Source organism: Lygodium microphyllum, chromosome 4 (assembly GCF_053477565.2).
Source record: "Lygodium microphyllum isolate KBCC chromosome 4, Lygodium_microphyllum_v1.1.10, whole genome shotgun sequence".
Taxonomy (NCBI): Eukaryota; Viridiplantae; Streptophyta; class Polypodiopsida; order Schizaeales; family Lygodiaceae; genus Lygodium; species Lygodium microphyllum.
In genome coordinates, this window is record NC_141138.1 from 176,499,190 (window position 1) to 176,571,278 (window position 72,089).

General features: G+C 39.5%; 1 pseudogene; it reads left to right on the top strand.

The window, feature by feature from the left end:
• Positions 1-22,360: 22,360 nt before the first annotated feature.
• Positions 22,361-29,424, top strand: LOC148037953 (large ribosomal subunit protein uL16 pseudogene; annotated as a pseudogene).
• Positions 29,425-72,089: the final 42,665 nt, after the last annotated feature.

Below are 72,089 nucleotides of genomic sequence, written 5' to 3' on the forward strand. Positions count from 1 at the left end.
CTATCTAGTCTAAATTCTTCCTTAACTACCTAGCGTTGCAATTTGAGATTACATCTGTAGTATGGATTCTACCTAAGGTGCACGGCATATGTAATTAGCTTAAACCACACGCGATGTAGTCTAAAATTTACCTTGAGCCACATACCATGTAGTCTGTGATTACCTACATAACCTAAATTCTACCTTGACTACTTGCCATTGTAGTTTGAGATCACCATAATATTCTAGATTTATCATTCAAGTTTGTGAACTTATAGGTAGTCCAACATCTATCTATCACTACTTTTTTGGATAGCTAGGTTATAGAACTCTAAATTCTACCTTAAATGACTTGTTATTATAGTCTATGATCACATAGGCAGTCTAATCAAGCTCTCATGATTTATCATAGTAATTTAATATTTGACAATTCAAATGATGAATTGTAGTACTTTAGACTACTTCTAATGGTTCTTTGTACCATCATGACATGTGGGATCTTTTGAAAGCATCCATGCTTCTTGATGGTAGACTAGGCTTATTAGTGGGTGACTTCAATATGTGTGTTGACCCTTTGAAGTCTACCTCTAAGCTTTGTCTATCAGCCTTGAAATTGACTTTTAATGATTGGATTATATCTATATTATGCAAGATGAGACTTTTTGGTAGAGATTCTAGATATGAGGGTATTGCAATAATATGCATTAACACAATAGTTTTATTTGTATTTTGATATGGATAGACAACCCATTACCCCCTTTGCATCTTCTTTTTTTGTGTGCACTTCTAATTTGAGCTTTAATTCCTATCATTTGAGTCATGTAATCTTCAATGGTTACGTGTAACAACTATTTGACAACTTTCTACTTGAATTTTCATGTATGGATATTGTCTCCTTTGAATGGTTGATTTATAATGTCTAGAGGATTGCCAGGAAGAAATATGGCATGTAACATGCTTGATCACTTTGTAGGCAGCATATGCAATATTTCAGAGGAAACAAAGGATCTATTTTGTTCCATATTACTTGAGTCTTTAGCTTATGCTTTCCTAGCTCCATTATCTATGAGTTTGGATGATCTTATTCAACATTTAAAATAGAGATCTTATAAGGAAGTCAAACTCAAAGGCTTGATTTAAGGGTCTACATGATTACTATTGTTAGTTTCATGAATTCTTTTGTGGCTTGTATGCATGCCACCCTACATGAGAAAACATGGTGAGACTCTAGAATGTTGATGGTCACATGGTGATAGACCCTTAATCTAGTGTTTATATGTGTAGAAGTTATTTTCTAGAACTTTTGGATTCAAGAGAGGTACCTTCTACGTCATGGCTAGCATGGACCCTAAGGCCATAGAATGAATCCTTGATATGGTTTAGTAGTCCTTATCACAATTGATATCATGTACAAAGTCATCACAATCCTCTCCTAGTATATAGATCAATTGATGTACTTATCCTTCTCACCCCTAATGTTCATGCAGCTTCAATGGTTGCAACTCTTACAAAGGTGATGATGCTATCTCACCATCATGATAGCTACCTTTAGCTCATCAAAGCTCCCTCCCATTGTCATCACAAGCCAAACTAGAACCAATTTTTTATTTAGTCCATTTTTCCATTAGGTTATCAAATATTCTTTCACTCACTTTTGCACTAGGGAAGCAACATTGGACTTGTCTTCACTGGCAACTACTACCTCAAAACAGAAAAGAGGGGAGAGATGTGAAGAACCCAAGAGTACAGACATAAAAGCAATTGAAACTTGAGAACATAGAGAGATTGGGTTGAAATCTTCTTCTTCTTCTTTCTTTTTCTTCTAGACAAAAGAACTATTTAAACCACAAGACTAATAACTCATAAAATAAGTGCAAGACTAGTAATGAAAACTCATAAAATTACATGGAAGCATGGAAATGAGAGTCCAAAACAAACATCGAAATGTATCTATAAATATCACAAAGTGAGATTTTATACAAAGCATGATAAATATATCTAAGGAATGCTACATGGAAGAGGCTTTCTTGGATCATAGGACCAAAAAGAAAATGATGTATGCTCCACCAATCCAAGCATGTGCTACAGATCCTCGTCATCTAAAAGCTCGTTCTGATGCAAAGGAGTGTCGAACGAGCTTTGCAAAATAAACACATACAATCTATCGATAAGTGCAGTGAGATTGTGTCTCTCTGCATATCAAGTCTCCAAACATGTGGGATCATGATTTATGATGCAAAGTGTTGCAATGAAAACAGAATAGCATTGTTAGAAACAAGATTGTTAGTGCAAGTGATATTTCAAATAATAAAGCGAGAAGAACCAAAAGAAGAAACCATCATTTTGGATAATCTGTGGCCTCCTCTTTGAGACTTTGCCAATCCTATGCATCTAGCCTCCCGATTTTTTAGGTGCCACTCTTGGTTGCCTTGCATCTGTTTGATCATTTATGTGACATGTATGCACACATACACTCCATCATCCACCCAATGGAAAACCTCTCTATTGTTGTAGGTACCCAAAAATCCTTATGCAAGGATACCAATACACATAGTTATTTCTCCTCTCGTGTATATTCTTTCAATGGTCCAGAATGTTGTGCCTAAGTACTTATTGGTATAACTCTCTCATGCGAGACATCACCCTCCTCTCCTCATCATTCATGATCATAGCACACATGTCTTTTCATCTACGAGGTATATGTATCCTACTGGGATATATCTAAGGTGTGGCATCTCCCACCTGTGACCATGCTCTTAGGTATAACCAAGACATCGCTATACATATGTTGTACTTGTGGGGATACTATTTCTCAGAGTAGCACATATATGGGTTCCACCTATAGACGGCTAAGCAAAACTTGGAGTCACAAGAGTACATGTATCTACAAGTGTGAAAAATCCTAGAGGTGACAAGTATTCACCAAACTGACGAGATTACTATAGGATACAGGTCTTATACCGACATTCAACGTGACAAAAATGTTCATAACGAAATGTGCCCTCGTCATTGCAAAAAATGTTGGTATTAACGACGCCATAGAATAGTCATTATCGTCGCTATTTGTGTCGTAAATAGCTACACTTTGTGACGCACATTGTGATGCTGATAGTGATACGTGTAGTAAATTTGTAACACTAATAGTGACGGTAATAGGAAAAGAAAAATTTCTGGCAGGGCAAGCACTATGTGCTTTATTTAGGCCATACAAAAGAGTTTCAGTAATGTGTACAATGCTCGTCTAAATGAAGACAAAGTGTATTTGAATCATAAGATTGATACATAAAATAAATACAAGATTGTGTAGTGAAAGCGACGGTACAATCATGGCAAGATACAAAGGATGATAATAACATAGTACATAGAAAATGCCTACATAAATCACATGACAAAAAAAAGAGCATGTGTGCTCCACGGATCTAAGGGTGAGCTATAGATCCTTGCCATCCAAAAGCTCATCGTGCCGCAAAGGACCATCGAACGAACTCTACAAAAAAAGAAACAACTACACATCAATCCACCATATAATAATGCATTTTAATTAAAATTAGTAATTACCGACAGGAAAGATGAGTGACTTACAAGGCTGCCGCATCCATACAATCGATTGATCAATGCAGTGAGACCGGGTCTCTCTACATATGGAGTCTCTAGGCCGGTGGGATCGCGGTTTGTAATGGAGTACTACAAAGAAAACAAAATACAACTGTTAGAAACACGATTTTCAGTACAAGGGATAATGCAAAAAAAAAAGCAAGCAAAATAAAAGAAAAACTTACAAAGTCCTCTAGATAAGTCTTGTGGCTGCCACTCCCAAGATGATGGACCACTCCTGCCTCTAGTCATACCCTTGCCATCTCGCACTGCTGTCTCCAATGTCTTGGAGAATCTGTAACCTCCACCCTAAGTCAGTGCGAGTCATCCGCATCTAGCCACTCAGGCTTTGAGGCCCCACTCTTAAGTGCCTTGTGTACATTTGATCATCTGTGTGACATGTAGGCACACATACACTTCATCATCCAGCCTGTGGAAAACCTATCTGCTGCTGCGGCAGGTACTTGAGACTCCTCATGCAAGGATGCTACTATGTAGTCCTTGTTCCCCTTCGGTATGTTCTTCCAATGATCCAAGACATTGTGCGGAAAAACTTATTAGCACAACTCTCTCATACGAGCCATCACCCTCCTCCCCTCATCATTCATGATGATGGCTCCTCTCTTATCATTTACAAGGTATCTATATCCCTCTGGGATATACCTAAGATGTGTCCTCTCCCACCTGTGACCACACTCATGGGCATATAGAGGAGACCCCTGTACATTTAGTGTACCTATGGGGGTAGTATCTCTTCGAGTAGCACCCATGGGGGTGCCACCTGCGGACGACTCAGCAAAAGCTAGAGTGACTTGAGTAGATGTTCCCATAGGTGTGACAAGTCCCATAGGGGACACAACTCCAATAGAAAGACGAGACTGAGACACTGTGTCGGTACCTCCACAAAAACCACCTGAGCCACCCTCTCTCGAACCTCCACAAGAGCGAGGAGTAGCACATGTATCCCGAGGTGATTGCAGGCTCACTGCATCCACATCTCTGTAGCATCCCCTAGAACCACTCCCTCCGTGCGGCCCAAGTCTGTAGTGTTGACCTCATCTATTGGAAACTGAAGCATCAAAGCACACTGAAGTAGATCCTGGTCTGCTATATCTTTGAATCGAGCTATTTGATCTAGAGACATATGTGTGAAAATCTCCTGTAACTCCTCCTTGCTCATCCCTCGTCTCATCATACTGATCTAAATATCCATGAAGGTCACCTGCACAGACAAAAGTTGATGTTAGCATAATCGATATAAATCAAGCAAAGCACGGTAATATAAATCTTTAAAAAATGATCTTAATTAAAATGCATATCTTATGTACCCTTATGAGCGATTCATCAATGAATTGAGTAGGTGGATGCTCCAAGTATAAAGTATTTTATGGTCCCATGTCAATCTTCTAACACAACTCTGCATACACTGGAAGGTCGATAGACAAGTCATCACAAAAAGATGAGTCCACCTCGTTCTCAAAGAATTCTTGGACTCCTGTATTTCCATCATTGTTACCTAATTCTGACTTGTTTACATACTCCAAGCTTTCGGCGGCCTCCACCTCTTGCAATATCGACCCCTCTATTTGCATATTGTTATCATCTACGCTGGGAACATCGCTTTGATCATATACTCTCACACTTCGAGGAGCTGAAAGTATAACATACCACTGTCGAGGTTGTCAACGGTTTGTATAGAAAATTAACTGTTCAAAATCACGTATAAGAGAGATTTAACTTTTGTGACATGTACCATGTCATAATAAAGTTTAAAAAAACATGAATTCATGTACCTGTTCACAATTGGTCGGCAACACAAACGTGTCGCGTAAATCCGTCCAGAATCTATTTCAAGAAATCTAGATGGACCTCGTCGAACTGTTGCTCCAACTTCTTCAAGTACCACTTTGAACCACTGCACATTGAATAGGATCATGGAGAAGCTAATGTAATCCACCGTGATAATACTGTGCAAGTTTCCACAATACTCCATCTCATCTATAATTGTGTTTGGATCCACTGCTCGTTGTCGGCTCTCTTGCTCAAACTTTGCCATGATACCACAATCTTTTGTGGAGCGCATTTTGTCGAGATGCTCCACGTGGAAATGCCGTCCGTGTGACCACATCACGCTATATATTTTGTATTGTACATTGAATCACTCAATTAGTTGTCGCATATAAAATGTAGATACGACAAACCCTAAACATGTCGTCACCTTTGGACTACATCCCCTTGAGAATTCCCACTCCTTCGGTTGAGACCTCTGCCCCTTCACAAGACACTGCAGTCAAAGCTCCATGCAACTATCGCATTGACATAAACCGCGACATCTCCTCCATGCCCTCAAGATATCGAATCGGTCAATGGCACATACTACATCAAAATTCAGATCGCGCTTCTTCCTGATCTTTCTTGGCTTGCTCGTACCTAGCAAGCCGCCACATCTCCATGGAGACATGGTGCAACATAAATAAATGATTCACTTTCTCCTCCATTGCAGCATCCATTCCTTTTTCTACCCCATTTCCAACCACCACATCTTCGATTAGTCTATCATCGTCCTTCAGCAACCATAGCATACTGTTGTCTGAATCCACTATTGGTAGTCATTGTGAAATATGCACTAACGCTTCAGACACCAATCAACCTTCAGCCATGCTACCTTCTGGCGGAGCTTGTTGTCGCACAAAGCCTTTCAAGGTTTGCATGAAGTACTCCAAGAAGAACATCCATTGCGTATGGTCATGTCTAGCAATCTCCACTTCATCTACAAGATGCACAAGAAGGTGAATTTGTATCATGAGCATGCTGGTGGGAATTTATTTCTCAAAGAGACAGACCGTCTCCACTGCTCCCCGCCTTGTGGATTCAATAGAGAATGTCTTGATCTTCTTCTATGAGATCCATTGTACTAAATTTGACAACTTGTAAATCGCCCCGCATATTTCTAGAGTAAGGCATCCTGTGATTGTAATTGATAGTACAAACTGCCACAAATGAGGAAGCATTATGAATAATGACTACACTCCAAATAACAAAATATGTAGTCCATTTACAATCCATTTGTAGTACAAACCTGACATATCTTATGCCAATCATGGAATTTTAGCCCTGATAATTGGTCATATTTAGAAAATGTGGACCTGAGAGAATGCATTATACTCGTCGGAGTGCGGATAGACTTGATAATTTGCTTCACAATGCGCTCTTCTTTAGTGGACAAAACCCTAGGAGCACGAGGTATCTGCAAGCGACCATTAGCACTCGATTATGGCCAAAGCACCTCTATTGTGCCTACCTCCTTCAAATCCATTCGTGCTCCTACAATGTCTCTCTTTCATGTGATGTGGTCCCATAGTAAGCTGCCCACGTTCTTGAAAATATGCATGGGATCCAACAATTGATTGATCTATAAGTGGGTCCAATATGGCAACTTGTAGAAAAATGAGAATCGTCACATTCCGTTTGGATGTGACTTCGTATGGACCATTTTCAACTCATACCAGCTTTGGGCATTCATACGTGCTGGAGGTCGTCCAAGAAAACCTTCCCTGAGTTCATGACCCTCTGGCAAGAAAGTGGTGTGTCCTTGATATACCATCTTCTTCATGGTTCATGACCTTTGGGAGTGTAACTCTGGCCCACACAATGGACATGCATGATAACCTGAGGTAACCAGACTTGTCCCAATATCTCTATCCAGTGAATACAAATTTGAACAAGCTATGATAGATATTGCCAACGAGAACGGAAGCCTACTTACCTAAGCACTCTCTGAATCTAGGAAAATCATGCATGGTCCACATAAGAATGGCTCGAATATTGGTGGACCATTGACCATCGCGCTTGCTCGTATCTTCCATGGTGACCCCCTCCACCGACAAAATCTTAAGCTCATCGACTAGTGGATGAAGATACATGTCCATATTTTTGACTTTGTAGTGGCCGGAAATGAGCAAGCCAAGGATGAGATGTCCTTTTTTCATAGACAACCATGGAGGGATGTTGTAGTTGACAAGGACTATAGGCCACACACTGTAAAAAGTTGAGCACCAACCAAATGGGTTCATGCCATCCATAGCAAGACCGAGCCAAAGATTCCTTGGCTCTTGGGCAAAGCCTGGAAAGGTAGAGTCAATGTATCTTCATGCGCGCGAATCCACTGATATTCGTTGAACTCCATTTGTGGATCTATTCTACCCATGCCACGTTGTCAAGATCGCCATGCCAAATGTATGAAACATGTGTTTTATGTGAGGGATAAGCAAAAAGTTTCTAAGAAAATTTTGAGGGAGCACCTTACTTTGGACATGTATCCATAGTCTCGTATTCTCCTTGAAATAGTATGCAATCGTTGATACATGCATGGATGTTGTTGTAGTATGTGCCAAGCTTTCGTAAAACATGTCACGCATCATCACGAGACTCAGGCATGGTATTTGCAAGTGTTAATATATGATACTTCAGTAACTTGAAAAAAAAACATTAAAAACTTTGAAAAAACACAATTGTTTTTTATGATAGTGTCAAAAAGAAATCAACGAAGCATACATACAAGGTACTTGAACAACTCGATCACACTCGCATCGCTCCACCCGTATTTTTCTTGCATACTTAGGAGTGCAAGAAACGTCTTCAGATGAGATACTTGACACCCATCATGTAATGTTATGGATGCTTCCTCTCTAAGCAGATCATTTGTCTTGATATCCATGGGTATCAATGCATCGATCATTGCCTCCATCTCATGCTCCAAGATTGTAGGAAAGTTTGGAAGACTGTTTGTCTCCTTTGGTACTGACGATATATATTGAGCAGTACATTCCAAGTGGTGGATTGGCTAAGGTACTCCATCCATCGCACGCACACGAACTCTTCTAACTAGCTGCAAAGGGTGCACTGCTCCTTGGGATGAGACATCACCACCTTGTAATAAATTTGCCTGCCACACCCAATGTTTTTGTATATGATATTCAATTAGTTTGCAAATACAATGCATGATTGATATATACTTTTCTTACTGTTTGCTCAAAATTTGAGATCGCCTGATCAATGATCTCTCATTGAAACTCGCTGAAGTGTCGTACGTGTTCTATAGACAATCAACGTTTTCATCTAATTTCCAGCTTGCATTGAGAGCAAGGACATGGGACACACTGATTAAGATACGCCTCGCAATCTTGAACATCACGACTTTCATCCCTTTCCATTTGGTCTACGTTACAACAGAAAATTTGTTTTTATTATCATTCTTTTTTTCTTTCTTAAATTGTTTGAGAAGGGATTTCTTCTCTTGTAACTCAACAAAATTAACATAGACGTGCTGAAGTAGATCTCACAGAATGGCTTGACAATGTCTACAACAACTCCTGGTCTGCCATATTTCTAAGCAGGCCATCTAATCAAAAGATATGAACCATGGATTGATGATTGATGAAGGTTGAAATATTTTAAAGGTTTATTGAATAGTTTTTGATAGTTTGGAATGGTTTTAGTATGAGTTATGAGGTTCTGATGACCTCGTGTAACCCTTTGTAGACCTTCTAAAGAGCCTCTATCTCTATTCTGTCTCTGCTGTTGTGTTCATGTTGTGTTCTGTTCTGTAGATCTTTTATAAGTGTTCTGTAGAATGTATGTGTGACTTTGGAAAATTTTTCTAGCTTTTGGAAAGGATGAATACAAGTTCAAAAGATCTAAAACAAGTGGAAGAAGTAGCTGCTAAAGACTAAAGAGAAGATTGAAGTGACAGTGACAGTAGTAAGCTATGAAGAGATACTGTAGTGGCTCTGGTGCCTCTTCGCATCCGACAAACCTCTTGGGAGGTGGATCCATGACCTAAGAAGGATTATTGAGAGTCATTATTGAGTATTGTAGTAAGAAGATGATGCACTATTGAGAGCGAGAGAGAGAGAGAGAGAGAGAGAGAGAGAGAGAGAGAGAGAGAGAGAGAGAGAGAGAGAGAGAGAGAGAGAGAGAGAGAGAGCCAAAGATAGCCAATTCTATCAAAACAATGTAACTATATATGAGAGATTGAGAGAGAAAACTATGAAGACATTGAAGATGAATATTATGTGATTGATTTCCATTCAAAAATTGTGTATTCCTTTATGTTCCTTTTTCTATTGAAGGATTCTATGAATAAGTCAAAGATTATGGTTGATTCTATCAAATCCGTAGGAGATATCTACTATGATGCTGTGTGAAGATTTGTTGTTTTCTTTGTTTTGGTCATCAAAAGAATGAAATAAAATCTTTTTAATGTTACAATATATATTTTCTTACAGTAGAATCCATTTTTCCTTGGTGTTCCTCTTGGGGCTCCATGTTTTTGGTACGCAACCGAGGAAACTTGCCATCAACAAGCATCAAAAGAGACTGAAAATAAAAGAAATGGTAATGGCAAGAAGAAAAGAATTCAATGGATGTTTGCAAAGTTGCTTCTTCCACTGAAGAGTTGGAGATTCTCATTATCAAATCCACTTTCTATAAGAAGTTCATCCCACAATAGCGAAAACATATTACCATCATGATGCAAGCTCTATGTAGTGGACTGTTTCCTCTTCCTGTTGAAGCAATAAAAACTTGCATTCTGGTGGAAAATTGTTTGGAAACAAACTGAAGAGCAGAAGCAGAGAGAATGACTATCCATGGAAGATTTGGTATTCATTGAGAAGTTTCCAGACATCATCAAGTGGAAGATCGTGAAGAAGCTTTAGGAGTCGTGGTCTATGGAGGTTCAAGAAAACAAAGAGGGAAAAGAGTTGGGATTTGTTCATGGATGCTCAACAACAAGATACGTGGGATGCTTAGTGTTTTGACAATCTTCTGTTTGTCCAATTAGCAACCCACTAGAAGTTGGTAAACAGATTGTTTTTCACAACATACACTGTTGAAGCCCTTAGAAGCTGACATTATTATAATGTTGACACAACAACAATCCTAAGAATAATGAGTTTTGATACTTTTAGAATGGAATATCTCCCCCTCTATAGTGGTTTGAAAGCTGAATTCAGAGATGTTGAAAAGGAGGAAGTAGAGGATATGTTGGCTAGAGAATCCCCCAAAGACTAAAGCCCCTCTTTGATTCTATTCTGTTGAGTACTGACCAACTGGTTGGAGGCAACCCCTTGATGAATGATCCAATCAAGAGGCAAGTGTTAGAACGAGTTGAAAGGTACGTGAGAAGAGACAAGGCAAGAATCAAAGCTGAGAACAAGCTCACAGCAGAAGCCTCCTTTGACGCCCTAAAAGCACTCTTTACAGAAGTCCCCATGGCGACTCAAGGTCCGCTTCCTAGTCAGATTCATCTTGGAAATATTGATGACAGGCTAGCAAATGTAGTTCCATTGCCCGTTTTTAAGGGAGAGTACAATGAAGACCTTGATCTTCATGTAGCAAAATTTATGGTAGCATGTGTGGCTAACAATGCCATAACCCTTGAGCATTGGTTAGCAATATTCCCCACCACTTTCAAAGGTGCGGCATTTCAGTGGTATGAGAGACAAGCAGTAGGAACTTTTGGCACATGGGACGACCTGAAGTTGGCCTTCCTCACTAAATTCAGGCGTGAGGGTTTTGAAGAGCGGATGCGAGAGGAGTTCATGAACCTAAGTCAGTCCTCTGGAGAAAGAGTAGAAGCTTATGCCTCGCGAATGGAATCTATCTTGAAGAGATGGACTAATCATCATTTGGACAAAGAAATCCAAAAAGGAGTGTTTCTCAAAGGCCTACGACCAGAAGTTTGCAAGTTTTGGAATTAAGAAGACTAGTCTATTTGCAAGCTGTAGTGGAAGATGCAAGATTGTATGATGAAGTTGAAGCAAGGTTGTCAATGACTCTAGGAAGAGGAGTCTTACCTCCCATGGCAGGAATGGTATACCCACCAAATGCAATCCCAGGGATAGTTCCACTGTATAATGTACCTAATCCACTGTGGTCGCCATAGACGACAGTGCCTCAAATGATGGTTCAACCACAACAAGAGTGGCCTCAAATAGTTTCTCCAATGGCGACTCAACAATAGTGGAACCCTACCAACTACTGAAATCAATAATCCCAAGTCTCAACAAGAGCTATGAATCAGAACCAGAATAGAGGACCTTTTGCATCAACCCAACCAGTGTATGCAGTAATTACAGAAGCTTCCCAAAACTCTACTACAAGTACTTTAGGAGGTACAAATATGAAACACTACTTGTCCAACTCAGTTGCAAGTATCAAGAAAGAGTTTATGGATGTGATTACACAACAGCTATAGACGCTGAAGGTGAATACCACCAATATATCCACCCCTATGGGAGCTGGGAGAGATGTGATGCACTCTAATACATGGTGCAAAAAGTGTCATCAAGCAAGACATTTAGCCACTGAATGTACTCGAAAACCAACCATTCCTAGAGCCTTCTGTTCCTACTATTTACGAAAGAACCATACAAAGGATATTTGCTTTCTGAAAGAGATGCATGAACGAAGACAAAAGGATAAAAATACAAGATTAAACTTGCTAGAATCCAAAATGACAACATAGGATATTGGATCAAAGCCTAGGGAATTTGGTCCTAATTTTGGTCCAAGGAGGTTTCCCTCTCAAAGTTACAGAGGACGACAGTCTGAGAGATCAGAAGTGGAATGTTACAGGTGTGGAGAAAAGGGTCATATCTCCCCGAATTGTCCAAACCCTAGACGATCTGTGGATTACAAGCCCTTATGCAGCTGACGCAAAAGAGAAGGCCACAGTGTAAAGGACTGTCCAAGTCCAGCCCCTGTCAAGGCCAATGCTACTAATAGCCAGCAGAAGGTACAAGAGCTTGCCTCCAATTTGGTAGAGTTGGAAGTTGCCGATGTCACGCGCACCAAGAAGAAGGGACCAGTTTTCCAAGAAGAGAATAAATCTCCTACCAAGACTATGAAGTTCAACCTGCCAATAGAGAAACATAGCAATACAGGATAGAACAGTGTAGTACAGAGCACTGTAGTGCCACAGAGAGTCACAAAGACAGTCCCAGAAACAGGACCAAAGATCTAGGAGATAGTTGATACAGAAGCACTTCCAAAAACACAGGAAATGCTGATGTTTTCATTACTAGAAGAAAAAGGAAAGATGAAAATGGGTGTAGCCCCATTTCCCAGCAGGCTGGAGAAGCCCGTGTATCTTATCAAAGAATATGACTTGGTAAAAGACCTAGACACTTTTAAACCTAACCTAATATTGCGACAGTTGTTGATGCTGCCTCCCAACTGCTAAAAGAAATTCAAAAGCATCTTGACAAAAAGACGCGGACTAAGGATTGCTCCTCCAACAACAATAAAGTCCAATAGAGTCGTAGAACCTGCAAATAAAATAGATGTGGCTAACGCCTTCCTAGATCCTAGAATCCGAAAGATTAGTGTATGGATAGAAGGATGCTTTATTGCAAATGCATTGATTGATGGAGGCTCATCAGTAAACATAATGACGGATGCGACAATGAAGGACTTAGGGTTGCAAGGAATTCAACCTACACAGTGGCTTATCAAATAGGAAAACCAAAGCAAAATTAAATCATTGGGCATCCTCCCATATGTGAAAACAACCCTTGCATGAAGAGACTATTGGCTGACATATTTGGTGGTCAACCAAATTCTTAGGGACGTCATACCGTCTGTTGTTGGGAAGATCTTGGATTTTTGAAGCGAGGGCCAGGCCGGACTGGTTCAAAGGAACCCTAACCCTAGGCAGAGGACTGAACAAAGTGGTGTTGGAGTTATATGGATCGCAAAAAGGCAATGGATCTACATCCATCAAAGTCATAACTGACTCCTCCAACAAAGTAACAGATGGTACATTAGGAGATGAAGAGGCTCTTAAACAGATATTTCCCAAGAAAATAGAGGCACAATCTCTAACAATGGGCACTATAAGTTAACTACCAAGGGAAGTAAAGTCCTTGTCCATGGAAGAATACCTCCTGCCTCAACTAGAATTAACTTCTGATGACAGTGAAATAGAAGCATGGATGTACTTTTCTCCTTGTTATATGGCAGTTGTAGAGACAGTAACAGAGACAGAGCCAGAGACAGAAGTAAAAGTAGAAACAGACACAAAGACAGAAGATCTATTCTTCTCCTACAAAGCCTCTATAGAAGCAGAGACAGAGCCTCCAAAGGAAGAGGATGAAAATGATGAGGAAGAAAACGAAGCAGGTTATGAAAGTGCAGATGAAGAATTTTCTCTGATAGCGGATGATCTTGTTGATGTCCCTACAGAGACCTTAGAGTCCGAAGATCTCCGGGTGTTGGAGGGAATGACCATGGTTCCATTTGGGTTGGCCAATGGACCACAAAGTATGCAAAATCAGCATAAGCAATGGATCAAAGGCACAAAAATTAAGTTCACCAGTGGCTCATGTCACCCTGACCATTTAGTCCAGAGAAAAGATGATGATGATGCCCCCTACCACCACAGAAGCCAGAGCTATCAAAGCCTTCACTTCTAGAAGGTCCGTGCTATGTGACATTCCTGGATGTATCCTCTGAAGATGAATCCCTAAGTCTAAAAGAAATCACTACTCAGACAGAAGCAAACAAAGCTCTGATACCCTTCTAGCAATTTCAATAGACAAATGAGTCATCTGTTCAGAAGGAGGACACTGGTTCTAGTGGAACATTAGACAAGGACACTACTGCGTTGAAAGAGTCAGACCTCTATCCAAAAGCAATCCGTTGGACATTTATCCGCAAAGTGGAAGGTGAAAGGCAAGTAACGTTCTTGGATACTGATGGTACTAAACGTTACGTGAAGGTGGGCCTCAATCTTCCAGAAGAAGAACTAGTGGTCGTGCGAGACCTACTCAAGGAGAACTTAGACGTGTTTGCTTGGTCATATAAAGATCTAAAGGGGATTGATCCCACAGTATGCCAATGTCACATTGACCTAGAGCCTGATGCCAAACCTGTAAGGCAAAGAGAAAGGCGTATGAATCCTAATTATTTTGCTCTAGTGAAGGCTGAATTATTAAAACTTCTTGAAGCTGAGTTCATTTATCCCGTGGCTAACAATGAATGGGTTTCGCCCATTGTGGTAGTACCCAAGAAGAACGGGAAACATTGAATATGTGTAGAATTTCAAAAGCTCAATTCAAAGATGAAGAAGGATCATTTTCATATCCCTTTTACAGACCAACTATTGGGCATAGTGGGAGGTCATGTGCTATATTCCCTCTTGGATGGATTCAGCGGATACAACCAAGTCCAAATCGCAGAAGAGGACCAATCCAAAACAATCTTCACCACAGAATGGGAGACCTATGCCTATAGCATGATGCCATTTGAGCTCTGTAATGCTCCTGCCACCTTCCAATGAGTAATGATGGCTACCTTCCAGGATCATTTGCATGATTTCATTGAGGTGTATCTTGATGACTTTTGTGTCTATAGCTTAATCCATGAGCACTGGGGACACCTAGAGCAATGTTTTGACAGATGCCAAGAGTATGGGATTTCTCTCAACCCCAAAAAATGTGTCTTTGGTGTCTCATCAGGAGTTCTTTTGGGCCATATTTTCTTTGCACAAGGGATTGCAACAGACTCGGCGAAGATTGAGAAGATCGCCGCCTTGACAGCACCAACAAACCTCAAGCAATTGAGAGGATTTCTTGGCCATGTGGGCTACTACAGAAGATTTATTGCACATTTTGCAACTAAGACAACCCCTCTGCACAAGCTCCTAAGGAAAGATGCCGATTTTCTTTGGACTAATGACTGTGAAGAAGCCTTTAATACCCTTTAAAAATGCCTTATCAAAGCACCTATCTTACAACCTCCTGACTGGACGAAGGAGTTTCATGTGCACACATATGCATCAGTTGAAGGGCTAGGTGTTTTCCTATGTCAAAAGAACCCCTCTAAATTAGTTCAACCAATATATTATGCAAGCCGGAAGGTCATTGATAGGGAACAGAACTATATAGTGACAGAGCTTGAGTGCTTTTGGCAATGGTGTTTGCATTGGAGAAGTTTAATTACTATCTATTGTCAATGCATTTTAAGTTCTACGTGGATCATGAAGCCTTGTCCTTCTTGAAGAACAAAGCAGATGTTAAAGGACAACTGATGAGATGGTTGCTCCTATTCCATGAGTTTGATTTTGAAGTGGTCACTAAGCCTGGCCATTCCCATGTCCTAGCTGATCATCTATCACGGATCCCTCAAACTGTAGAAGAGAAACACGATGATCGAGACCTTCCTGATGCTTCCTTGTTTCTAGTTGAAACAGTTACTCCCTGGTATGCAGACATAGGAAACCTCTTGGAAATTCAATAGTATCCTCCTGGCATCTCAAGCTGTGAGAAGAAGAAGTTTCTATTAGAATTAGTCCCCCTACACCTCGCTAGGCGGTGCACTGTACAAGAGAGGCAAAGATGAAGTATTATGAAGATGTGTTGCAAGATATGAAATCGGCATAGTATTGAAAGCATGCCATGACAAACCATGTGGTGGACACTTCGCAGGAGAAGTGACAACTAGGAAGGCTCTGTTAGTAGGATACTGGTGGCCGATCCTCCACAAGGATGCACATGACTGCTATAAGAGATGTGATGCTTGTCAGCGAATGGAAAAACCCACCAAAATAAGTGCCATGCCACTGCAACCTATTCTTCCCCTAAAGCCATTCGAGAAGTGGGGGATTGATTTTGTGGGTCCCATTGATCCACGTACCAGACAAAAGCAAAACAGATACATCTTAGTCTATACGGATTATGTCACAAAGTGGTGTGAAGCTAAAGCTCTAAAGCGGGATGATGGTAACAACGTAGCCTTGTTGATGTACGAGAATATTATCACCTGTTTTGGCAATCCCCTCGAGCTGGTAAAAGATAGAGGTACTCATTTCCTTAACAAAATCATGGAGAAGTTGACGGATCTGTATAAGATCAGCCATTTTAAGTCCACTCCTTACTACCCCAGAGCCAATGACCAAGTTGAAGTCACCAATCGCATCCTCTGCTTGATCTTGACAAGAATGATTGCCGCACATCGTCGCGACTGGGATAATCAACTTACAAAGGCCCTCTAGACATACAAAACCTCCCATAAGGCAGCTACAAGATAGACCCCTTTCCAGGTAGTGTATGGTACAGAAGCCGTCTTCCCTATTGAACTGGAATTGCCCTCTTTGCGAGTGACAGTTAAAGAACACTTGGGAGATGATGAGTCACTGCAACGCCACCTCCTACACTTGGAATGCTTGGATGAGATACGGTAGATGGCCCTACAGTGTATGGAAACCACTCAAGTGCGACGCACAGCCTATCATGATAGTCATCAAGCACAAGGAGTTCAAAGAAGGTGATCTTGTCCTCGCCTATGATTCAAGATTTGGCAAGTTTCCTGGAAAACTTCAACAACGGTGGATGGGCCCATACAAGGTACTTGCTATCAATCCTAATGGCTCTATTTAAGTGTAGACCGTTGATGCCTCTGATGATCCTTTCCTAATCAATGGCTATCGTCTAAAGAATTACTTCCCTCCCTAGGGATCTTGACAATCACAATTGATATGTATATTATGTGCTTCTTAATGAGACATCTTTTGGAGATGCCATTCAGATTGCTGTGCTTGTGTGTGTGTTGTATTAATTTGTATGTGATGAGTTCGTGCTCGTTGAATAATTTATTCGAGAGCTCTCTTTTCAACTATTGATGGTGATGGTGGATGGCAAGCCTACGATGGAAAGCAAAATAACCTCTTATATCCTTTACAAAAATTTTATGACTTTTTATTGTTTATCATATGTGTTAATGAATAATGAAGTTTTCCTTTAGTAGTATTTTTTTCTAGAGATACAAGTGATAAGTTGGGATCGTGGTGGAGTAATTGTTGAAGACACTACAGAAGATTAAATTGAGCTCTTTAGTGAATTTATATTCTTATTTTCCTTAGGTCGCGAGAATGCTTCCTTTCTAAGTGTGGGGATATGTTGAGAGTGGAAAAAGACTAAATTTTTGACTGATTTTGTTGTTTTTGAGGTCTGAATGATTGATTTTTGATGGATTTAGAGTGATGTATGATTGTTAATGGAAGTGTTTGAGAGTGTTTTGGATGATATTGATTATGTTTTGGAAGTTCATGATGATTTTTAGTGGAAATATGAAGCTTTGTGATGTTCTGATAGGTTTTGTTGAGGTTCTGATTGGTTCTAAAACCTTCTGTATAGCTTCTGTTTTGTCCTGATTTTCTTCTATATGAAGCATGGATTGATGATTGATGAAGGTTGAAATCTTTTGAAGGTTTATTGAATTGTTTTTTATAGTTTGGTGTAATAAAGGAGACCTAGGAGAGAGAAGGAGAGAAGGGAGAGACTGTACAGAGGAGAGAGAAAGAGGAAGAAGATGGGAGAAGAAGAGAGAGAAAGACCAGTAGAAGAGAGAGAAAGACACAAAAGGAGAGAGAAAGAGGAGAGAAGCCATGAAAGCTAGGAGGAAGGAGAAAAGAGAGACTTGATTATTGATAACTGATGCCCTAATTTAGTCTCTCAACACCTTATATACCCTGTCAGTATAGCTCGGTATTCCCATACTAATCCGTGTCCTACCCATCTATCCCCACTCTTTTACATTCCATCCCAACCTCGAAGGTTTTTGCCCTCAAAAACAAAAAGAGGATCTATGGCTCACAACGAACGGGGGGGGAGGGTTGTAGAGTACTACTCTGCTCACCATTACAAAGGAGAATATGGATATGGTGAAGTACAATTGCATGTGGAATTGGGGCATAGAATTGTGGATATGATGTATATGACATGTGCAAGTTGATAGCATATGAGTTTGGCCTCCAATTCTTGACAATTAGGGGCTGACAAACAGTGGACAGCATGCTTTCCAGAACAGGCCTGTTGGAGAAAATTGGTCATAACTTCCTATGGGCATCTCTGATTGAGGCGTGTGAAATGTCAAAATGAAGCTCGTTGAGGGTACTTTTAGCCTAGATAGGTCATGCAAGGGTGAACTTAATGCAGGCCCAAAACTGTTCAAAAGTAGATGGCTATCTACTACAAAACAGGCCCAAATCGAGTCGTCTTCAGCCAAGGTTTCCGCCTCAAGGTGAGGGGACTACACTGAGGAGTGCTAATGTGGATAGATCTTTCTTTCAACCCCCGGGATAAAATGGATAACCTACATGGTAAGCATCACCAGCATACAGGTTATCCATGCTCTGCACTACCACCGGGGTCAAATGGAAAGTGGTTATCCTTTCCATGCATTGGATTACCATCCACAAGTAAAGCTAGAATGGCTAGTACCACTAGCTGTTGTATCGAGTCTGCCATAAGCATCATATGATTAAGCTCGGTCTGCGCTTGGATGTTGTCAATAACACATGGGGTTGCATAAGCTAAGAAGTGTACTGCATCAAGCCCTTCTATGTGACGTGTACAGACTGAAGGGTCTCCTGGAAGGACATGTTTTCTTAATCCGTAATATGAGCATGATCTTTAAGATCTACATGACCTTCTTTCTTGAATGAAATTTCGTCTTGCTTTGGACCCACATCAAAATGGTCTTTAGCAAGATCTGTCCTATCCTTGGCATAATGATATTCGAATACAAATAGGAGTTTTGCATTCTGTGCTCTACATTTTCCTTGATGATCACAAGACATCGGCTTAGCACATTGATAGCATAAGCCCACAACATGCAGTTCCCATATCGTATCACTAGTAAGGTGTCCAATGCGTTTAGCCTTAGATAGTAATCTACACACATGGTCATCACCATTGGTCAGCTCAGTAATAGTTCTGACATGCTACTCATGTACAACAGATGGCTTCCCATGACCATAATGCTCATACTGTCTATGTGAAGGGTCATGCCAATGTGGCTACATCTCATAATGATACTCATGCTATCCACACATATGCTCATCACCATTGGTCAACTCAGTAATAGTTCTGACATGCTGCTCATAGTCATCTTGATGCTCATGTACAACAAATGATTGCCCATGACCATAATGCTCATGCTGTCCATATGGAAGGTCATACCAATGTGGCTACTACTCATAATGATACTCATGTTGTCCATATTGCATATGGTAATAACAGCCCTGCTACTCATTTACATCTATTTGCTATTTACTATTACCAAAACTTTGGCCATATTGTTGCCCATAAACATGCTGCCCAAGATTGCATGATGATTGTCCAACATGAATACAATGGTATCCTTGCATCTTAGGCTAACCATAAATATGATGAGTGGCAAGTCCATGAGCATAGGTATCGGCATGATGCTGGTCATAATCACTAGCTTGCTGCTCCTACATTGCATAAGAATCTCCATATGCATGTTGCTGACCAATGATGTATGAGCTACCATATACATGTCCATGATCATGACTTGCATAAGAACTATATTGCTGCATAAAGGAGTGCTTGTAAGCGTAATCATATTGTCCATAATGGCCATAATCATGATGCCCATGATAGCCATACTGCTGATCAAATCCATTGGAGTATGATCCACCCTCATGACAAGGTTCATAGCCTAGGTGTTGCCCAAAGTCGTATTGTACAATACTTTGGTTATCAAAATTGCCCATATGTGATTTAGCTTAGCACATTGGCAATTGACCTATATTGTTTGCCACATCAGAGCATCAAAAGATCCCTAGTGTTACCTCTGAAAATCAGATCTGCACACTACTGTTTGCTATTGTATGTCGCTCACTCTATACAACACACTATTCATTGTGTGTTAAAAGTTAATCAAACTTATCATCCAATGCTTTCTCCACTTAACATCTACAAATCTGTAGAATTAGTGGCAGCAAAAAATCTCCCCAAGCTAAGCACTTGTTGGCTGAGCAATCAACATGCTTACCATGGAGGGATTGGATGCGAGAGTACTTTTAGGGTATACACGTCAAGTTCCGCATCAAGATCAACAGTGGACTTGTCACAATAAATGCAAAGGGTGAGAATACAAGGTCCTCCTCCATTTATTCATGAGCCTAGGCCTTCAAATTGCACTGTGCTGGACAACTCAAGGACACCTAAGAGGCTTACTGCTGATCACTTGAGCTTCTTGCCTGCCAAGATAGGTGCATTTGCCTCAATCTCACCTTCAAACCCTTCCAGGGTCATTAAGACTTTTAGTTGGTGACCATCTGTACTGAAAACTGGCAAGTATCAGAAGTTGTAAAAGTTCTATCCTTGAAGCACCAGTCAGTAGTAAACCCTCTACCCCCAGATCTAGCCAATGCTACTGCAGAAATCTACTCTTGCTTGAGTGCATAGGTAGGGTTACCAGCATCAGCTTGCTATTTGATGAAGGTAAGCATTCAGGCTCTTACTTGATGTTACCCCTAATTACAGCACGCTTTTATACACCTTTGACCATATAACTCTCAAGCATTGCAAAGCACCCCATATAAAATCCAATAAGCATAATAGAATGTCTCAAGGACCCCAAGTTTGCTCTTCCAGTTAAGAGAGCACCTATGTTAGGGAAGATCTTCGTAGTGGTTATGTTGCTGCCGCACTTGTTCCCAATTCAAAACTGGAGCTTCTGGAAGCCAAATCTATAGCTCCAGCACTACCTATGGCAACTCTGTATGCCCATGATTGTGCTCCTACATATGTTAGGGAAGATCTTCGTAGTGGTTATGTTGTTGTCCCATGCCTTAAACCTTCAGCAAGTTGCTGCCACTATCAGGCCGCAAGGAGAAAGAAGTGACCGCATTGGATCCCTGTGCCAACAACTTTGATCTCATGTATCAGCAGGTCAAGGCTATAAAGGAAGGCAAGCCCATTGAGAAGCCTATTTACAACCATGTCACTAGTCTTCTTGACCCGCTGGAGACTATTCTGCCTCCTAAAATATTTGTGATTGAAGGTCTGCACCCCATGTTCGATGCTCCAGTCCGAGAACTTCTGAATTTCAGTATCTACCTTTGTGCATCTCTTTGATGAGGGATCAACCATCGCTTGGATTCCATGTGGTCGAAATTTGACATGCTCATACCCAGGGATCAAGTTCTTTGGTCGTGCAAATAAGCCCTCAGCCTTGGCAAATGTCGATTTTCTCACCAAAGATGGTGGTATTTCCCTCAATCTTGAGCCCTCCGAATATTCTTCAATTGTACTCTGTTGAGTCTATCTGTAAGATTGTACCAGCATAGAAAAGGGCATCAATGGAAGATAGAGGGTTGTAGCTCATAGATTTCAGTGCCTGGATCATGCCGATTGTTCCTGCATCAAAAGGTCATCAACTAGAGCACCTGCTTCAGGCTTGGTAGCCTCCATTAAAGGTAGTAAATTATTTGGCTTTTCTAAAACAACAAGCTCCAAGGACTCAACTTGCGGCAAAATTCTTCCCTCCCCTAGATGATTTGTCGGCTGCAAGGATGCACCATGACTATTCTCCAACGACTTCACATTTGGCAAATGTACACTTTCCCCTTCCCTAAGACTACAGCTACGATCTCTGGGCTCTTCGACATAGCAGATCTTCTAGTTGAAGAACTTGGTGAAAACATTCTGGCACTTCCTGAGAAGTCTGAATTTTTGTAGCACATTTCTTTTGGAGGAATGGATTTATAGTGGACAATGGACCTCTTAGAAGGCTGTTGCAAATAGTAATGGAGCTGCAGGGTGGGAGCTTGCCTCTCTGTTTGCATAAAAGAAATCCAACAGATCGACCTTCTGTAGCGATGCAAGAGGCCAAGAGAGAGTGTGTGAAGGAAGGAAGAATTTCCGTTTGCTGCTTCAATCAGTGTTGTGTTGCCATTTTGCTCGCCATCGCCATGGTTTGGAGACTCGCCAGATGCTACTGGCAGATCAAGAATAAGCCTTATCCTAGATCAAATACTGCCATGGTGTTCCTGATCCAAAGATCTGTATCTATGATGTTGGCATGAAAAAGAAAGGGATGGACTAGTTCCCTTTCTGCGTCCAGCTTGGGAGTTGGGAGAAAGAGAATGTCTCCAGTAGTGAAGCTCTAGAAGCCACTCAAATTGCTTGCAACAAGTACATGACCAAGTATGCTAGGAAAGATACCTTCCATTTGAGAGTGAGGGTGCATCCCTTTCACGTCCTCTGCATCAACAAGATGCTTTCTTGTGCTAGAGCTGATAGGCTTCAGATAGAAATGAGAGGTGCTTTTGGAAAGCCTCAGGGAACCTGTGCTCGAGTTGCCATTGGGAAGGTCTTATTGTCAATATGCTGCAAAGATAACAATGGAAACCATGCACAAGAGGGTCTTCGACATGCTAAGTTCAAGCTTCCAGGTTGACAAAATATTATAGTAATTAGAAAATGGGTTTTCACAAAATTTGGGTGTACTAACTATTTGAAGTGGAAAAGAGAAAAAATCTGTAAAAGCTTTTTGTTGTGGTCTTCAAGAAAGCTGACATCCCCCTGTGGTACTCCATCACTGCCCCTTATAGCTCTTGTGTGTCTTCTAAGAAAGCTTCCATCTCTATAGTACTTCTTGGCTCCTGGGGTTCTTCAATGCCTGTACATGTGCACAATAGGGTTTCCTAAGACTAAAAAAGGAACTAAATCTAAAGGAAGGCGAGAGAAAGGAAGGACCTAAAAACTAGGCTTTGATACCAATTGTAATGAAGGAGACCTAGGAGAGAGAAGGAGAGAAGGGAGAGATTGCAAAGAGGAGAGAGAAAGAGGAATAAGATGAGAGAAGAAGAGAGAGAAAGATTAGCAGAAGAGAGAGAAAGATAGGAAAAGAGAGAGAAAGAGGAGGGAAGCCATGAAAGCTAGGAGGAAGGAGAAAAGAGAGACTTGATTATTGATAACTGATGCCCTAATTGGGTCTCTCAATACCTTATATACCCTGTTAATATAACTAGGTATTCCCATGCTAATCCATGTCCTACCCGTCTATCCCCACTCTTTTACATTTGGAATGGTTTTAGTTTGAGTTATAAGGTTTTGATGACCTTGTGTAACCCTCTGTAGACCTTCTAAAGAGCCTATATCTCTGTTCTATCTCTGCTCCATTCTTGTTCTGTTCTATTCTATAGATCTTCTGTAGGTGTTCTGTAGAATGTATGTGTGACTTTGGAAAAGTTTTCTAACTTTTGGAAAGGATGAATCTATGTTCAAAAGAGCTAAAACAAATGGAAGAAGCAGCTGCTAAATACTGAAGAGAAGATTGAAGTGACAATGATAGTAGTGAGCTATGAAGAGATTGTAGTGGCTCTGGTGCCTCTTCGCATATCAGACATATCTCTTGGGAGGTGCATCCACGACCTAAGAAGGATTATTGAGAGTCATTATTGAGTATTGTAGTGAGGAGATGATGTACTATTGAGAGAGAGAGAGAGAGAGAGAGAGAGAGAGAGAGAGAGAGAGAGAGAGAGAGCCAAAGATAGCCAATTCTATCAAAATAGTGTAACTATATATGAGAGATTGAGAGAGAAAACTATGAAGACATTGAAGATGAATATTATGTGATTTATTTCCATTCAAAAATGGTGTATTCCTTTATGTTCCTTATTCTATTGAAGGATTCTATGAAGAAATTGAAGATTATGATTGATTCTATCAAATCCGTGGGAGATATCTACTATGATGCTACGTGAAGATTTGTTGTTTTCTTTGTTTTAGTCATCAAAAGAATGAAATAAAAGCTTGTTGATGCTACAAGATAGATTTTCTTATAGTAGAATATCTTGTTCTTTGGTGTTCCTCTTGGGGCTCCACCAATACAAATGTGTTGTGAAGATCCGTCTATCTTTTCTTAGAATCTACTTCTAGAAATCTAGATGGACCTTGTCGAATGGTTGCCCCAGCTCCTTCTAGTACCACTTTAAACCATTGCACATTGAATATGATCATGGAGAAGCAAGTTCCTGAAATACCCCATCTCATCTATTACAGTATTTGAATCCATGGCCGACCATCGGCTCTCTTGCTCGAACTTTGCCAATCTGTTGTGAGCCCTGTTTTATCAATGTACTCAACTTGAAAATATTACTCTGTGACCACACTAAGCTATAGATTTTGTATTGTATATGGAAACAGTTAGATTAGTTGTTACACATAAAATCTAGATATGGCAACAAATAAAGCATGAGGTCACATTCGGACTACATCCCCTCGAGAGTTCTCACTCCTTGATAGAGACCTCTACCTCTTAAGGAGAAGCTAGGATCAAAGCTTCATGCAATCACTGGATAGACATAAACCTTGACATCTCCTCCATGTCCTTGGGATATTGAATCGGTCCATGGCATGTACTACGTTGAAAATCTTATCACACTCCCTCCCGCTCTCTTTTGGCTTGCATGTAGTAGGCTAGCGAGCCACTTCTCCATGAATGCATGATGCAACATACAAAAGGGATTCACTTTATCCTCCATGAAACCACCCATCCTTTTTTCTACCCCATTTTCAACCACCACATCTCGGGTCAGTCTATCATCATTCTTCAACAACCATAGCATATTGTTGTCTGAATCCATCCTCGATAGCCACTCTGAAATATGCACTAATGTCTCTGACACTAGCCAACCTTCGATGGGCATGTTACCTTCTAGCCAAGCTTGTTGTCACACAAAGACCTTTAGGGTTTTCATGAAGCACTTTAAGAAGAACATCCATCATGTATGGACAGGTCTCACAATCTCGACTTCATCTACAAGATGTACGAGGAGTTGATTTTGTATCTTGAGCATGCTCATAGGCAGGTACTTCTCAAAGACATAAATTATCTCCACCGCTCCTCCTCGCCTTGCCAATTCAATAGAGGATGTCTTGATCTACTTCTGTGAGATCCATTACACTAAATTTGACAACCTATAAATCGCCTGACGTATTTCTAGAGTGAGACATCCCACAATTACAATGAATAGTACAAATTATCCAAAATTTGAAGCATAATGAACATCAAGTAGACACTAAAATGTGAAATACTGAGATTAGTTGCTATCAAGGTAGGGAAAAACTTGGCATATCTTGTGCTGATCATGGGATTTTAGTCCTCATAGGTGGTCATCATTAAAAAATTAGACTCGAGGGAATGCATCATACTCATCGGGGTGTGGGTAGACTTGATAATTTTCTTCGCCATGCACTCTTCTTTAGTGGAAAGAACCCAAGGAGCATGAGGTAGTTGCAAGCGATTGTCAGAGCTTGACTATGACCAAAGCACCTCCATGTTACCTACCTTCTTTAAATCCATTTGTGTCTCTACAAAGTCTCTCTTTCCTATGATATGGTCCCACAATAAGCTACCTACATTCTTGAAAATATGCATGAGATAAAACAAATGGTTGATCTGTAAGTGGCTCAAATACGAAAACTCATAGAAAACAGAGGACCGTCACATTCTGCTTGGATGTGACTCCTCCTAGACCATTTTTGACTCATACCAACTTTGGGCATTCATTTGTACTGGAGGTTGTCCAAGAAAACCTTCCTTTAGTTCATGACCCTCCAACAAGAAAGTGGCATGTCCATGATATACCATCTTCTTCATGGTCCATGACCTTCGGAAGTCTAATTGTGGTCCACATAATGGACATGCATGATAACCTGAGGTGACCAAACCTGTCACAATATCCATATCTAGTCAACATAAACTTGAACAAGCCATATTAGATATCAACAATGAGCATAGAAGCCCACTTACCCACACACTCCTCAAATCTCAAAAAGTCATGCATGATCCATATAAGAATGGCTCGTATATTAGCAGATCGTTGACCATTATGCTTGCTTATGTCCTCCACATTGACACCTCCCACAAAATCTTGAGCTCATCAACTAATGGACAGAGGTAGATTTGCATGTTCTTGACTTTGTAGTGCCCAAGAATATGCAATTTGTATATCAGGTGTCCTTCCTTCATAGAAAGCCATGGCAAAATATTGTAGTTTACAAGGAGTACATGCCACAAACTGTAAGAGGAGAGTGAAATATTTTGTGCCTCCTCTTCATGGCTTCCCTTCTTGCTCCCTTACACAATTCTCCCTCTTCTTTGCATATGATTGTGATAGTGGCAACAACGGCAAGGAGCTCTACTTCTCTCTCTCTCTCTCTCTCTCTCTCTCTCTCTCTCTCTCTCTCTCAAACTAGTGATCTCTCTTGCTCTCTCTCATTGCTTGTTTTACGCATCACAAATTTTAGTTTGTGATGCTAATAGCAACACATATAGATGAAATTTGTAATGCTAATAGCGACGTGGATAGCGAGGCTGCTATTTTGTATTGCAAATCACCGTCACTATTTTCCCATTTCCTTGTAGTGAGATAATTTGGCTACCATTAACAAGTTGCACTATGCATCATTTAATTAGTTGCTCATGTAAGCATTAAGGCCTAGGAATTCACACTAATAAATCAGCCCTATTGGCCAAATATTCTCATAGTGACCAAATTTTCTTAAGGTTTTTTCATAAAATTGATATGTTTATAAAAAAGAGAAAATAATATATTTTGCCATAATTAGCCATCCATTTGATCAAGATGGTCTCCCCCTCTCACTCCATCACATTAGTCATATCGACTGCCTCTCTCTCCTTCCTTATGCCTCTCCTCCACTCTTCCCACCATGTTGTGGCTATGATGCTTGGACATATAAGCCTCTAACTTGGTGTTTGGACATAAGATCCTTCAACTTGGACAATAGGCTTGTTTCTTGGATAAAACACCATGACACGTGACCCATGATGATTAAATACCTTCCATTCCATGTTTAAACATGGTATCTGGAATTTAGAGTATTAATCTTTTTTATGGGCCATGATTCCCAATAATGCATAAATATGAAAGCTTTAAATTCATGATGTGTTAGAGTTCTTGACTATGCAAGAGTGTGGAGGATCTACTCTCAAGGAGTTTCACAATAAGGAAGAAAGTGGACCCTTTTGAGAACTTTGAGAATGCTAGATGAAGGTAAAAGAGATTGAACCATTTCATATTGGCTAGAAACATTACTACTCAAAAATTTAAGGGGATTGCTAGTTACAATGAGGCCAAATGTGGATTTTAAGTTTTCATGCACAAGCCTTGTGGGTCTCAAGTTGCCACTTAACCAAATGGGATTGAATTTAGTCAGTGTGTAGACCTATTAGTCCATTAGGAACCTTCATCTCTCAATTGGGTCAATATGACTAAGATCACCCATTGTCTATATTTTACTTTTGGAAACCCTATACAGCCACCACATCAAGTGCTTCTTCCTATGAAGCATTGGCTGTAATAATCTTTAACTTTAGAGATATTGCCTAAGCTTAAGGCATAAACTTAACACTAACTATTTAATGAAGACAGATCAAATTCCAATTGGTTGCTCTTCAGGCAATGCAAGTACTTGTTACAATCATAAATAGCCACCTCACTTGACTATGCCATGCCACATTTGAAAAATCTATGACTCCTAAGTAAAGATAATCTAACGATGACACATCATTAGTCTCATCCAAGATGAATCCAAAAGAGTTAGGCCTCATCAAGCTCCTAATTCTTCCACATGACTAGCTTTTGTTTCAAACACCTTGGCCATTGTCCCTTTGTTGATGACTTCTTTCCATGGCACCTTGTACCTTGAGTAGCTTGTCGCATGAGTACCCCTAGTTGACACAAAATGACCTACTCCCTTGACCTTTATCTTACCCATCCATAGGCTAAAATCACAAAGGACAAAGAAGGGTTGCCTCGTAATGCAATTCAAATCACAAGAGTATAATCCATCTTGAGCTATATGTCTCATTCATCCCCATCACATAAAGACTAGTGCACGTCTAATTCCTAGCCACCACGACAAGGAACCAACCTTCTAAGAGCCACAAACTTGGCCACTCTAAGAAAAAACATATCTTAAGCCACCCCTTAAACCCCTTGTTAAGCCTTTCATTGGACCTAGAGCCCCCCACTAGAGCATCACAAGTACCATAAGTTTGAACCCCACCAAGTGACCTAACTAAAAGAAGCCTAACAAGGACCTTGATTAGTTTCCCTAAGATAATCTCAAGTGACACAATGATGGCTCCTTAAAAAGCCCCTAGAAACACAAGCAAAATGGCTATGTGTAAAGCCATTGTATTAATTAAGGTTTAAGATGGATATTTATATATTCTTCATCTTTACATTATCAACATAAAAGTCATATTATCTTGTTTCTTAGTACTCCAACTAATAACCTTCTTTGCATACTTACAATTCATTAAACATCACTATTTAACTTTCATTTTAAACTACAACTTATAGTATATAAATTTCATTATCTTCAATATTTCTACCAGCGAAAGAAATTAATCAAAAAATCTTAATCCATACTTAATTTCTTCTAATATCCTAATACTACTACCAATATTTACTAATTCTCTTTTAGTCCTGAACTATATTTAACAAAGGAAGTATATGCAAATGAAGTTTATTCTTTAAAAAAATTTAATGATCATATTTTGAGCAATAAATAAACTATAGTCTCTTTTCAATATTTCTTCTAAATCACTCATTATCAAAATTTATTGATTTTTTATTGCTACTCTCTAGAAAAATAAAACTATTTATAATAATTGCATATGATCATAATACATCAAACCTATTAACCAAAAACTCATTATACTAAATTTAGTATAGTACCAAATTTTAACCATAAAAGTTTCCATTTACTCTTACTATTTACTAATTACTATCCCAAAACACAAAAAAAGCTGCTATTTTCAGCATTAAAATTCAATACTTTTAATTTTAGTTTTGGTACCTCATCTTCTCGAACACACCTTGATAAATTATCTCACAAGGAAAATTCTTATATAAATAGCCTGACATCAAAACATAGGACCGTGACTACAATAAAATACGACGGCGTTCATGCTTTGGTACAGTTGGTGGATAGCTAGCCGTGCTAAGAAAATTAGAAATATTAGCATACCATGGTATTATGATAGAAACTTCAAACAATTGAGCATCAAGTATGTCATCATCTATACCTTTCTATGTATCATGAGTAATTAATTGAGACATATGGTCCACAAGAAAATGTGATTAGCTTCCACAAGTAATTACTTCAAAAAAAAATTCTTGAAAAAGTAACATCCATATGATAACTAGGCCACTAAGTTTGGTTTTATTTAATAAATATTTTAATGCTTTATGATCCATATAAAAAACAAACTTGTTGCCCAACAAATAATGTCTGAATTAGTAATAGCAAACACCATTGATAAACACTCCTTCTCAATTATTTAATTTTTCTCAGCATTACTTAAATTACGACTAGCATAGTAAGTTGGATTATCTATATTCTTATCGTCTGCCTGACACAAAACAACTCCCACTGTATCCATAGAAGCATCAACGTGAAAATGAAACTCTTTAGTCCAATCAGGTGAAACCAAAATTTGACCTTCAACTAACTTAGCTTTCAATTTCTCAAATGCAGCTTGGCATACTAAATCTCAATTATAAGGTTGATTGTTCTTAAGTAAAGTAGTAAGAGGCAAAGCTACCACTACAAATGACTCAATAAAACGTTGTGGCCAAGAAACCCTTGTAATTGATTCAAATTTTGTAATGAAGGTAAATCAACAATTTTGTGTACTTTTGTCATATCCATTGCAATACCATCATCTGAAACTACACAAATATAGGGAAATAGCGATGGCCATTTGCAAGTAAATTAGTGGCATCGCTATTTGCATCGCAAATAATCATCGCTATTTGCATCGCTATAGCAACACAAATAGTGACGATACTCAAACGAAAAAAAACAGGTTGAAACTCAAGCACGGCATTTTGCACAAAAAAGCAAAAGAGAGAGCAAACTACACCGTGCATTTGGGAGGAAGAGGGAGGTAAATAGAGAAAGAGGGAGAAGAAGAGCTTCTCATCGCCACCACCACCATTCACAAAGAAGAGAAGGAAGTGCACGAAGGGCAAAGAGGAGCCAGTGTCGCGAAGAGGAGCCGCCAAATCCATCCTCCGACCTTTGCGGTGAGTGCATTGCTCCCGTGTCTTGGCTTGTTCTTATTTTTTATCCTATTATTTAGTTTTCTTTTGTTAAAAATGATGTGTATTAAAGGAGAAAGAGAGGAAACGAGAGAGGGAGAGGAAAAGAGAAAGAGAGAGGGAGGAAGGGAGAGAGGAGAAGGAATGGATGAAAAACAAAGAGAGGGTAAGATCTTGTTCTTTAATTTCTTATTTTCTTGTTTGTAGTAGTAGTAGTAGTAGTAGTAGTAGCATATATATATACATATACATACATATATATATATATATATATATACATAAATAGTTAAGGATGTACCTTAGGTGTGTTCAACGCTTCGAGAAGGTGCGAAAAGCCTGTGTCTCCAGGCCCGGTAAAGTGAAATAGAGATTAGACTTGGAGGTGAATGGATGGTTTTATTGACATGCTTTGTGCTACCTCCTCCTATGCTCTACATATCGAGTCATACACAAAGGGAAAAAGGTAGTGAGGTCCAGTGCAATACCACATGACAGGGAACACTCTGAGATAGGGTAGCTAGTCCCTCACCCCCAAGCATAGTATATTAGACTTTACATATTGTACGCCTGTCCGTAGGTAGATGGAGACTTTACATACATTAATTTTGTTGAGTAACATGAGAAGAAATCCCTTCTAAAATAATTTAAGAAAGAAAAAAAAGAATGATAACAAAAACAAATTGTTTGTTGTAACATAGACCAAATGAAAAATGATGAAGTATGTGATGCTCAAGATCGTGAGGCATATCTTAATCAGTGTGTCCCATGTCTTTGCTCTCAATGTAAGCTAGCAATTAGATGAAAGTGTGGATTGTCTATAGAATACGTATGGCACTTCGGTAAGTTTGAATCAGAGGTCATTGATCAGGCGATCTCAGATTTTTTAAGAAAATGGTAAGAAATGCGTATATCAATCATGTATTATATTCTTAAACTAATTGAATATTATATACAAAAACATTGGATGTGGCCGTAAATTTTTTTACAGGGAGGTGGCATCTCATCCCCAGGAGCCAATCCACCACTTGGAAGCCACTACCCAATCTATATCATCAATACCAGAGGAGACATGCTGTCTTTTAGACTTTCCTACAATCTTAGAGCCTGAGATGGAGGCAATGATCCATGCATTGATACCCATGGATGTCGAGACATCTGCTCCACTTAGAGAGCAAGCATCCATACCATTATATGATGGGTGTCGAGTGTCTCGCCTGAAGACATTACTTTCACTCCTAAGTATGCAAGCAAAATATGAGTGGAGCGATGCGAGTGTGATTAAGTTCTATAGGTACCTTCTACGTACGCTTCGTTGATTTCTTTTCCGTACCATCATTTAAAAAAATTGTACTTTTTCAAGGTGTTTTATGATTTCTTTTTAGGTTGCTAAAGTATCATATATTACTACTTGCAAATACCATGCCCGAGTCTCATGATGATGCATGACATGTTTTACGAAAGCTTGGCATGGACTACAACAGCATCCATGTATGTGTCAACGATTGCCTATTGTTTAAGGATAATACAAGACTATGGAGACATGTCTAAAGTGTGGTGCTCACAGGTATCAATAGGACTTGCAAGGGCAAACCATCTCTCAAAAAGTTTTTAAACACTTTCTACTTATCCCCAGTATACATCATATATTTCGTACCTTCGGCATGACGAGTTTGACAACGTGGCATGCGTAGAATATATCCATAGATGGAGTCCAACGAATACCTGAGGATTCACGTGCATGGAGTCACATTGACTCTACCTTTCCAAGCTTTTCCCAAGAGCCAAGGAATCTTTGGCTTGGTCTTGCTATGGATGGCGTGAACCCATTCGGTCTGCACTCAACTTCTTACATTGTGTGGTCTGTAGTCCTTGTTAATGATAACATCCCTTCATGGATTTCTACGAAGAAATGACACCTCATCCTTAGCTTGCTCATTCTTAGCTACTACAAAGTCAATAATATGGATGTGTATCTGAATCCATTAGTCAATGAGCTTAAGATTTTGTGGGAGGAGGGGGTCGTCATGGAAGATATGAGCAAGCACAATGGTCGACAGTCCACCAATATATGAGCCATTCTCATGTAGACCATGCATGACTTTCCAAGATTCGGGGAGTGCTTAGGTAAGTAGGCTTTTGTTCTTGTTGGTAATATCTATCATAGCTCATTCAAGTTTTTATTCACTAGATAGAGGTATTGGGACAATTCTGGTTACCTCAAGTTATCATGCATGTCCATTTTGTGGGTCACATTTATACTCCTGAAGGTCACAAACCATGAACAAGATGATATATCAAGGACACATTGCTTTCTTGCTAGAGGGTCATGAACTAAGGGAAGGTTTTCTTGGATGACCTCCAACATGAATGAATGCCCAAAGTTGGTACGAGCTAAAAATGGTCCACATGGAGTCACATCCAACTGGAATGCAACGGTTCTCAGTTTTCTACAAGCTGCCATATTGACCCACTTACAAATCAACCACTTGTTAGATACCATGCATATTTTCAAGAATGTGGGTAGCTTACTATGGGACTACATCACAGGAAAGAGAGACACTGCTCAGGGCCACGAACGGATTTGAAGGAGGTAGGCAAGACGGAGGTGCTTTAGCCGCAATTGAGTGCTAATGGTCGCTTGCAACTACCTTGTGCTCCTTGGGTTTTGTCCACTAAAGAAGAGTGCATTGTGAAGCAAAATTATCAAGTCTATCCGCACTCCAACGGGTATGATGCGTTCTCTTAGGTTCAGGTTTTCTAAAGACAACCAATTATTAGGGCTAGAATCCCATGATTGGTATAAGATATGCCAAGTTTGTACTACGAATGGATTGTAGGTGGCCTATGTATTTTGCTATTTGGAGTCTAGTCATTGTTCGTAATGCTTATTCATTTGTGGTAGTTTGTACTACTTATCACAATCGTAGGATGCCTTACTCCAGAAATACATGGGGCGATTTACAAGTTGTCAAATTTAGTGCAATGGATCTCATAGAAGGGGATCAAGACATCCTCTATTGAATCCGCAAGATGGAGAGTAGTGGAGACTGTCTATCTCTTTGAGAGATACATGCTCTCACCAGCATGCTCACGATACAAGCCCATCTCCTAGTGCGTCTTGTAGAGGAAGTGGAGATTGCAGGACCTGTCCATAAGCAATGGATGTTCTTCTTGGAGCACTTTATGAAAACCCTAAAAGGCTTTGTGCAACAACAAGCCTAGCCAGAAGGTAGCATAGTTGAATGTTGGTTGGTGTCTGAGGCATTAGTGCATATTTCACATTAGCTACCAACAGTGGATTCAGACAATAGTATGGTATGGTCACTGAAGAATGATGATTGATTGACCGGAGATGTGGTGGTTGGAAATGGGGTAGAAAAAAGGATGGATGTTGCAATGGAGGAGAAAGTGAATTGTTTTTGTATGTCACACCATTCCTCCATAGGGATGTGGCTCGCTAGGTACGAGAAAGCCAAGAAAGATCAGGAGGAAGTGCAATTTAAATTTTGATATAATATGCGCAATTGACCGATTCGATATCCTGAGGGCATGAAGGAGATGCCGCGTTTTATGTCAACATGATGGTTTCATGGAGCTTTGACTATAGCATCTCGCGAAGGGGAAAAGGTCTCAACTGAGGAGTGGGAATTATTGAGGGGATATAATCTAAAGATGATGACATGTTTACAGCTTGGCATATCTAGATTTTATATGTGATAACTAATTAACTATTTCAATGTACAGTACAAAATATACAGTGCAACGTGGTCACGCAGACGGCATTTTCGCGTGGAGCTTATCCAAAAAATGTGCTCCACAACGGATTGTGGTATCATGGCAAAGTTCGATCAAGAGAACCAATGACGAGAAATGGATCCAAACACCATTATAGATGAGATGGAGTATTTTGGGAACTTGAAAAGTAGTATCACAGTGGATTATCGTAGCTTCTCCATGATCCTATTTGATGTGCTGTGGTTCGAAGTGGTACTTGAAAGATCTGGGCAACAACTCAATGAGGTCCATCTGAATTTCTCAAAATAGATTCTAAGAAAAGATGGACGGATTTGCATAACACATTTGTATTGCCGGCCCATTGTAAATAGGTCCATGGACTCATATTTTTTTAACTTTTATCATGACATGGTACATGTCACAAAAGTTAAATATCTCTTGTATGTGATTTTGAACATGTAATTTTCTATCTGAACCCTCGACAACCTCGATGGTGGTGTGTTGTACCTTCATCTCCCCGAAGTGCAAGAGTATATGATGAAAGCAATGTTCTCAACACCGTAGATGAGGATAGTATGTAAATAGAGGGGTTGATATTGCAAGCGGTGGAGGCCACCGAAAGCTTAGAGCATGTAGAGGAGCTAGAATTGGGTAACAATGATGGAAAGACAAGAGACCAAGAATTCTTTGAGAATAAGGTAGACTCATCTTTCTGTGGTGACCTTTCTATTGATCTTCCAGTGTATGCAGAGTTGTGTCACGAGATTGACATGGGACCATAAGGTTTCTCATACTTGGAGCATCCACCTACTCAATTGGTTGATGAATTGCTTATAAGGGTACCTAAGGTATGTGTTTTAAGTAAGATCATTTTTTAAAGATTTATATTACCATGCTTTGCTTGATTTATATTTATTATGCTAACATCAATTTTTGTTTATGCAGGTGACCTTTGTGGATATTTGGATCCGCACGATGACTCGAGGGATGAGCGACGAGGAGCTATAGGAGATCTTCACATATATGTCTCCAAATCAGATGGCTCAATTCAAAGATATGATAGGCTAGGAGCTATCTCGAACACCATCATACCATATTGTATCTACGTTAGTGCACTCTGATGCATTGATTTCTAGTAGACAAGGTCAATGCTCCAAACTTGGGCCAAAGGGAGGGAGTGGTTTTGGGGGATGCTATAGAGAGGTGGATGCAATGAGCCCGCGATTGGCTCGAGATACAGGTGTTACTCCTCACTCTCATACAAGTTTGAGAGAGCGTGGCTGAGGTGGTTTTTTTGAGGTACCGACACAGTATCTCCGTCTCATCATTCTATTGGAGTTGCATCACCTGTGGGATTTGCCACACTTGTGGGGACATCTACTCTAGTCACTCCAGCTTTTTCTCGGCCGTCCACGAGGTGGCACCCCTATGGGTGCTACTCCAAGAGATACCACCCCCACAGGTATGCCAGATATACAGGGGTCTCCTGGGTATGCCCAAGAACGTGGTCGTAGGTGAGAGAGGATACATCTTAGACATACCCCAAAGGGGCAAGAATACCTTGTAGGTGATAGGATAGGAGCCGTCATCATGAATGATGAGGGAAGAAGGGTGATGGCTTATATGAGAGAGTTGTGCTAATAAGTTTTTTGGCACAACATCTTGGATTATTGGAAGAACATACTAGATGGGAGCAAGGACTACATAGTAGCATCCTTGCATGAGGATTTTCCGATACCCACCGCAGCAAATAGGTTTTCCATAGGCTAGATGATGGAGTGTATGTATGCGTATATGTCACATAGACAATCAGATGTACGCAAGGCACTTAAGAGTTGGGCCTCAAAGCCCTAGTGGCTAGATGCAGATGATTGGTGCCAACTCAGGGAGGAGGCTATAGATTCTCTAGGACGTTGGGAACAACAGCGTGAGGTAGCAAGGGCATGATTGGAGGAAGAAGTGGTCTATCATCTTGGAAGTGGTGGCCACAGGACTTATCTGGAGGACTTTGTAAGTTTTTCTTTTGTTCTTCGCTTATTTTTTTGAAATGGCCCTTGTACTGACAATCATGTTTCTAACAGTTATATTTTGTTTTCTTTGTAGCACTCCATTACAAACCGCAATCCCACTGGCCTAGAAGACTCAATATGTAGAGAGACACAGTCTCACTACATTGATCGACCGATTGTATGCATGCAACGGCCCAGTAAGTCACTGATCTTTCTTATCCGTAGTTATTAATTTTCATTAAAATGCATTATTGTATGGTGTACTAAGGTGTGGTTGTTTCTTTTTTTTTACAGTGTTCGTTGGATGCTTCTTTGTGGCAGAACGAGCTTTCGGATAGCAAGGATCTATAGCTTGGCCTTGGATCCGTGGAGCACACATCCTCTTCTTTTTTGGTTATGTGATTTATGTAGGCATTTTCTATGCACTATGTTATTATCATCCTTTGTATCTTGCCATGATTCTACTGTCGCTTTCATTACGTGATCTTGTATTTTTTTATGTATCAGTCTTATGGATTCAAGTACACTTTGCCTTCATTTTGAGGAGCTGCCCTGCCACAATTTTTTTTCCTCTGTAACCGTCGCTATTAGCATGGAAAATTTGGTGCACGGTATCGTAGCATGTAGGGTTGAAGGTCACCATAGGGGTTTGAGAAGAGAAGAATGTATGGGGGTTCAAGGGCTTTTACTCCGGAGATGGTAGAGATAAGAGAAGGGTTGAAGGTTCTTGAAGATAAGAGACATCAGGTAGATTTAGGGAGAGGAGTAGATGGAAGAGAAGGGGTTCGAAGAGATTGAAGATGTAGAAGAATACTCCCAAAAGGAATTAGAAAATATAGAAGAATACTAACAGAGATGAAGCCTATTAGTTTCTTTCAGTATTATGAGAAAATATAACCACAAAAAACAAAAAAGTATATAAAATAATACCTTCCTCTATGCTTCTTAGATTGCCAATCTGATGCTTTCATTAGCTCCGAAAGGAGGGTTAAATAATATCTTCCTCTATGCTTCTTAGATCGCTAATCTGATGCTTTCATTAGCTCCGAAAGGAGGGTTAAATACCATGACACTGGCTAAAATTCAGCAAGATCACTCCTTCATCTCCCACTTCAGAGTGATGTTCACTGCTTGAAAATAGTGATCGCCGCGCGTCGCACGATTTTGTCAATCTCTCTTTTTACATAAAGTCATCTCAAATTGACTGAAAGCTACATGCTTTCTTTTACATATTGTCATCTTAATCTAGAAGTTGTTTCTAGTTTTATGGATTTTTACAAGAGATAATATCTAGAATATCAAAGTTTGACTAAAATTTGTCCAAAAAAATCTAATATTTTGAACCATGGACACTAACACTAATGCCTAAAGTGGCATTGGTTCTCTAAATCTAAAAGGAAGCCACACTTTAGATTTTTTTACACGGTGTGCACGTAATGGCATGACATCCACCCCCTCCTAACCTACACATCCTCTAGCACGTGCCAAAGTCTTATGGATTTGCAGTGTCAGAAGAAGTATCTTCTGCCATGTCAATGTCTTCATCTTCTGCCTTTTCTTCTCCCTCTATATCTTCATGCTCTTGAATTATATTCAAGTCCTCTAGTTAATATATTGAACTTTGTCTTTGTTTGAAGAGCTTGATTCTTTTTCTAGCTATGGGTATCTTTATGCTTGCTCCATCCAATTCAGCCAATGAATATGTGGCATTGTCATGAATGACCTTTACCACATATGGGCCAAACCAACGCTTTACCATCTTCCTAGAAGCACTGTATTGATTGTCTAGCCTGCTGTCATAGACAAGCACCAATTCATTTTCTTGAATTGCTCTTAGCCAAAGTCGATGTCGCTTATCATATCTTCTTTTGTTCTTTAGTCTTTCTATCTTTAGCTTCTCAATAGCTGCTTGAACATCTTTAGATCTTCTTTCTAGCTGCCATATGCACAAAATCGACAACTCTTCTCTACTGATGCCTTCCTCCCAAGGTAGAAAACTCCATGTGAGAATAGATTCTTCAATTGGCATAATTGGTTGTTGTCCATGCATAGGTTCAGCTAGCATATAGCAATCATTGAACTGTGAGTAGTCCGGTCAGCCCATAATGCAAAAGGTAGCATTTTAGGTGATTCTTTGATCTTTCATCTACAAGACTTTGCTAGAGCTTTGAGAATAGGTTGATGATCTCTCTCGCTCTTTCCATTTCCTTTAGGGTTGTAGGCTAATGTTAAAGCCAACATAATACCCAATTGAGCAAAGAAGTTGCATGCCTCATCAGCATCCAACTTTCCTCTATCTACAGTTACTTTACCCACACAACCATATCTACAAAACACTTCTTCAAGAAAAAATGACAAACAACTTGAGTGGATTTGGTTGTTAAGTCTTTGCCTTCAACTTGATTGGTCAAATCCTCTCTTGCAAGAACTAAATACCTCATATTCCATATTCCTATAGGCACGGTTAGAAGATCAATAACCCCATCTATAATGTATAGACAAGGGATAATTCCGTTGTAACCCATCTCAACGCTTGACCATAGAATACATCTTACACACATAATAGGTTTCAACAAAATGTGCTATGTCTCGATACATGTTTTTCCACCAATATTTTTCTTTGACTTTACTAAAGGTTCCCCATATGCCTCTATGTCTTGCCCACAAGTTTTCATGAAATTCCTATTGTTGCAACCTTTTGTTACCTACAAATCAAACAGGTGCTCCTTTCTTCTTCTTTGCATGCTTCCATAGATGTCATTTTTAAAGAAAAAAACCATAAGCTTTCCTCTTGATATGCTTAAACTCCTCATCAATCTAAGTCTCCTTCTTCTTCATTGTGCTCAAATATTAGCCGATCTTCATGTTGGAAACTGCGAGGAAGACGAAAGACGAAAGGAAGAGAGGAGAGAAGAAAGACACCAGAAGTGGAACCCCAGAAGTGTGTAAATTGAGCACACATGATAGGAATATACAGAGGGGACCTGGGGTGCTATGTATATAGACAGACTATATATATCTAACACTATATATAGCTAACACGTAGGAATGAGGGCAAGCAAACACACAATCAGCCGAATTTCAAATCTGTGAGAGATGGGACACGTCGTTAGAAATGAGAACCGAGTGGAAGAGGGGGTCACGGGGGGAGAGGAAATGGTCTGGTGAAGGTCGCCATGGCTAGAGTTTTTTGACAAGTGACGGGGATGCTTGAAACTACATGGACGGAGGATGAATGCTGCAAAAGAGAAGCTCCTCCTGCCTGAGTGAAATCTTGTTGTCAACGGATGAAGTTCGCATAAGCCTTTGCCAAAGCCGCAGGAGCTTACCTTTGTAGCTACACAAGGATGCATATCCAGATTTGCTATACCTCAGCAACTGCTTTGTTCTTGGAACAGTAGAATATCGTTACCAGAAAGCGCTTCTACTCTCATAAATCTTTTTCTCTCTGTTTCTTTGCCTTCCGCCTTTCCTCTCACACAGTTTGCTCACCTTCTTCTCCAAGAACATTCTCTCGTCACACTGGATTCGTCATGTGGCACCGTGCCATGGCGGGCGCTTTGTCCTTTCAGGTTGCATTAAAAAATGGATGCCGCAGAAGAAGGTGGAGACGAAGAACTTGCTTTTCTACCCCATCGCCTTGTCCTCGTCTCTAGCTTTTGCCCTTGCCTGTCTTCCCCGTTGCAGTTATAGGCTTAGGCCTCATATGGTCGGCAGCATGCCGCCATCTCTCGCAGGCACTACTGGGCTCTGATACCATGTTGGAAACTGCGAGGAAGATGAAATACGAAAGGAAGAGAGGAGAGAAGAGAGATATGAGAAACTAGAAGTGGAACCCCAGAAGTGTGTAAAATGAGCACACATGATAGGAATATATAGAGGGGACCTGGGGCACTATATATATAGACAGACTATATATAGCTAACACTTTAGTCAATCTTCAGCCAATCTTCTTCATAATCTTCTTCAAGGAAATGAACTAGAACTTGAGCAATGCAATGAGCATGTTAGCTTCTAGTTGACCACCATGTTGTTTTAAGCTTTGGACCCAGTATATGATGTAGCTGAAAATGTATTTTCAGCAGAGCCATGGAATGAGATTCAGCAAGTATAGATTCTTCAGCTTCATCTTCTTCCCTCAGCTCTTCTTCATTGTCATATCTTGCACGTGATAGCATATCAACAACTGGATTCGCCTTTCCTACAATATTCTTTAGTTCGAGGTTGAGAGATTTAATATATGCAATCCATCTTAGCATAGCAATGTCGCATGTAGATCAGTTGGCAATCATGCCCAAGAGTGGAAGACAATCAGTTTCTACCTCTATAGAAGCACCTATAAAGTATTCACGATCACACTTTAATGCTGTTAGAACTCCCCACAATTCCCTTTTTACTTGTGCATACCTTCTTTGACGTTCATTGAGATTTTTTGCTCCAAAACGAATTGCATACCTATTACCTTCAAGATCCTCTTAGCCAGCAGCCCATCCTATCCCAATGGGACTTGTATCCAGAGTAAGGATGATGGGTTGACCATTTGAATAATCAGCCCTTTTGAGAGGTGGGGACTGAAATTAACAACTTCTTTAATTTACACATAGTGAGAGTATGCTCTTTATTCCAAGAGAATCTTTGGCCTTTTCTTAATAATTGATAAATATTTTCGGCTACATGAGCAAAATGTGGTATCCATATGAGATAGAATACACATGCACCAAGAAATCTTTTCACCTCTAAAACATTTGTGCATTCTTCTTGCATTCTGTTTGATGGCATCTATCTTGATTGGAGAAGTTTTGCATGCATAGGGGCCACATAGATGACCGACCACTAGGACTTCTTCTACTCCAAAAATTGACTTAGCTCCAGAAAGGGTAAGATGTACCTCTTCTAGCCTTGTCAAAATCCTATCACAATCATGAATATGGTTAACTACAAATGTCTTGCAGTCATCTTTGTCAAGCTCCTCATTCTTTTCATTGACTTCACATCCCTTGATAGGTACATCATCAAGAAATGGAAGAGTAAGTTGTGGAATAAAGTCCCTTAAGGCTTTGTGCATGGCATTCATCATATGGGCTATGGAGTTTGTTGCACCTTGTGGTAGAGTGTACATGCGGACCAATCCAAGAGGTGTCTTCATTGTGGTAATGTCTCGGCTTTCTAATGAAAGCTAAAATTGGTCATATCATGAATATAGGTCACCCATAGAATAAATTTCTCTACCTACAAAAGCTTCAACAAACTCATCAACAATTGGACCCGAACCAACATTTTGGACTGTGACACGATTGACAGGTTGTAGATCTTGAATGAATCATAAAGATCAATTTTTCTTAGGCACTGTAAACCATCAATTTGAGTAAGTTGCTGAAGAAGGTTCCAAAATCTTCATTCTGATCTTTTTATTTAGAAGTTCCAGTAATTTGGGAAAATGTGCCCTTGGAACAAGAATAGGTTTGAGGTTCCAAGGTACATGTAGAATTGTAAAAATGACCAAAGGAGCCACAATATTTGGATCCACACAGCCTATTTCACTTGGCTGAAATGCAAAAGTTTTCCATGTTTCATTAGCATTTGCATAAAAGAGTGTTTTTCAACTAGTAAAAGGAAAGAATTTTCACCTATTTTCAGCTCTTTTATACCTTTAGATGTGAACTTGTGACCAATGTTCAAAGGATCACAAAGACTTGGCTGATTTGCTACCTTATCAGCGAGCCCTTCACTTTCAGGAGGCAGTGGGACTGCCACACATTTGACTTTCTTATCCACCATCTTGTATTTTGTCTCCACTTGCGCTTCAGCCTTGTTGAGTAAACCAATGTCTTCCTGCTTTGAATTGTTTGATAAAAATCCAATGTACATACTTCTATGGACTGATTTTCAACCTGATTTTCTACATGAGCAACTGCATATATTTCAGCCAATGTGTCAGTAGTAATTAGTTTTAAAAAAAGCTCAAAATATCTTTATTTTCATCCATCATGTCATAAGTTTTCAGTTCCCTTTTTACATGACATAAATATTTTCTTTCAGCCTTAGTCATGGCTGGAAGAGACTTATAACAACCCATACTATTGGTTGTACATACATACAAATTTGCTAGAGACATAGTTTTTGTAGCATAAGGAGATTCAATCTTTTTATGGGATGCACTACCATAGCCTCCTTTTATAGTAGTGCAGCGCGAAAACCCTTGAATTCTCAGGCATTAGGAGGCACAGGATAATCATGCATTCGATCTCTGTTTCGATGATGGTTAACACACACCATAAGAAATTGGACAGCTCATTCATTATCCTTGCTACGGATTTGAGTATAGGAAGAACCATCTTCAATAGCTTTTGTTTCCAAGCGGGCTTAAAAAATGTAAGGTTTTCCAAGAATGATAGGGTTACTACAAGAGCCTTGAACAAAAAAGTGAAAATTGTCTTTTATGTCTCCAATAGTTACCTGCACATTAGAAGATGCAGCATATAACTCTCTAGAAGAGTTGTTTGTAGCTCTCATTCACCATCCTAGATCAACATCTATGGGCCATGTGCCACTTTCATAGAGACTCCTTGCCATGATGTTTTTCTCCGAGCCATGGTCTAAGAGTGCAATACATGGTGTTTCTTTTTCTCCAATTTTGACGATTTTCTCTGTTGCTACTCTTTCCCAATGCGTACAAGAGTAGTGACTGCTTGCAATGAACCAAGCCTCTTCCTCCTCATGCATGTGCTATAGACGGCCTTCTTTTTGAGAGGTGGACTGCCCAACTGGTTTGGACTTGCTGACCATTACATTTTCAGTTTTCACTTCTTTAATTTTTGCATTTATGCTTTCATTATCTTCAGCTTCAATTGTTGCAATTATTTCTTTAACTACTTCAAGATTAATTCCTTATGAAGTCAGCTTCTTTTTATCCTGCACAAAAACTCGAAGAGCTTGCAAAAAAGTATGCACTATTTCTTTAGCTTCATCACCAATATATTGTCTTTTCGTTATGATTACATTAATAATTACATCATGGAATTCATGTTTGGCGATTCCAAGAATTTCACCTAAGGTGAATTCAATTTTGCTTCCTAGAATTCGTTCTTCTAGGACTCTTTTGAGATTGGTTGCAGATTCTATGTCAGCAGACTGCAATTTGTAGCCTAGATGCTTGCCTTTTTTCTTTCCTTCGGTCTTCTTTGTTTGTGGCGGATCTTCCAGATTCTCTTGATCTGGGGTTATATTTTCACCAAGCTTTGGTTGTTCACTTGTTCTTCTAGTTATCCGTTTTGGAGGGCCAGAAGATGAAGGCCTTGGTTCATCTTCTCTTCTTCTCTTTTCTTCAATCAAGAAATATTTATGATTGACGTCAACCAAATGTGCAAAGGCAGAAAAAGAATCTACCGGTTCTTTCCAACTAGTTATTCCTTGAATGCACTGACTAGCGTTAGCCAAATCTTATTTGGTTGCTTTACCACGTTCCATTTGATCTAGTGTCTGCATCCATACTTTAGATTGCACATTATCTTTACATGCTTTCAAACTTGATTTAATTGGCTCAATTTGCAACCCATAAGTAGCTGCATCAATTGTTGCATAGGCATTCTTTATAGCTAAATCTTCTAATCTTTTCTTCATTCCACCATTGCCAAAAATTGGCTCCAGTTTCAGCTACATGAATTTTTCCGTCTTTTCAAAAGACAAGCTTCTAGGCTTCAGACTCACGAAAAGGTAGAACACTCCCTCTTGTCATGTTGTTGGCTATTGCACCAAATACAACGCCTCTTAAAGCCGTCTCTCATGGGTCTTTGAATTGATGAATGCCCTCTTTCTTTAACTTTGACATCCAGCTTCTCCACCATGGAAATAATTTTTGTAAGATTCAGATGAAGGTCACGCATGCTTTTAATGAGTTCATCCATGACATCCTTTTTAGAAGGAAGAGAAGAAGAAAGAGTTGGTTGATTAGTCAAACGAATAGGGGATTGTGAAGGTGGAACAAGCTCCATCAATGGAGTTGTTGAAGTTGAAGTAGAGCCCAATCTTAGTTGCATCCGCTCTCTTCGAGCAATCATGTTAACTACATCAGTAACATCTATCCATGCAGTCTTGACTCTTGATTCGGAGGTAGCATCTTCTAGGCGATCAGCAAGCTTTTCCTGCAGAATGGGATCTGCAGTCTTAAGGAATAATTCAATCTTCTGACCTTCCATACTTTGTTGATCTTTAGCATCAAGTTGTCCAAATATACTTTCAAACTCATGGTATATAGCTATTGCAACTAAACCTTTGTTCGGGGTTTTCAACCCATTCAGTGAAACTTTTCTTCATCATAAGGCCAAAGTCTTCTAAGAATAATTCTTAGCGTAGGGCTTTTTTGAATGCAACCCAATCCACATCTTGATGAAAAAGACTATGGATTCTTTCTTGAAGACCATGCTTGGCTAGTCTGGCAAAATAACGGCTCCATGCATGTTGTGGTACACCAAAGAAGAGCATTTTTCAACATATAAGTGAATAAAAATAGAGACATTTTGACCATTAAATTGTTTTAATTCCTGCCCAACTTCCTCTAGGGCCTTGATAGCTATGGAATCAATCTTCTCTTCATCTTGCCTTTGTTGTTGTTGTTGTAACATTTGGATTTGTTGTTGCTAAGTGTGCTGCAGTATGTGCACCAATTGTTGTAGACTATCTCCTAAAGAATCCCCCATCTTGGAGTTCTCTTATACCAACCTTCACGTTGGGTTCACCAATGTCGCACTGTGTAGGATTGAAGGTCACCACAAGGGTTTGGCAGGAGAAGAATGTATGGGGGTTCAAGAGCTTTTACTCCATAGATGATAGAGATAAGAGAAGGGTCAAAGGTTTCAAGTCAAGTTCTTGAAGATAAGAGACATCAAGTAGATTTAGGGAGAGGAGTAAACGGAAGAGAAGGGGTTCAAAGAGATTGAAGATGTAGAAGAATACTCCCAAAAAGAATTAGAAAATATAGAAGAATACTAACAGAGATGAAGCCTGTTAGTTTCTTTCAGCATTATGAGAAAATATAACCATAATAGACAAAAACGTGTATAAAATAATATCTTCCTCTATGCTGCTCAAATTGCCAATCCGATGCTTTCATTAGCTCTGAAAGGGGCGTTAAATACCAAGATACCTGGCCAAAATTCAGCCAAATCACTCCTTCTTCATTTGCCACTTCGAAATGTTGTTCACTGCCTGAAAATAGTGATCGCTTGTCACACGATTTCGTCAATGTCTCTTTTTACATAAAATCCTCTCAAATTGACTGAAAGCTACGTGCTTTCTTTTACATGTCATCCTAATCTAGAAATTGTTTATAGTTTTTATGGATTTTTACAAGAGATAATATCTAGAATATCAAAAATTGACTAAAAACTTATCTAAAAAAACTAATATTTTGAACCATGGACACTAACACTAATGCCTAAAGTGGCATTGGCTCTCTAAATCTAAAAGGAAGCCACACTCTATATTTTTTTGCACAGCGTGTGCGTAACGGCACGACAACATGTCACAATTTGTGTTGCAATCTGTCACTATATGCATCGCTATTTCTTGATAGTGATGCATATAGCGACGCTTATAGTAATGGTTCTATGGCATTGCTAATACCAACGTTTTTAGTGACGACGGGGCAACTTTTTTTATGAACATTTACATCGCTTTGAACATCGGTATGAGGCCTATATCTTGTAGTGAACATGGTATCCAAAGACACACTTCTTAAGGTTTGAAGAAACATTTGTACTCTCAAAATGTTGGAATACCTCTTCCAAATGATCAGCCATATTATCCTCATCACCATGCACACAAAAGTCATCTAAGAAGACTTCCATGCATTTAATCAAAAAATCCTAAAAGATTGCCATCATTGCTCTTTGAAAAGTAACTGGGGCATTACACAAACCAAATGGCATTACTTTATAGACAAAGGTCCCCCACTCTGTAGTAGTGAGAGTAGTTTTAGGCTGATCTTTAGGGTTAATCGAATTTTGATTATAGCCACTAAAACCATCCATAAAATAATATAGTTGATGTTCTACCACACGATCTAATAATTGATCAGAGAAAGACAAAGGAAAATGATCCTTACGAGTGTGCTTATTTAGTACGGGATAATCCACAAAGATGCAAATTTTATTGGAACTCTTCTTAGGAACAATGACTATAGCTGAAACCAATCACTGTACAAAACATGATAGATAAAACCCACATCTAATAATTTAGTAATTTCAACATTTACTTTATTTTCATAGTTAGGATTTGTACATCGTTGACGTTAGTGTATAGGTCTAACACCTGGTTCAATATCAATATAATGTTGGCACAATTTGAATTTCATGCCTTTCAAATCCGCATAGCTCCAAAAAACACATGAGAATATTTCTCTCAAACATTCTACAACTTCTCCAAAGAAATACCTTGCAATTGACTGCCCAATTAAAAAAAATTATTAGGTGCCACATCACAACGTGTTGTTTCAATTTTTGAATTACACACATAAGTTGTTTGAACCCTATTAGGTTTAATAAAACTGGTACATTAGTGAATTTCATCATGGGTATATAACATGGCCGATGATCCGCTCTTACATTTTACCCATCATAAATTTTAGATAATGGATTATGAGATGGTGATTTGAAATATGTTTGATACACAACTAATGCACTAAAGGGTTCCATCAGTGGAGAAAACTTAGTGATCCCAACCATATAATGATCCAACACATTCCTCTTCCCCATTAATGCTTGTAAGTCCTTTGAATAATACCCAATACTTTTATTTTTATTCTTACTTTGATCATGTAAACCTTGGAAATAATGCCACAAAATTTGATTATGAAACTCAAGACATCGTTGATCCTAAAAAGTCCACTTCCATCTCTTACATTTCAGCTTAAGTATCAACAAGTGAATATTTTCATTTTCTTCTTCTTGTATGCGATAGCCTAAATAGTGAATAATTCTCTTTACTTTGCAAAATTTTTGGAGCCACTGGTTCATGCCATGAGAGGTGTGGTTCAATCCCATCACCATAAACTCTAAAGTGCATAGTCTTTTCGATGGGATATGGTAAAATCTTTCTCTTGCCACACTTGTCACTTACACATGAAAATAAATTTCCCATCCTAGATCTCAAATGCACTCCCCCTTTTGGATGATCTATTCAACATAGTTGATGATAGAGCCAAGGGACATTTGCAGCCCCCTGGCTCCTAGAAAACCCTAGGAAACTTTCACCTTTTTTTTCTAAAGACAAGTTATTACGAAATGTCGAGCTCGCCTTTGCTTGCAAAACACTGATGGTTGCATCCCTCATAGTTAATTGTTCCATCAATTAAAATTGTACTTGTTCTATAAATGGCTTCTCATGTAACACCTGCTCAGCAAAGTTCTCAATTTGACTTACAATCTCCTTAGAAAATTTATCTCCTTTCTATAATATAATTGTAAAGATTGAGCCAATTTGTTATTCTTTAATGCTTCATGCTCTGCAGCAACTTTATTTATTTGTAGTTGAGTGATTTTATTCAACAATGGTTGAATGAGATCACTATCATCTGCTACCTCATCTTTATTACATAAAATTTTCTCCTCCAATGTATCCAATGAGTAAATGCATTTCCTTGAGGCATATCCATAGATTTACTATGATAACTAAGCTCATCCCCAAACTTCTCTTCCCAATCTATAATTGTAACATAATAGGAGACAACTCCACAATCGAGAGAATCATTGTCATCTTCTTTACAAGATAGAGACCAAAAAGACCTACACCTCCCATTATCATGAGATTCTCGCATTCTTTTTCTCCAATAATGGAAGTAAAACTATTGAATAGTTAAAGGTAGTTGGTGAAACCCAAATGGAATCTTATCCATCCCCAAAGAAGAAAACATAATAGGTACGTTCTCTATTTCCTTTTCATTAACCTCCAACACTAGTGTAAATTCTTCAATGTTTGGTTCATCACTCATCTCCTCTATTCCATCCTCTGATTCTTCTTTGTGTGTACTGACTCGAGAATTAAACTCAAAGAAGAAATCTTGAAAATTATTGTGCTCTTGTATTCCACTGACATTTAACCTTGGGCTCTCCCTCAGTAAGCTTCTAGCATCTAAACTAGTAATCCCCCATTCTTCTCCAGTATTTCCCTCATCCATAGAAACTGCCAGTAGATCACATAAACCACTATCAGAGGTGGTCAACCAATTAGCTATATCACTATCACTATCATCTTTTGAAGAATAGTGCATAGAATATTCCCTCATACTCAAGTGTTTTTCCATATTCTTTTGATGCACCATACTGATTGTTGTCTTATCCCCATCTAATGAGGCATGATGACATAAATCTCTATATAACCAAGCATAGTTTTGCTCATTCTTTGTGCTCTCATTAAACTCATCATTTGTTCTAGGGCCTTTAGATGGATTCGTATTCATGATTTCCTCCATAGGTTCATGCAAAAACTCTCTAGCCACAACTCTCAACTGTACCCTATCATGCTTGGGTCCTATCCTTATAATGCCTTTGTGTCAGCTTCGGTTGCACAGTGATTGCAATTACTAAGGTCTACCCAAAAGAAGTGGATATGAAGTACCTCCTTGGATAGGTTGCACTACCAGAAAGACAATGCTAAAGTCCAATCATGCAATCATAGTTGGAATTTGATGTAAGAGACCTAAAGGAGTCACTTTTCATTGATCAACTAATCATAGAACAATATGTGTAACCTCCTTCTTATCATGCAACCCCAATTTAATCATTATCTCTACTGTCATTAAACTCGCTACTGCTTCGCCATCCAACTGAGCTCCAAATATCAAGTGCTTCATCACCACCATGTCTACCACTGGAGCTCTGGGATCCAAGAATAAATCTACGATTCTTACAAATCGAACACCAATATTTTTTGTATCACTTCTTGCATTAGGCAAGGCAATCGTGGGATTGCTCCTTTTAGCCCTTCACCATACTAATCTAGGATATATCTCTCTTCTACAAGTTGAAGTAATTTCAAGTAATTGTCTCAAATTAATAATGAAGTGTAAACTTTCTAGCTCATCCATACATCAAAATATTTTCCTCTATCCTTGTCATTATCTTTAGTTGATTTTGATCCTCTCAATCTTTGAGAAAATGGAGCCACTCCTTTGAGAACTTATAGAAATAGGCAAAACAAGTTGATCTTGTGAATTGGGTGGCGAATCTGTTGCATTTTTTTCTACATCATGATCTTTTGAATGTTTTAGTAAAGATGTTCCTTGTTTTGAAGTCTCAGACTTGGCACTAATAGTTTCATTCAAACTCATACTGTGTTCATTCTCCAAAATAATTGTTGGATTTGATTGTGAACGCATGATTGCCCAAATCATTACATCTGAGTTAAAAGTGAAATGCTTTTTCTTAATTGGTCTCACCTCCAAATCCTCTACGGTTTCTATTAAGTTCTATGTTGAGTCAATAATGCCTTTACCCTTTTCTTAGCTTTGTAAAGATGTACTTCCTCTTGGACAATCCTTTTCATAATAAACCTCACGACCACACTTGGCACACAAAGGGACATAATCCTTCCTCTTATGCTCATTTGGGAAAAATCTAGCCACGTCTCCAAGTTGCTCACATCTCCAACAAACTACACTTATTTTGCGTTATTATTCCTTCTGAAATTAGGATTTCTATATGGTGAGCACCTCCTATCATTCCCTAAATATCCTCCCTATCCTTGGTTCCTTGGCACAGGAGGTGTGCCTTGGGTCAACATGCCTCTTAGATTAAATGGCTTGTTAGGAGGTCGTATCGGATAAGTCACATTTTGACTGTCCATATAATTATACTTTGTTTGCATTTGGGCTTGTTGTTGTTGTAGATGAGTTTGCTTAACCTAGCATTCATCCTCCACATGACTGTTTCTCAGACAATACCCACAAAACAAATTTATCGGTTTGATCATGAACTACTCTACTTGGTGTGGGCATTCTATTGCTAAAGAATCAAAGCCATGGCATTTTTCGCACTAGGTATTAGACCTTGGTGGTGTGGGATTCCCTTGACTAGATACTAGAGTTGGTCTTGTTATACTAGCAGGTTGACTAACATTATAAACACCCTTCACATTGGGGTTTACTTCAACTAGAATCTCTTTCTTCATATCTGCCAACGTTTTAGCTATCAACTCGTCCACCTTAAACTCATCTAAACTGCATATTGTAGATGCAATTACTATCGATATTGGTGGGTATATAGGTGGTACCAGATAGGATTTAATCGGTAGTATGTCATTGATGATGGTGCTACACCTACATTTGTCATGTAAGTAGCCTGAGGAGCTACTGGGGCTCCTAAATATGGAGTATTAGCTACCATGGATGGTGATATACTTGAGGAAAATAATCTAGGTTACTATATAACCCCTTCCTCCTCATTTGTCCTAATTGTACTTCCTCCCACCATTGTGCTTCTATCTTTGTGTCCACTAAATTAGCTGGTCGCTTCAAGCTCACATGTTCCCTTACTATTTCACAAAATCCTTCAATAATTATTACTTTTTGTATATCCTATGAGCAAGCATTTTTTCCCATCTTCCTAATTATGTCTCCATCTTCTCAATATGATGCTCCACAGTTTCTCCTGGGTTCTATGCTAAATAGTGAAATTCCAATCCTAAACAGTGTTGGAACCCTTACCGCCTAAACTTAGTTTAAAATGCCTCTCTAAAAACTATATAAGTTGCCCTTGTAGCAGTAGGAAGGTTGCCATACCACAAGGTTGCTTCATCCTTCAAAGTTGATGGAAATATATGAAGTTTTTGGTCATCATCAATGATCTCATTTGCTATGCATATAACCTCGAATTCTAGGATATGCTTGTCAAGATCATCATCCCAATGAAAAAGTATTGTGTGAAATCTGTAAGTCGCACACGTGCTCTCACATCCATATAGGATATTGTTAAGACTTCCTCTAAAGCTTCAAAGATTGGAACCCGCTCATTTGGGTCAGTAAATAATCTACTAAGACCCCAATATTCAACAAAACTATCTATTTTGTTATCTTCTATCGTATGATCAAAGAGTGTCGTTTGTTCTATGTCCTACCATTACCGTGGAAGTGTTACTAGAGCCGATAGAATCGTCATTATTTTGACCCTATTACTTTGTATCTTCTTCTTTCTTCTTACTAGCAGTTGACCCCTTTTTTGAGCTACCCTTATTGGTACCACTTGTTCCCTCGAAACTTCCCACTTGCCTCTCCAGTGACTTTTTTGGTTTCTAGTGATAAATCCAGTCCATCTTGCAAGGTATTTTGCAGTTCAACATTCAATTAATCTCATTGCTCCATTATTTGCTTGGTTTTCTTTTCCAATCTTCTTGTGGCTCTCTAACTTCTAGCTTTCCTTCATTCACTCTAGTGTGCGTTGATTTTCCCTATCAAACACATTCTTCTATCAATCTCTGCTGTAAGAGACTCTATTTGTGTAATCTCACTAAGCTTTTCTACTAAACCTAAAGTTTCAACCACTTCATGTGCTTCCTTTGTATCAAATGTTACATTGACTCCCTTTGTTATTACTACCCACTTGGACACTTGAGCTCAGTCTATTCTCCTAAAAGTCTTATACGACTCTCTAGAAAACCAATTGTAATGGTGGTTCACACTAATGGTATTAAGTTGGATTTCATCAACTAACTTAAAATGTGATGCTAACATGACAATTCCCTTTGCTTCATCTTGAAACATCAGATTCCAAGTGCATAATTCTACCTCGACATCAACTCGCAGTTGAAGTCCGAAATTATCGCCCCCATCCACCAAATCCGTGTCCCATGTCTTATTGAAAATAATGCACTGTATATCCTTTGGCAATTGAGGAAAGAAACTACGCAAGAAAGCTTCATTGAATCGGTACATCAGAATCTTGTTAGGTTGGATCGAAAATTCATTGGGTAGGTCTCACAATCACAAGTTAAATCCCATGGAAAAGTCAAATAGGTGTAAGATTCTAATCCTAGGCTCTAAAGCTTCTCCCCATCTCTCAAGGAAGACTCCTTATATGTTGCTCCTACCATACTTGTGGTGGTTTACTATGTGCCCCTTTCGGGATGTTGAACTTTTAAAGAGAGTGTGGTTTTCAAGTGATTGATCCTCCCCATTTCTATTCCTTGTTAATATCTTACCATCGACTGAAAATTTATTTCCTTTTTAGCACATGTTTAGATTTAAAACCAGTCAAGACCACCCCCACTTCTCCTTAATTAACACGCTTACCTCTTTCGGCAAACGCACAAAAAATGACGACTTCCTCAAAAGCCCCTCGAAACGCACGCAAAATGGTTATGTGAAAAGCCATTGTATTAACTAAGGTTTTAATGTGGATATTTATATATTCTTCATCTTTCCATTATTAGCATAAAATTCATATTATCCTCTTTCTTAATAGTCCACTTAATAACCTTCTTTGCATACTTACAATTCACTAAACATCACTATTTAACTTTCATTTTGAACTACAACTTATAATATATAAATTCTATTGTCTTCAAGATCTCTACCAAAGAAATAACTTACTTAAAAACTCTTAATACATCGTTTCTGCTAATATCTTAATACTATCGCTAATATTTACTAATTACTACTTTAGCCCTGAATTATATTTAATAAAGGAAGTACATAAAAATGAAGTCCATTCTTAATAGAATTTTATGTGCGGATTCTGAGGGATAAATAAACTATATCATCTTTTCAATCTTTCTTCTAAATCACTCATTATTAGAAGTTATTGGTTTTCTATTACTACTATCTAGAAAAATAAAATTTTGAATAATAATTACATCTAATCATAATACATCAAATCCTATTAATCAAACATTCCTTATATTGAACGTAGTTTGAGTACCAATTTTCATCCATAAAATTTTTCATTTACTCTTAATATTTACTAACCAAAAAACACAAAAAAATATTATTTTAACCATTAAAATTCAAAAATTTTAATTTTAGAAATCCATCTAAGTTAAGTTTTAGTAGATAAATCCATCATGACCTAATTTAGCTATGTTTTGATTTTTCATCCTTAATCTTTTAGTAATACTCTTAATTATCACTAATTATAATCAAAACTGTCATTTTTAATACTAAAATGCATATATCTTTTAGTAGATTCATCTCAAATATATAAAAAAACATTTTTAGATTCCTTTAAATTGATTTTAAATTTTTTATTTACTTCTTATCAACATCATACATAACTCTTAATTTTTTCTAATTATGGCCTAAAAATGCAATGCAAGACTTTAATTTTTCTCTTCCATTTTATCTTCAAAGATCATAAAATGAATGCATACAACCATAAATCATACATTCTATCCATTTCTTATTCAATTTTCAATGAAAACATTCATACATGATTAAGAAGATAATTAAGGATGATTCACCATGTTTGAGAGTATTGGTGCTTGCTCCTCTTTTTCTTCACTTCTAGCAATCTTTGGAAACCTTAATATTTCACTTCTCTCACTAATACGCACTAATCTCTCCTTAATCTTGCTAAAAATTTCTCTCTCTACACTCAAGAATCATGATCGAGAATGGTATGAGGCTAAAGGATGATGTAAGAGAGGATCAAATGTAGCCAATCCATGCTAGAAATGAGGCAACACCTATAGCAAATCACTAAGAAACTCCCAAAATGATGACACTCATTTTTTTCATGTCTTCTTTCTCTCTCTACAACTCCCCTCTTCACTTGACAACCCCCCTCTCAACTTCTTGAATAACCTCCTTTCAAAAATGGTTGTTTTCCCACAAGAACCGATTTCTTTGACATATCTTCATATCTCTAGACCTAATTTGTGGGTGCTCACAGCTTCTTGACCCAAAATCTATGTATGCATGCTAAATTATACTTGTATTTCTACTTGACTCCAAAATATATATGCTTTTCAGTAAAAAAATTCCTACATCCTCCTTCTATCACTTATTATTTTTCTACTCCCTAAATTCTTCATCTAGAAATACCTTGACTCTCAACTGCTAATTCCACCTCAGCACAACCCAAATATGTCTTTATAACCTTATTTTTAATTAAATTTTATGAAAACTAATGCATAATACTGAGCTAGAGTCCTTCAGTTTTGCTTAAAGATAGTGTAAAAATGGTACAAAATAAGTAGTTATTACACAACACCTCATGTTGAACTGTTTATGGAATACCTTGAGTGGATGGCACACGGGCTCAACCTCATGACCAAGGATTGATAAGAATTAAAAACGATCCTATGAAATGACTCTAATCTTAAATAATTTAGAACAACATTGACACAATTTCCCTAGTCGAAGCATGGCCTCTAACTAGAGTTGTTAATAAAGCCACTTGGGTTGTCAACTCCATGACGAAGGATGAGTATCGCCTCCACTAAGTGGGAGAAAAAATCCCTATTTCATTTTAAAGAACTATGCTTCTTCCTATTTACAAAGCACTACTCATTTAGGTGGAAAACATTTGAGGTAGCTTGAGGTTTAGAGATTTGGTTTGAATAGTTTTTAAAGAGCAAGATCATCTAATACAAAAATTTACAAGCATATTAAATTATTATGTATTTTGAAGTGTGGTAAGGCACTAAATATGAGACAAGTTTTATAAATATATGTAATCAAGAAGAGATAACAATGTTACAAGTGGTCTGAGAGTGTCTAATGCTAGTACGGATATGGCTGGGTGGACATTTCCTGAAGTGGACGACTACAAACCCTTAGATCAGCATTAAGATTGAAATAGTTGGGATACTCCCTATAACCCCATTAATTTATACAAATCATGGCTAGGAGACATCAAATATGAAAAAAATTTCATACACCTACATTCAAGAAGAAATAAATGGCCTTAAAGTGCTTGCGAGAATGCATAATGGTATAGTGATAATAGAAGGAATTAGTGTTTCTAGAAAAGACACATTGACATGCTTAGAGAGGCATTGATCTTGATATTTTTGTATTGGTGCTTGTAATCTCATTTCCTGGTAGAGATCATGTTGATACCTTTTCTATTTTGTAGGTTTCCAATGGTTCAAACTTTGTTCCCGGATATGCCATGATGAATAGAGTTGACGTAGCAATTCAAGGAAGCATTTAGCACACTAATCTCATGGGATAGGTGATGTACATCCTTGTGTCTAGCCTTGATCATGTCAGAAGCTTCATAAAGAACCTCTTGGAAGTTGGTCATTTATGAGTGGGGCAAGAAAGAATTTGATCTTATGATAGTGTAATATTGTGAGTAAGTTGATGTAGTCCCCTTGATGGTACTCACAGTCAAATGATAGAACATCATTGATCCAATTTAATGGCACTAGCTTGATGTAGCTCTTGGATGAGTGGGTGGGCCAAAGTGTCATCGTCAAGCTCCATATTTAGGTCAAACTTGCATTCAAGGAAGGCGATGCCAAAAGCTACCTATTTGCGTCGAAGGATGTGATACTCTTTGAGGCTAGGGAGTTTGTTTTGCTCTCTAAGGGCTACAGTATGGAAAAGGCTAGTGATGTAATATACAAGTACTTCTTCAACGCACTTGTACCCCTTGGGTGATATTCCTTGAGCTTGCATTTCTCTAGACCATTGTATTCCCACTGTGATTGCCAACTCCTATTGGGATAGCTTTTTAGTAAGAATGTCTCCTACAAAATAACACATGTTTCAAAGTTAAGACAAAAGCTGTTAACAAGGATGCATCGGCATGAAAAGGAGATGGACTACATAAAATAAACAATTGAGTTCTTTCAATTAGAATGCCCAAGCCATTTTGAACACTATGCTCTCCAACTATGTGTTGGTAGTTGCGCATTGTCAACTATTAATGATGTGCATGCTGGATATGAAGGACTTGTTGGTCTATGTATGCATGTACTCGTAGTGGAACATGAAACAGAGTATATTATTACCATCCAAAGTACTCATGCTACCTAAAGTAATCTCTCTCTCTCTCTCTCTCTCTCTCTCTCTCTCTCTCTCTCTCTCTCTCTCTCTCTCTCTCGTCTGATATCTCTTATCTAATGTACGTGAGACTAGCATGCTCAAAACTAACTATTTGGGGATGCCAGCACCCCTTTATATCCTCATATCAATACAATACTGTACTCTTTTGATCACAACCTTTCTTTAGATGTTGGGACGACACATCAAGTGGTGTGAATATGCATCATCCCTAGAATTAGGAAATTTTGTGAGTATTCATGCATCATGCCTAGAATTTGAAAATTTAATTATGGATTCTCTCTCTAATCCTTTAACCTTTTCAATTCATCAATTCTACTGCACTATTTAAAGTGGACGCAATCAAAGAGAATTGGATTTATGTCATGGAATGAATTCAATTATGAAATTGGCTCAAAGAAATGAAATAAATATGGGGGTACTTACAATTGAGTAGATAAAGGGAGTATTCCATTTATGCCTAACTAGGTTATAAGTGATACTCTTAAATAAGCACTTGAATCCACCATATAAGAATAATTCACATCAAGTTCAAACCCCCCTCCCTCCCCCCTTTAGCTCTTTAAACTCCACACTTTCTCCACTAGCTCACAAGGTTTATTATTTATAAGCTTAGGTGTACTTTATTCAAGTGTGAGAAGGTTATAAGTAAGACTCTAAAGTAGGTACTTCAATCCGCCATAGAAGAAGATTCCACATAAAACTCAATCCCCCCTCTCTCCCAATTAGCCCCTTGGACTCCACACTTTTTCCGCTCACTTCCTCACAAGGTCTATCATTCCTAATCTCAAATGTACACATGTCTTGATGGGACACTTATTTGATTTCTCTTATGCATTACATCTATATGGTGTGTTCCACAATAGTTTTTAGAATTTGATCTACATGCTAGCCCTAGAAGGAGAGAAAAGAAAACTCTAAGTACATGCCTTTTCCTTTTGTATGTACACCAAAATTTGTGATATATACTCTTTTATGATATATATGCTATAATAAACCAATTTGGCCTGGTTGTTTTGTTAGACCTAGAAACTAGGGTTTGATATTTAATTACTAACAATGACTTAGCTAGTGAAATAGGAAACCTAAGAGTTAGAAAGAATTGTCATTGCTAACGAGAGAGTACTTTGAAAAAAATCACATGGAGACAATATTGGCTGATCAATGTAGGGAAAGGTCTTTTATGGCTACAACTACGAGTACAATCATGGTGCCTAATTTCATTTTTGAGTGACTTTTCTAGCTTACTTCCTTTTTGAGTTGATGGCATACTAAGATGGATGAGAAGTGAAAGAAGGTAGACAGAAAGTGCAAGTGATTCAGGGAGACAAGTTTGACCATAGGTGAGTTGAGCTCCCTATATGTGTCCTACCCTTGTATATCTTGCTCTATGTATGCTCCTTGTTGTGCCTTGAGTATATATTGGAAAAGATTTTGAGGAGGGATAGGGGGCTAGAGATGGAGCCAATCGACTAAGGCCACTATATGTGTCTAATTTGAGGACCCGTAGGTGCAGTGCCATGATCATGTGTGCATATTTATTCCTTTTCAATTTCTTTATGAAATGAGACTTCTAGCCTGATGTAAAATGAATCATTAAGGATTGATGAGCTAGTCATTACAAAGGTTTCAGTTTTCATATTGAAGGAATGTTATGTTAGGATCTTTGAGACACAAGCCTTCATAGTGGAGTGTTTATTATAGTGATGAGAAACCATAGTCATTAATGAAGATTGTAATGTTTTGAGTAAGAAGTTTACACAACCTTCAAGGGAAGTAGAAGTTCTTGAAGTAGAGGTTAAGGTGAATCCTTCTCAACATGGTCATGGGCACATCAAAAAATATCACAATGCTTTTAAGCATAGTAGAGGTAAGACTCTTATTGTCTATGTGGATGTTTATGTTTTTATATAGGGGATAAAATAAAATATGAAATAATAAACACATATTTCACAAGAATGTAAGTTTATTTATTTATTACTAGCAACCCTTGCAAAAACCATTCAAAGATATTAGAATTGTATACTAGTGATGTCTAATGATCTATGCCATATAATCATATACCAATATGTGTGATATAGGTCAAAACATCCATTAGGAAGTCACTTGATCCTATTCTACTAGCCAAGTGAAGCTCCTCCTTACTAAATATTCTATCCAAGAAGAGATGCATCATAATGTGATCTTCCATACGTCCATTATGGATCAATATAAGCAGCCTAAAGGATATAACATCAACATATATTGGACTGTACTCATTTATCTTGATTGCTTGTTGTTCTTTAATATTGGTCATGATTTTGATAGGTAATCTGTTCCCATTATGCTCATTAAGTAAATCAATTTTCACTACAAGATACAAGCCACATATTGATAGTAAAAGCGATGCAAAAATTAGTTGGAAACGCATAAAATAGCTTCCTTAATTAGCCAATTAGACACTAGTTCCTTCACGTAATCTTAGCATTTGGCATAGGAAAATATTGCCAAACAAGTTTCTTTTCAACAGGTTATCTTATTTATCTTTGGAATACATCCATAAAGTCCAGCCGGTAGGCTAATCCATAACCCTCCCGAAGGCAATCCATAATCCGCCCGAAGGCTATCTAGCAATCCATAGGGATTACTAATCCAATATTCCGCCCATAGACTAGTATGCGGGCCTCGAGATCCAATCCCGCGTCACATTGGCCTCTTGTGCAGGGCCCGGAAGGCAAGGGATTTACGGCCAGAGGCCCTCCTGGCACCCAAGCATCCTCTTGCTCGAAGTAGCGCTCAACGGAGAGACCTCATGCGGTGGGTTCGGTCCACATTCCTGGGGCATCTAACAACCCCCTTGGTTAGGGTCAGGCAGACAGTCGGGGTAACTGAAATTGCCTCTCCCTTCAGGCCTTCAACCTGAAGCATTAAAAGCACAATCAATTCCAGTGGTCGTTTATTTGGCCAACTGTTAAGGAGTGAATCCTTCTCTCCAAATGCATCCAGCATTCGATCCGGGATCAATTGCGACTTGGCAAGATCCCCCAAGGGTTTGTTTGTTCACCCTTTTGTCCTTGGGTTAGGGTCATACCATGTTAACCCAACTTAACCAATACTTTAGGTTTCATAAATCAATAGTAAATCCTAGCGACCATGTCGCTCTAACTTGATTGATCCTTTGCTTCCAAGCAAAAACCTAACTTCCGTTAACTTGGAAATTTTCCCCAAGAAAGGTGATGTAATAGGATAACTACTTATCCTCTTGCAAGTTAAACTTGCGCAAGAACCTGCCAACCTCATTCCAAGGAATGGCAAAACTCTCTTGTGATCAAATCACAAGACCATGCAACGTTGCAACTTGTTGCACAAGTGTCGCATCTATTCCAAGGGATCATTCCACCCATTGAATGGCCTTTTCTGGTCAAGAAATTATGTTTAGACAAGAAGCAGGGTTTACAGTGTCTTCTTACCCAACCCAATCCTAATTGCACTAGGCCGACAATGTTTGGTCCTAGGGACTCCAACTCAAACCAAGTTATAACATTAGTCTATCGATTCTTAGGGTAGAGACCCTAGATCGTTATTTGTATGAGCGTCCAGTTGACCCAAACATTCCGTGAATGTGGGTAGGACCTTTGGGTTTCAGGGTTTCGACTTGGCAACAAGTGCGAACTAGGCTAAATCCTTGACATGCTAAGCCCTGATTAGCACTTGGGGTATTTATCGTATCGACTGAACCATGCCTATAAGAATCCCTTGCGGGTTAGGTGATTTAGATAATTCGATCTACTTGTCTTGTGACAAGGACGAGCCATTCCTAGAGATGATAAACTTGATCTAAAGGAGAAAACTAGTTGCAACATCTCACAATACACGTAAACACGTGATTCATTGCTTCTTTGTACCACTAGATTTGCAATAACCCTAACCTTTCTTGTTAAAATCAAAACTCACGATAATTTGCAGAACAACTTTCATAGAATCTACTAGGACTTGCATTCAAGAATCATGCCTACAACTCTTTTTCTTAGCTTTAAAATTTCATGCTTTGATAAACCATGCAACCTTCCCCTAAATGCAACTCTTGATGAATGAATTTTACACATCACGAATGTGAAACATGCAACCTTTTCCTAACTACAATGTAGTTAAATGAAGTTCATGCTAATTAAAGCTAGAGTTAACCTATTTCATTTTACAAGCACATGCCACATGCAAGTTCATAGAATCATTTCCATGCTCTGCTATTTCCTACATGTGTTAACTACTTTCCCTAATGAAACATTACAATGAAGATATTGCCTAAAAATGAGACATACTTTTAATCTTTCCATGTCTAGTCAAAGGTGCACTTAATAATTTCAACCTTATAATGATAGGCAATAGGTGTTCTAGGCCATCACTTTGAAATGCACAACAAGGCAACATATTATTAAGGTCGTAAGATGGATAGACAATTTGCGTTCATCATATTGAAAATACCAATGACCCAATTGCACGTCGTGAATTAATTCTAGTAATTGTTCAAATAGTCAATTTTTTTCCAATTGCATTTAACTAGGCTAGGTGAATTTGAACATGCATAGGTGCTTTCTAATCCATTAAGTTATTGTGCTTAATGCATTACTTTTGCGTGGAATCAAAATAGTAAAAATCTGGGTTTGTGGGCTCGGGGAGATGTCCACGTGAATGTTAGGAGAAGAACCTCCCGTAGGCGTGCCTTGTGACTTCTTGGGGGCCATCGTAGGCGTGATTACAGACTTTCAGTTTGCCTTTACCCTTAGGCGATCAGTGAGTTTCCTCCGGCCTTGGTAAGCAACCTCAAGATCTTACCCTTCTCCCTCATACGTAGGAGGACCCTTCACCGAAATGCGGATCCTTGAAAATACCGGGGCTTGTGGGATTTGGGCTTATGGGAGGGCTTCTGGGGTTGGAGCTTTGTTCGTGGGAATGGAGCTTTTCGAAATAGCTTATGGAAATGGAGGCTTCACAAGAAGGTTTGCCAAAATGGGGCTTTTACGAAAAAGGGTTGCGGGAATTGGGCTTTTACAAACAAGCTTGTGGGAAGGAGCTCTATGGGCTCAATTTTTAAACTCGAGAAGGGTGCGTAGGAACAAGGCCCAAAGCCTTATCCTCTAGAAGCTTCTTAGAGAAGCTTTTGATTGCCCAGGACCACGTGAAAGGACCCAATGATTGGGAAAAAGGATTGATGAGGGGGGGAGACGGGCAGCGAATGATGGCGTTGCTGGCGAGGAGCAAGGGCGGCAGTCGTTGGTGTTGGGCGCAATAGGGCGGCGGCTATGGTGGCTACAACACTACAGTGGTTTCTCTTCATAGCACGATGGATCCCTCTACCTTCCCCTTTCCCAAGGCTAAGGGGGGGTTTATATATAGCTTGAGGGGTGGGGAGAGAAGCTCCACCACGTGGGCTGTGCATGGCTTCCCCCCCCCCTCATGCAACACACACCTCTCACCTAGCCCATCCCTCCCCACACTCCCTCTCCTCCAGCCATGCATCGGCTGGGGGAAAGGGATAATTTTAAAAAAATTGCATTATTATTATCCATTTTTTCCCCTCCCAAGAGGGTGTTTCCTTGCGGTTATGCAAACTTGATCCCTTGGGCTCGTTTTCACAATGCGGAGGCCTCGTTCTTGCACGTGCGGGGTACGGATTGAGCTGCCAGTAAATACAATGCACGAGATAACCTTGCACGATTTTTACGCGGCGTGCGGGGAGTCAGGTTTAGTAATATTTTCGAGCAAAAATAATACATTCTCTCCCCCTTGGAGGAATCGAGATGTCCTCATCTTGAGAAGAACTGGGGTATTGTTGGTTGAGAAGTGCTTTCATCCATCCAGGTGGCATCCTTCTCAAGATAATCTTTCCACTAGACGAGGCATTCTCTCAAGGTTCTAGATCTCAATTGTCTCTCCCTAACATCTAAGATCTTGTCATGCCGTAGCTCAAGGACTCCTTGGCTAGGCATTACAACTTGTTGGTCATCAAGTACATGGCTACGATTAGATACATACTTCTTTAGTAGATTGATATGTAATACATTATGAACCTTTAGGTTCTTAGGGAGTTGCAGTCTATAAGCATTGGGTCCTAGGCACTTGATGATCTTGTATGGTCCACAATACCTTGGACTTAACTTCTTGCAATATCTTAAGGATAGGGAACTCTTCTTTGGGCATACGCGAATGAAGACCATGTCTCCTTCATCAAAGGTTCTATCTTGATGTTTCAAATCCGTGTATGCCTTCTATCTATCCTTGGCGGCTTGGATGTCCTGTCTTATTGACTTCACTTGGTCATCCATCTCTTCCAGCATTTCCCTTGAAGCTTCAATCCTCAGGGTTGGATCTGAGAAGTTTAAAGGACTTTGACAGTCATGCCCATACAATGCTTGAAAAGGGGTCATCTGAATGCTTAGTTGATAAGAAGCATTGTAGGCAAACTCAACCAAAGGTAAGTATTGAATCCACCTTTTTGGTTCATGGCACCAGTGTGCCCTAAGCATATCCTCAATGAATTGGCTGACTCACTCCGTTTGACCATCGGTTTGGGGATGGTAAGCTGTACTAAAATAGAGTTGAGTCCCAATCGCTTCAAAGATAGCTCTCTAGAAGTGTGATGTGAAGAGAGAATCACGATCACTAATGATTCTTCTGGGCAACCCATATAGCTTGAATATCTCCTTGATGAACAACCTTGCAATGGCTTCAAAGATAGCTCTCCAAAAGTGTGATGTGAAGAGAGAATCAGGATCACTAATGATTCTTCTAGGCAACCCATGCGGCTTGAATATCTCCTTCATGAACAACCTTGCAATGTCTGAGGCTTTATAGTTTGTCTTAACAGGGATAAGGTGTGCCACCTTAGTAAGCATATCAACCACAACCATAATGGAGTTGTATCCTCCCTAAACTTGGGGTAGACCAACAAAAAAATCCATACTGATGAATTCCCATTTCATTTGGGGAATGTCAAGTGGTTGCAACTTTCCTAGCATTTTGACATATTCGGCGTTAATACGTTGACAAGACAAACACTCAATGACATATTTGAGAACGTCACCTTTAAGCCTCTCCGAATAGTAGCTCTTTCTGACTACATTGAGGGTCTTGGCATAGCCAGGATGTCCTGAGAAAGGGGAATCATGAGCTTTCCAAAGTATCTAGTTTTGCTTGAGTTACTGGTTTGCCGGTATACATAATCTCGTTCTATAGTAGACAAGTCCACTATTGATAGAGAATTCATGATACTTAGCATGTAGCTTTTGGTCTTGATCCTTGATAGGGATCTCCCTTAGCATCTTTCAATAGGTTGGATCATGGCATGCTTCTTCTCTAGCTAGCTCAAGTATTGGGTTGTTTGGCATGGATACCTTGGTGGCTAGAGATCTAGCTGTTGATGGATTTTGCAAGATTAGAGAATTAAGGAATGCCTTGCGACGACTGAGTGCATGGGAAACTACATTCTCCTTTCTAGGCCGGTATTTGATTTCAAAATCATACTCTTCCAGCACTTCAATCCACCGACGTTGCCTCATATTGAGTTCATTCTGGGTAAAGATCCACTTGAGACTTTTATGATCCGTCACTAGAGTAAACTTGTTACCTAGCAAGTAGTGTCTCCAAAGCTTGAGAGAATGGATGATAGCTAACAGCTCTAGATCGTGGGTAGCATAATTCTTCTCATGGCTCTTTAGTTTTCTTGAAGAGTATGCTATAGGATAACCTTCTTGTATAAGCACACATCCTAGGGCAAGTGTGCTAGCATCAGTTACTACTTTGAACTCCTTACTGAGGTCTTGGAGTTTCAGGATAGGTGCTGATACTATACTTTGCTTTAATCTATCAAAGCTAGATTGTTCGGTAGTTAACCATGCAATGGATGTTTGCTTCTTTAGTAGATCCATCAAAGGTGCTGCAATCAAAGCATAGTCTTTGATAAAGACCCTATACCATCCTGTCAATCCAAGAAAACTGCATATTTCTTTGACAGTTGTTGGTATTGGCCATTCTAGAACATCTTTGACTTTGGCCGGATCCACTAATATTCCTTCGGCTGATATGATGAATCCCAGGTATTCAATCAGACGTTTGAAGAATGCACACTTCTTCATCTTAGCATAAAGCTTGTGTGCCTTCATTGTCTCAAGGACAATGCGAAGCTGGGGTTCATGATCTTCTTCCTATTTGGAATAGACTAAGGTATCGTCGAAGAAGACGAGTACAAAGTCATCACGATATGGCCTAAAGATATCCTGCATTAACGTGTTGAAGGTGGCAGGTGCATTCGTCAACCCAAATGACATGACTAGGAACTCAATGTGTCCATATCTTGTGTTGAATGCTGTCTTTGGGATATCTTCTTCCTTAATCCTTATCTAATAGTATCTAGACCTAAGATCAATCTTGGAGAAGATCTTCTCACCTTGACGACGGTCAAAAAGTTCATCTATTCTTGGAATAGGGTACTTGTTCTTAATGGTTGATTGATTCAACCCTTTGTAATCAATACACAGTCGAAGCGTTCCATCTTTCTTCTTCTGGAACAGCACTGGAGCTCCCCATGGCGAACGGCTAGGACGGATGTAGCCTTGATCTAATAGTTGCTTGAGTTGCTCCTTCAGCTCAATTGCTTCCAGGATAGACATTCTATAAGGCCTCTTTGCAATTGGCACAGCTCCCGGCACTAGCTTGATCTCATGATCAACTTCCTTTTGATGCAAAAGTTCTGTCAACTCTTTAGGAAATACGTCCATGTACTCCTTTAGCCATGAAGGTCCTTCACTAGACTGGTGAGATAAAGGAATGCGTACTACCACAAACAATCAAGGTTTTGAAGCCTTTACCTTGATAGTCTGATGGTGTCTGAATCACCGAAAACTTGCGATTCGGGCCTTTCTTGTGAAGGGTGGCATGGATTGTTGCCCTTTCAAAGTCTGCTTCCATGGTCAGGTCTTCTTCTTCGCACATTTCCCTGTTGGCAACATAGGCGGTTCTTCCTCTGCCTCGGGTGGCAGCTCCTTGGCCACGGCGGGTGGTTCCTTGGAAAGGTGCTTAATGTTGTCCTCTGCCAAGTTTGGGACATTGCCTTTTGAAATGACTGGGATCATTGCAATGGAAACAATGGAGATTGCGGCCATTACCTTGGATAGGGACATAGTTATTGACATTATTGGTCCTTGCTTTCTTTCTTTGTCCCCGGTTTTGACCTTGAAATCTCTTCACCTGGGACCTATATGCTCCTTTGTTCTGATCATTATAAGACCAATTCTTGTTACTTCTTGGCGTGGCTTGCACCTCCTAAATTATGGGCACAGCTCAAATGAGTGCGTCCTGAAGGTCTGTTGGGTGCATTGATTCGAGGTTTTTATTCACAGGTGGGTTTAAATTGGCACAAAACTTGGACACTTGTTGTGTCATATCCATTTGTGGTGCATACTTCAGAAGAGAGACAAACTTTGAGTAGTATGTGTCAAGAGTCAGAACCAGCTCTTTCAGCTCGTAGAACTCATTCATTTTCTGTGTGCGATACGCAGGTGGTAAGTATCTTCCTTGTGCAGCTTTTTTCAGCTTTTCCCAGGTAACAGATCCTTCCGAGATCCGTTGATCTCTGCACCATTTCTTCCACCAAAGCCTGGCTTCACCAGTGAGCTTCAGCTTGGCGAGCATTACCTGGTTGGCGGGTGCAGTACCGGCCACTTCAAAGTAATCTTCCATGGACTCTATCCAAATCTCAGCATCAGCTTGGATAGTCCTTTCTTTTCCGTCAAATTCTGGCGACTTGATCTGAAAGTTCTTCTCCTGAATCACGGCCATACTTGATGTAGGGGTTAGACTAGGAACCTGTACCTGGGGTTGTGCCTAGGTAGAGGATTCTTAACGTTAACAACTCACTAATCATTACCATTATATTTCAGACCCAATTTAGCTTTCAACCAAGAAACCTAACCACTTAACTTTTTATCAGTACTCATAGACAATACAATCATTGATAAAAAGAAGTCTTATTTCATTAATATGGGCTAGCCCTTTCGGAGTAAAATATTTTTTTGGGATGGTAGAGCAAACTGATACATTAGTTCGAGGAGAATAAGGTTGTGTTGCATTTAGCTACAGGAACTGGGTAATAGTATGGATCTGGGTCATGGATCTTCAGGAATCGATATGTCATTGGAAGATTAGGGTATCCTTTCCTTTGGTACCCATTCTTCTCATAGTGTCCCAACATCTTGATCCTGTCAACGGGGATTATGCAGGTCACCTCCTCGTACACATATGAGTTCAGCTCGACCCTCCAACCTTCGACATGTAAAGTTGTGTTTACGTGAGCCTCAACAAAAATGAATAGCTTCACGATCTGCAAGTCCTCCAACCATTTGATTCTCTTTAGGTTGGTTCGAAGGTACGTAAACCGATGGAAAACTATATAATAGATTCCTGAGTCACTTGTCCATCTCCGTTCCACGTATAGAGGCAATGGATTGTAAATACGGTCTAGGATGTTCATCATATTGATCCTTCATCGATAATCTGAGGCATGCATCGGGATCATAAACATGACCTGGAACACCATGAACATGTTCCACGCGTCATGACTCTGCAAGACATCATCAATAATTAAGGAAATGTTCTTAACATCAACATTTTCTTTACTTCTTCTTATTAAGTTTTCTTATAAAGACGGATCCTTCATTGGTTCGCTCTGATACCAACTGTAACATGTCCACTTGTTCTCTTCCAGGACATGTCTTAGCAGCCCATCAAAAAGAGAGTCTAGAAAGCTCCACTCAGCACTTCCATGGAATGTTATGGGGTTTTCGATCTAGGAGTCTGCCACGTAGCGGAATTATTCCAGCCGTTTCCACTTAGGACCCACTTGAATCAGGGTTTCCCCTAATGGTCACTTTCCTAAACGGTAGCTAGTGTCGAACCCTAGGCGATCTGCTTTACGTAGAAATGTCAGGGTTGAAGCGGGTTCATGGTGCAGTTGGTTCAAGGAGAATGGGAAACGAGAGGGATGCAAAGCTCGACCTCACTGCCCATAAGGCATAGTCCCATTGCATTCCCCTAAAACAGCATAAATCGGGATTCTAGTAACATAAACACTAGGTCAGTGCCCTTGCTGTTCATTTCCTTCGAGAAGAGCTCCTTGCTGCCCATTTCCATTGAGAAAAGTTCCCGGCCAGCCAGGACCACCCATCCGTAGGTCGGACCCATGGCCACATCCACCGCACTATCCTCAAGGTTGCTTTAGATGTCTAATTACCTACCACAATTAGTTGGACATGCTTAAAATAACTTTCTTAATTAGCCAGTTAGACACTGGTTCCTTCACATAATCTTAGCACTTGACATAGGAAAACAATACCAAACAAGTTCCTTTTCAACAAGTTATCTTATTTATCTTTGGAATACATTTATAAAGTCCAACCCGTAGGCTAATCCATAATCTGCCCGAAGGCAATCCATAATCCGCCCGAAGGCTATCCAGCAATCCACAGGGATTACTAATCCAAGATTTTGCCCGTAGACTAGTATGCGGGCCTTGAGATCCAATCCCAAATCACGTTGGCCTCTTGTGCAGGGCCCGGAAGGCAAGGAATTTACGGCCAAAGCCTCGGCACCCAAGGATCCTCCTATTCCAAGTAGCGCTCAACGGAGAGACCTCACACAGTGGGTTCGGTCCACATTCTCGGCGAGGCTAACAACCCCCTTGGTTAGGGTTAGGCAGACAGTCAGGGGTAAATGAGACTGCCTCTCCCTTCAGGCCTTCAACTTGAAGCATTAAATATCTTTCCATCCTTTAGTTCCTTGAGCAAACAATGCAAACAATGCCCCTAAACTGTTACAAGCACAATCAATTCTAGTGGTCATTTATTTGGCCAACTACTAAGGAGTGAATCCTTCTCTCCGAATGCATCTAGCATTCGATCGGGGATCAATTGCGACTTGGCAAGTTCCCCCAAGGGTTTGTTTGTTTACCCTTTTGTCCTTGGGTTAGGGTCATACCATGTTAACCCAACTTAACCAATATTTTAGGTTTCATAAATCAACAGTAAATCCTGGCGACCATGTCGCTCTAACTTGATTGATCCTTTGCTTCCAAGAAAATACCTAACTTCCCTCAACTTGGCAATTTTTCCCAAGAAAGGTGATGTAACAGGATGACTACTCATCCTCTTGCAAGTTAAACTTGCGCAAGAACCTACCAACCTCATTCCAAGGAATGGCAAAACTCTCTTGTGATCAAATCACAAGACCATGCGACGTTGCAATTTATTGCACAAGTGTCGCATCTATTTCAAGGGATCATTCTATCCATTGAACGAGGTTTTCTGGTCAAGGAATTATGTTCACACAAGAAGCAGGGTTTAGGGTGTCTTCTTACCCAACCCAATCCTAATTGCACTAGGCCGCTCCTAGGGATTCCAACTCAATCCAAGTTATAACATAAGTCGGTTGATCCTTTGGGTAGAGACCCTAGATCGTTATTTGTATGAGCGTCCAGTTGACCCAAACATTCCGTGAATGTGGGTAGGACCTTTGGGTTTCAGGGTTTCGACTTGGCAACAAGTGCAAACTAGGCTGAATCCTTAACCTGCTAAACCCTGGTTAGCATTTGGGGTATTTATCGTATCAAGTGAACCATGCCTATACGAATACCTTGTGGGTTAGGTGATTTAGATAATTCAATCTACTTGTCTTGTGACAAGGACGAGCCATTCCTAGAGATGATAAACTTGATCTAAAGGAGAAAACTAGTTGCAACATCTCACAATACACGTAAACATGCCATTCATTGCTTCTTCGTACCACTAGATTTGCAATAACCCTAACCTTTCTTGTTAAAATCAAAACGCATGATAATTTGCAAAATAACTTTCATAGAACATACTAGGACTTACATTCAAGAATCATGCCTACAACTCTTTTTCTAAGCTTTAGAATTTCATGCTTTAATAAACCATGCAACCTTCCCCTAAATGCAACTCTTAATGAATGAATTCTCCGCACGACGAATGTGCAACATGCAACCTTTTCCTAACTACAACGTAGTTAAATGAAGTTCATGCTAATTAAAGCTAGAGTTAACCTATTCCATTTTACAAGCACATGCCACATGCAAGTTCATAGAATCATTTCCATGCTCTGCTATTTCCTATGGGTGTTAACGACTTTCCCTAATGAATCATTACAATGAAGATATTGCCAAAAAATGCGACATATGCTTAATCTTTCCATGTCTAGTCAAAGGTGCACTTAATGATTTCAACCTTATAATGATAGGTAATAGGTGTTCTAGGCTCATCACTTTGAAATGCACGACAAGGCAATATACTATTAAGGTCGTAAGATGGATAGACAATTTGCATTCATCACATTGAAAATACCAATGACCCAATTGTATGTCATGAATTAATTCTAGTAATTGTTCAAATAGTCAATTTTTTTCCAATTGCATTTAACTAGGCTAGGTGAATTTTAACATGCATATAGGTGCTTCCTAAGCCATGAAGTTATCGTGCTTAATGCATTACTTTTGCGTGGAATCAAAATAGTAAAAACCTGGGTTTGTGGGCTCAGAGAGATGTCCACGTGAATGTTAGGAGAAGAACCTCCCGCAGGCGCGCCTTGCAACTTCTGGGGGCCATCGTAGGCATGATTACGGACTTTCGATTTTCCTTTACCCTTACGCGATCAATGAATTTCCTCCAGCCTTGGTAAGCAGCCTCAAGATCTTACCCTTCTCCCTCGTACGTAGGAGATCCCTTCACTGAAATGCGAATCCTTGAAAATACCGGGGCTTGTGGGATTTTGGCTTATGGAAGGGCTTGTGGGGTTGGATCTTTGTTTGTGGGAATGGAGCTTTTCGAAAAAGCTTATGGGAATGGAGGCTTTACGAGAAGGTTTGCCAAAATGGGGCTTTAAACCACTCTCGGAAAGGTGTCACATGAAAGGATGCACCTGAGTCCAAGAGCCAACACTGTGCATACATAGAGTGTATCTCTGTCATCTGCAAAGCACTAGAAGAAGCTGCAAGGATATAATCATCATCATCAATATCCTCAGGTTGCATAACATTGATCTCTTCAATTTTAACACTGGACTTTTCAGGCACTATGCTGCGATCAGAAGACTTATCTTGCACTTTGTATTTCCCCTTTTCTATAACGTGTCCACCTGTTATCTTCAAGATACGTCTTAGCAGTCCATCGGAAAGGATGTCTAGAAAGCTCCGCTCGGCACTCCCATGGAATGCACGGGGTTGGCGATGTAGGACTTTCCGCGCTTGCCTCATAGCAGAAGTATTCTGGCCGTTCCCACTTAGGAACAACCTGAATTAGGGTTTTTGCTTATTGGTCATTTCCTGATGGCAACTAGCATCGAACCAAAGTGAACTACTTTATGCAGAAATGCTAGGTCCGAAGTGGATTCACGCTGCACTTGGTTCAAGGAGAATGGAAAACGAGACGGATGCAGAGCCCAACCTCTTTGCCATAAGGCATAGTCCCATTCCGTTCCCCTAAAACAACATCAGGATCAATTATAACTCTAGGTCAACGCTTTTGTTGTTCGTGTTCTTTGACAATCTTCTGGCTGTCCATCCTGATTTGAGAAAAGTTCCCAGCCAACCGGGACCACCCATCCGTAGGACAGACCTATGGCCACATCCACTGCACTTTCCTCGGTTGTTTTAGTTATTTAATTACCTAACACATTTAGTTGGACATGTGTCAATCAGGTTCTATAATTAGCTCATTAGGCATTGGTCCTTTCTCGTAATTATATCACTTGACATAGAAAAACAATGTCAAACAAGTTCCTTATTAACAGGATATCATATTTATCTTTGAAATACATAAAGTCCATCTCGTAGGCTTATCCACTATCCGCCCGAAGGCTATCCAACAATCCACAGGGATCACCAATCCAAGATTCCACCCCTAGACTAGTATGCGGGCCTTGAGATCCAATCCCGAGTCACATTAGCCTCTTGTGTAGGGCCCGGAAGGCGAGGGATTTACAACCAGAGCCCCCTCTGGCACCCAAGCGTCCTCCTGCTCCAAGTAGTACTCAATGGAGAGACCTCTCACGGCGGGTTCAGTCCACTTTCCTGGTGAGGTTAACAACCCCTTAGTTAGGGTCAGGCAGGCAGTCGGGGGTAACAAGCTGCCTCTCCCTTCAGGCCTTCAACCTAAGTATTAGATATCCATTTATCTTTTAATTCATTGATCAAACAAAGCCAAACGGTGCTCTTAAATCTGTAACAAGCACAAACATATTCATTGGTCATTTTTGTTGGCAAACTGCTAAGGAATGAATCCTTCCTCTCAAATGCGTTCAACACTCGATCCGGGATGACTTGCTACTTGGCAAGATCCCCTATATCCTAGGTTAGGGTGTACCCTACTAACATGACCTGGTCAAACCTTAAGTTCATAGATTATTTCAGTTTATCGGTTAGTCTTTTGCTTCCAAACAATTATCTTTACTCAAGAAAGATACTATATTAGGATGATTATTCATCCTCTTGCAAAATAACTTGCGTAAGGACCTACTAACCTCATTGCGAGAATTGGCCATTCCCCTGTGATCCAAACACAAGATCATACGACTCCACACTTGTTGCACAAGTGTCGCATCTTCTATGAGACTATTCTACTCATCAAATGGAGTAACGAAACAATCTGTTCCTGATTACATTAGACTGACGTCGTCAGTCCTAGGGTTCCAAGTCCTGATTACATTAGGCTAACGTCATCAGTCCTAGGGTTCCAAGTTCCATCTTTTTAGCGTAAGATTCTTAGGGACAAAC